The sequence below is a fragment of the Volvox carteri genome (genome assembly GCF_000143455.1).
Source record: "Volvox carteri f. nagariensis unplaced genomic scaffold VOLCAscaffold_16, whole genome shotgun sequence".
Lineage (NCBI taxonomy): Eukaryota > Viridiplantae > Chlorophyta > Chlorophyceae > Chlamydomonadales > Volvocaceae > Volvox > Volvox carteri.
Window position 1 is genome coordinate 1,896,202 of NW_003307559.1, and position 70,033 is coordinate 1,966,234.

Below are 70,033 nucleotides of genomic sequence, written 5' to 3' on the forward strand. Positions count from 1 at the left end.
AATTTAACCTTCGTACGACAGCAGGGTTTTCGGAGTTACAGCTGCTGCACGGTCAAGATCGTCAGCCTCAGGGGCGCCCAAGAGGCTAGGATTTGCCCGTTGAAACGGTACGGCAAAGGTGTGCGCCCCGCGCAGAGCAGATCTCCTCTGCCGAGCCAAGGCAACTCGCCAAAATTCCCGCGGGTTACAGTGCAACCGCTGTGCAACCGTATCCCAGGACAAATGTCAGGGGGCTTGTCTCATGATTATCATTTCGCACCGCGTCATCTCTTAATTAACTTCTTGTCACTGCATTACTTGTCAGGGGTGGGGATACGCCAGGTAAGTCGACAGTTGTGAGCACGACATGAGCTAATGCGACGGGACGGCAATCAGTACTGTATCGTGCCTTCTGGCCTGGAGAGGGTTGCTTAGATGCAAAAGGAAATTGCAACATATGCACAGGTGCTTATTTCTCTGTATAACTTGCATCGTCCGTCTTTTCAGTGGCAGCTCTTGAATATAGGTATGGACATTCGCAATCACGCAGAACCTGCCATCGCAACTTGCATAATCTTATTAGACTTACTCCTATGCTTATGCAAGCACATCTCAACATAGGTCAGAGGTGACCGTCAAGACGATCTTGCGCGTCACTGAGCAACAAGCTTTTCCCTAGGGCTTATTTAATTGATGTCCTAAGTTATAGGATCCCTCAAACGTTGTACCGGACGTTACCAAGAGGCTCTTTCAGGCACGGAGGGGGTGTCGGCGCCAAAGCACATCAGCAGCTCACGGGTCGGTAATGGCGACCCAGGCGGAGCCCATGGATGCAGCTCCTGGTATAGGAAACGAAGCTGCTGAGCCGGAACGTGGAGGCGCTCCGTCAGGGTCGCCGGCAGCGTCGTCAGCGTATATCTCCAGCGAGGCGGACTTGATAGCCTTTACCCGCCTTCCTCTTGAGGAAAGAGTATTGACGGCACAGCTTCGAGGTGTCCTGGCGGAATCAGCGCTGACGGGGCGGATTCGCTACAAATGGCCGCTGCTGCGACCTCTCGTTGACTTTGTACTAGAGCAGGTAAGCCTTGCCGGTATAAGTCTTAGCGAGGCTGTTTTAGAATTTCCTGGGTAGTGACGAACGCCGCCTGGATTATTTACAGGTGCTGTCAGCTTACGATGCCGAGACGCGGGTTGAAGTCGGACCTCCGGGTCCCGACGCAGTGTTAGAAACGATTGAGCGGTTCCAGAAGCTTTTATCAGCCTTCAGTGATGCCCCCTGGACGTTTCAGCGCTTGTGCGAAATACTCCTTGAACCAAAGCGGCAGTACTCACGACTACCCAAGGCAAGTTCACGGACGTATCTGTGATGCATGGGAGGGGCGTGATGCAAGGACTGCCCAAGTGTACGAATAGAGCTTGACCTGATGGCACTAGGCCAGCGTGGTTCGCCCAGCACGCATGGGACGATGGTTCTGCACGTGCCCCTCAGTTGCTATCAAAATGATAGGGCTGTTCTGCGCTCATCCACTTCACACTGGAGCTTGGGCCATGCCAGCTTGCAGGCAGCTTCGCTCCCTAGGCCATGGCCCGCCGACCCCGATCTTTCCACAACCGCACCGCCAGCCGCTTCTGGCTGACATAGCTGGTCCTGCTGTCTCACCGTTGACAACACGCCCTCGCTCCCTGTCATTGCGCACGTCCGCGGTCAATAGCTGAGATTAGGGATGTTGACAAAGTACCACTCATCCTCCATCCAACCTGAAGCCTTGCATGCTCCCTCCCCAAAATGGCATTTACGGCATCCCGGCGCCACTAAATCCACTACAGCTGGTGCTGGCCATTGAAAAATGCTTGCTCGTTACCACGGAGCAGCCGCCCACGGACCCGGACCAGCTCCCACCGCCACCGCTGTGCAGCACTCTGGGGCCGGTTAACACCAATCCACCACCCGTGTACACGAACGCGCATCACGGAAGCCACAGCGGCCATGGCGCAGGCCCGTCAGGTGGTCCCGATGACTCGTCCGGCTTCACAAACTCCTTGCTGGACGTGCGTCACCACCCGTCGCACCACCTGCACCATCACTTCAATCACGTCGGCCCTCCAGAGCACATCGAAGAGGATCACTGGCCTGAAGGGTTGCCGGAGGGGAAAGGGGCCTTCAAGGCCGCTGGGGTCGGCCTGCACGGTGCACTGAGATCCGGTAGCGGCGGAGGGGCAGCGGGACATGGCTCCCCCGGTGTTGGCGGCGGCGGTGCCAGCACCAGCGGCAGTGGAAGTCCCGGAGGAGGAGTTGCCGCAGCAATCCATGACGGGCCACATGGACTGCATCATAGCCCACCGGCGGTAGGATCCGTGTCGCAACAGGCGGCACCCGTAAGCTGCTCACATACCATATTGAGTGTGCTTGGAACGGGGGGTATGAGCTGTGGCGCCGGTGGGGGGTCAGCGGCGACCGCAGCGACAGGGTGCTACATTGGCGCCAATCACGGCTCCCCAGCCAAAGGCCCTAGCGGGAATGCGGCAGTGATGGACAGTGCGCCGGGTACAGTGGATTCGTCGGTTAGAAACGCTCCTGACGATATGGTAGACGTGTCTGGGCAGGTGCTCTCCGGCTGCGGACACCAGCGGCAGCAGCAGCAGCGACCTCATGCGGAAGGGGGCTCGGACGGCGTGAGTCGTGTTCATGGGCCGCCGGGCGCAGATGGTGATGCTGGTGGTTCGCCGCCCTCCGTTGAACGCTGTCCGGTGGTGGTGCTGAAGCCGGTTGCCAGGCCGGGTGCTGTGCCCGGCAGCGGCAGCGCCAATGGCGATACGGGCTGCATTGAATCCGTACAGGGCACCAATGCGAGTGGGACGGGGATTGGTTTCGGAGAGCAAGCCCCCGGTGAGCAGCATCGGCAGGCAGCAGAGCAGGGGACTGGGACAGGCAGTGCTTCTGCTACAGTGGTTGTGGGGGAGGGCCGCGGTAAGGTGGTCGAGTCCGACGCTGGGACCACTCCAATGGCGCCCGTCGGTATTCCGCCACCGGTGGGTTGAGTGTTGTGTCGTGTTTGCAGCGTTTTCCTCTGTCGCCGTCTTTAGGCTCAGCAGTGGGGGTTTTATGTTGCATGTTTTCCTAGATTGCATCAATGCAGGGACTGGACAGGGACTTCGACAGGCCTTCTGTAGAGTCGCAGTGGCGTGCATTTTCCCCGCGTGCGCGCCTGTGAGGTAACCCATATGCCTGATCCGGTTCGTAGTGGACCTTGTTGGTCTTATACAATCATATGCGAGCCTTTTGGCCTAAGTCCATGTCCGCCGTACTTACAATGTACGACAACTGCAATTGAACTCTGCTTGCAATTGCTCATCCCTAGTAGCGTTCCATCTTCGGGTTAAACATTGACGCCATTTGGCGGGGGTTTCACAGTGTTTGCCTATGGCGGTGGTTTGTGTAGCCGTACATTGTGTGAGCCTGGATGAACACGAACGCTTGCCTGATTTTGGACTTAGCCTTAGTCTTCGTTGTACTGAAGTGTATATCATGCTGAAAAGGAGGAGCAGAATAGCTGCCTGCTGTTGCCTTGGTGTGTGTTGGACGTGCAAAACGTGACTGTAGGGTGAACAGTGAAAGCAAGGCACTCCACAGCGGAGGGCAGTACAGCAATCTTACACAGAACACATAAGCCTTATTATAGGATAGCTGGAGGATAGCAAAACGGAAGACGCAAGGTAGATTCTGGACATCGACAAGGCTGCCGGCGGAACCAGCGCTCTTTGGAAGAAGCATATATGGCGTGGCGCGACGTGCCATTTCGTCGTAAATGCATTCTTATATCAAGCTTTATTTTGTGCTGCGTGTCGCTGGTTGGCTACGCGCGTAATTACCTGACAGCGGAGGGCGCGCTTTTGACAATTTGTATTTGCTACTTTTCTCTTCGGATTATGAGATCTTAGGTATCTCATTGTGATGGCCTGGATCTGGTTTGGTTCCTTGAAGAGAGTCGGCTGCTGAGCATGTGCGATTGCAACGTCCGGTAAGAGCTCCCAAAAATCTAGGGTATGTAATGACCCCTGGGAATAGTCTGGAGTTTCTTGGATTGGATGACTATCCCGAGCTATCATCTCAACGGCCTGGACGGCAGCTGCGAAAGTCTGGTGCTGTGGTCTGTATTCCACTGAGCTCTGTGAAGCCAACATCCGCACGACTACTATAACAAAATTAGATTACACTCAACAGGCGTAAGGAGGAATGTCCGTGGAACAGCTGTGCTTGACATTTCTTTGTGCTGGAAAGGGGCCAACTCGATATGCGCGCATGCAAAACGTTTATGCTGTAATTCTTCAGCATAACCAGGAAGCGTATAAGGGTATGTGCGTGGCGGGGAGTAAGGGGTTGCTTACCACTAGTTAGAGCTGAGAAAGGATGGCGGTATGCCATACTGCATGATGGCGTCATATTCGGGAACTATTACTACTACCAAGGAAACGCGCGGTGATCCCTTGCAGCGGAGCAGGGGGGTTAGAGCTGCGCTACCTCGGAAGCGTGGCGATTACGTTTCGCAGCACGGCGTGCTGCACACGTTATGGAGGTTTACCAGTGCCCTCTCAGACACGGGATCCTGGCTGTCGAGCTCTGGTCCCTTCAAATGAACCGCGTGCAGTTCGTGTATCGTGCCGCCGGGTCGGCCGGGATGAGTATCACCAAGGCCTTATCCGCCATATCCAGCAGCAATACGGCATTTGAATATGAATAAGGAGGCATATGTATTTATGTTCGTATGTGTGACGTGTGTACAAGTGTGTATATTATGTGTGCGCATGCATAAGAGTGTATGTGTATGTACGTGTCTCAGCGTGTTTCTGTGTATAACTGTATGTGTGTACATGTACATATGTGCATGTTTGTATGCATGTTTATGTGCATGTATATATGTATATGTATGTGTGTACATGTATGTGTGTGCCCGTTAAACTGAGGCTACAGACAACGCAGGAAACGTTGCAAATCCAATAGTACGTCCCGCGCGTCTACGAAACAGGACTGGTATCGACATCATAAAATATCCTTAATGACAGCGACTAAATTATGTACGGCAGCTAAAGATCCAACCGAACGGTGGACATGCCATATATAGCTCAGTTCCTAAGCAGCACCGGCGTTACTCGTCGTTCGTATCCGCAGCCGTACCTCCGTACACTCAGCAAACCCGAATAAAGGAATGAGTGGCCTGGCAGCCCGCCGTACTTTTTATCAAACGTAATGACGTGGCTCAATGCACGTCCGCTTGGCTTGGTTCAGGACAGCGCACGGCAAGGGTACCGCTGCCTGCTTAGGAAAGTTCAGTACTACAGAATCGTCACACGACAAACCAACCCCTGTTTGCATCTTTCCAGACCCGGACTACGTGGCATGCGGCTCGCGCTCCCGTTTTTAGTTAATGTGCAGATGTCAACTGATGGGAGGTGGCTACAGAAGTCCCCTACATTTCTAATTCTACGCACGACATACGTTGTCCTGCCGTACTTCCTAATTTTGTGCATGGTACGTTGTGCTGCCGTACTCTCACAGCGCTGACCGTCCTTCTTGCCACAACCATCCAACATCCAACCACATATGTGAAACATCCTGACCAGCTGTACACCTATACGCCGTACAAGTGAAAACGAACAAATGGCCGCGAAGCGCATGCACGTGTGCCAGCAGGTTTGCTCACGCTGCATTCCCCGCACATTCTTAATGCGGCACAATTCATCAAAAAACACACATGCGCTACTCGACCGACAACGTTTACACATGTACCTAATCCACTCAGAACCTTCGCAATCATGTGCGACGGGCAAAGCCCAGGGCATATGTCCCATACACCTGTCATGCGCCTGCACGGTGCACAAAGTAAGCGTAATTTGATGTTACCCATCAAACACCGGGGTACTGTCCCTCCCTCATCTACCAGTACCTCTCCGACCGGCAGTCTTCCGTGCATGGCGAGGCTGGCTGGCTGGCGACGCCGTACAAGCCTTATAATTGCCGTATAATCCGTGCCATGCACACACTCCTTGGAACGAGTTCTGCTAATGTCTATGCAATGACTAACGGACAAATTTCTGACATGCATTTCCGTACCGCCGCTGCCGTACACACCTGATACCGCGATAGGGTGGCTCCGATAGAACGTCGTGATAGCCGCTCTCTGCCTTTCCACCTACCTCTTTTCACCTCACTGGCCAGTGGCTTGCGAGCCAGATGCAGGGAAATAGACGTATCCTTGCCGACTATTTCACGCACAGGGATATATCCCATGTGCGTCAGAGCGCAGCTGAGGCCCTTCTGTTTAACACACTGAAAAGCGCCCCTCCTGCCGACCCCAACCACAGCGTCCATGGATGTGCCAACGGTATATGCCAACGAGCAACTGTTACCAACAGCGTACAACGACGTATGTCAACGAACAATGATGAGATCAACGGTGCAATGCGCTGGGAATGGAGCCATCATCTTCCTTTTTGCATCAAGTACTCACAACCACCTTATAAAGGGTTCTGTAGCAATGCCGTACGCGGTTCCTACAGGAGCTTTATCTTACTGCAGCTGCAAAACAGCACGACGCTTTCGGCCTGTTGTCCTGGAGCCGATGGCGCCTGGTGGGGCATCCTATTCAATGTCCACTTTCCAGAAGGGGCTTCTTCCCCGCGTCCCCATATGGACATGCTCTCTTCTTCACGCTTGCCTCCCTCCCAGGAAATGCCGTACCGCATTAAGTGCCGTACCGCACGAGACGACGACACTCAGAGGCCATCAATAGTAATCGATCAATCGACCAATCGCCCACAGCCACTCATCCACCCCGCCATCTATCTCATGAGCCTCATGAAACGGATTTGACCGTTAGTACGTATGCAATCACCAGTACGACCAAGAGCATGCATGTGAGCAGTACCGGGCCCCGCTGGTCGTCGTACCGAACGGACTCGCGGCGCAAGATCTGCGCGCTACGCTTGCGGTACATGTACAGCGCATACAGCATGAAGGCCATCGCGACGGGGGCCATTGCCATGCCGGCGATCTGCGTTGCCATACAATACAGCAAGTGAGAAGGGGCTTGGACACGCAAATTCGGTTCAGATTAATCAATGTCACCTCGATCTCTTAATTACTTGTGGTTGAACAAAACGGGTGTTACATTATCGCCGCTCTTTTTTTCCGCATACATAGACGATGCGTTTCGTTTATTGACTCCAAATCTGGAATAATTTAACGCTACCCCTTTCTTGACCCAGGTCAAACCTGAATTCGACCCAGTTCCAGCCTCTGCTCTTCCCACCCCATCCCACAACGACCTGCCTTCTTGAAGTGAATACAAAATCGTGTCGTACAACCCTCGATACAACGATACAACTTAGGGTAACTCTCCTCCACATACCTGGCTAGCGTGGCAAATGCCACCCGGGCAGGCAGGCTGTCGTTGTACGACATTGCCAGTGTCGGTAAGCGCCTGCTCTACAACGGTTCCGTCCGGGAGTGGTACGGCAGTTGCACCCGGCTGGGGACCAAAAACCGTCAACCGGTCCGCCATAAGGCTCAGCGACGTAAACATTACAAGTACGGCAATGTTTAGCCACGACAGGAAGGTTCGCTCGGCTGCGAGCGGGACAGAGAGGTACGACAGGTATGTGCGTGTGACTTCAAAACTTTCAGTGCTTGGATCCAGGCTGGGTTTGGTTCCCGGGGGGCGACAAGGGCAAGGGCAAGAGTAGCGATGCGATAAAATGGTTCACAGTAAACATTTCAATCCTCCAGTTCCCAATATAATTGCCAAAAACAAAGAGGTCCAAGTTTTACATCGTACCGGCGAAGAAAGTCTTCGGTTCGACCCGCGTCCGCACCATTGCTGCCGCGCGAGGCAGCTCGTAGCCGCTCCCGCCGTTCTCCACATCGCCTCCACCGCCACCGAAGCCGCTTCCACGTCCTCGAAGCGAAGCCCACTTGGCAGCTGCCCAGGAGCCGCCCATTGCCTCGCCAGAGGCTTGAGCGGGCAACGGCCTGCCGATATACATACACACAAAACATGCATACATGTAAAAATAAATCACAGAAACATGCATACATGCATACAGGACAAACGAAAACGTGCATACAGGAAACACGCATTCTATGGAAAAACTACCAGCCTATCATTCGAATATCATTTCATATCCCGTCATTTCAGCATCGACCAGTTTGCTGTTAGCTGCTACAGATAGCACCACCCCATTCCGCCATTTTTAAACCGCACACAGCGCGGTGCCCGTACGGTGCAGTGCCGTACACAGTTCCAGGAAACGCCCACGCAGCTGCCCCAGTTCCGACACCCACGACACCTTCACGCACCCTTCAGTGCGGGACGAAGGCGGCGATACGCGGCCCGCATGGCTCTGTAGGAGCGACTTTAGTGACTTGGTTACGCCGCCCCGGCGGAAGCGTGGAGGCCATTTCTTGCTACCGCTGACGCCACCGGCGCTCATGCTGCGGCTGCCGTACACATCGGTGGTGTCCTTTCCATTGGCGGCTAGTGCCTTGAACCCTACGGAGCCGCTGCCGCTGACGCCGCTGCCACCGCCGCCGCCGCTGACGGCACCGCCGCCCCCGCCACCGCCGCCGCTGCTGGTGCTCTCTGCGCCCCTCCTACTGGAGCTCGACAAGATAACGCTGTGCGAGGGAACGGTCGCAAGGGACAGCGGGAGCGGCGAGATGGCGCTGGCGGAGTACGGCACATCGGCCCCGCCGCCGCCGGCGCTCATGCCGCGCCCGATTGCCGTGACAGCGGTGGCGCCGCCGATGACGCCACCGCCACTGACGCCTTCCATGGCGTCGGTGGCGATGCCGGTGGCGCCGGCGGCGCCGGCAACGCCCCGCGAAGACGCGGGCGACCCACGGGTCATTGTGGCCGCGGCTGCGGGCCCTACGGAGGTACGTGCTTCTACGGTTGGCAGGTAGCTACTCCGGACACTGCTCGGGCGACTTAGGTCGCTGCTGCTGCGGCTGTTATTGCGGCTGCCGCTCTGGGGTTGCAGGGCGCAGGGCAGAGGATTTATTATCAAGATGAAGATGGGGACAATTAACATCGGAGATCGTGAATTACAGGATTCCGCCGGAGACAGGATTCGAAGTGGGGTCGCTGCGAATTAGCGAAAGCCAGCGTTGGTCCTTTCCGAAAAGCGATCCGTATAAATCATCATCATTGGCCCGCTGCCATACGCAGCCGCTCATAAGCTCGAGACTGTTCAGCACTCCTTGGCTTGTCCTGGGCTTTGTGTCAACCTCCAAATACATGAAAACGCACGCTGACGCGGGCGCCCCCTCCCCCCCACACACACGCACACACACACACGCACACACATACGCAGGAATGGAACAGGATACAAAACAGGCGTGATTTAATGCCTGAAAATGCGTTGCCGTACCTTTTTCGTACTGTTGTGGGACGAGTCGGAGTCGTCGGGCCCTCCGTGCCGTGGGGGGCCCACCAACACCGCCACGTGATCGCCACCGCCGCCGCTTCCCACGCCCCTGCGGATAAGGCCCGAGTGTGCGCCCTGTACGGCACCGGTATGGAGTGGCTGATGGCGCAGGGATGTGGAGGATCCGCGAATTGTACGGGCTGGATCCACGTCACGTTGGCCACCAGCGCGCAGACCTCCCCGTACGGCAGCCAAACCGGAATCCGGATCTGAATCTGAATCTGGAATGATATCTTGGGCTTGGTCGGGCCGAATGTTGGCGGGGAACAGCCATTGAGGGACCTCCTGCTTGGGTGTACGGCAGAAGAGGGGGAATGGATCCAGAGTTATGGGGATTGCTTTCCAGAATTCAGGGAACCAGATTTTCTGTGTATTTGCCGAGAGCGTACTCGGTTGAATGTAGTTGGTGCGTACGACCGGACCGTACATGGCTAGAGTAAGTCGCAGGAGTGCGACGGAAAGAGTAATTTCGCGAGTTCATAGCGTCAGAGAGTACTGACGGGTGTCCGCTGCGGCTTCTGCGTAACCTGCAGCAGCCGATGGATATTCCGGGGGGTTGGAGAAAATACCTCACATACTTTTACGGTACTATGTACGGTACGGTACGGCGTATTGCTCATTTTTCGTACCTCCGCGTACTTGTCGCCCGTATCTGCCAACTCCTCAATCGTGGCTGGACTCATAGCGACGATGGCGCCGGGACCGCCACCCGGTACAGACCTTCCCGATCTGAAACCCAAACTCAATCCCGCCCCGCCGCTGCTCCCGCCGCCACCAGTAGCCCCAAACACGGGCGGCGGGGCCCCACCCGCAGTTACGGAGCGGCTGAAAGCCCGGTTGCCTCGCAGCCACAGTGCCGTACGGATCCAGCTGGATCCGGCGGAGGACGACTGCGACAGACCGGCTGCGGATCCAGATCTGATTCGAGAGCCTGGAGCTCCGGAACCACCTAGGTGCTGATGCTGGTGCGGATGTTGTTGCTGTTGCCGGTGGTGGTGGTGGTGGTCGGGCAGAAACCAATGAGGCGTGTTTCGGAGCTTCTGAGGGTACAGCAGCGCCATGCCGTGCAGGAATTTTGAAAACTTGGGAGCCTCAACGAGCAAACCGCTCTCCCGTAGAGCCTGCCGGGAAGATATGGATGGAGTGGTCAGTTGGATGTTGGTGGTTGCAAGTCTTCTAGTTGATACGGCAAGGTTGGTTGGATGGGTCCGTTGGGAGGCCGTTTCTACAGGAAGCGTGGAAAGTGCTGCCGATGACGTCATCGTCGTACGCGATAAGCCGTAATCTCACACAAACGTTCGTTATGTTCCCGCTTTCCCGAGGGGAGGTATATTTCCTAAAGCCCTTCTTTTCTTCCTGAAACTTCTTCTCAACAAGCACAAAATGAAGACACCAGAGGCATACAGACGCATTCCTTCACGCGCGAGGTCGCTCACCAGTACCCAAGCGGGGCAGGTGTCCTCGTTCTGCAGCTTGATCTCGAGTACGGCATACGGAAATCGTACGATATCCTCACGCCGAACGGCAAGGCTTGGGTCTCTGCAACACACAGAACGGGCACCGACAGAAATGTGTGCGCGTATGTGTGCACGGACGTGTGTGCGTGTGTGTGTGTGCGTGTGTGTGTGTGTGCGTGTGTGTGTGTGTGCGTGTGTATGTGTGTGTGTGTTCGTGCGCGTGCATACATCAAACGTCGACGGCACCAGCGGGCAAAGTAACGAAATGGGGAGGGAAGGGAAGGGCGACACCCGAATGGAAATAAAATTTCGTATCGAGTATTGAAATGAAGCAAGCGGGTAAAATCAGCGGCCGGGAGGGAGCAAAAATGAACCCTTTCTAGGTTGTTATGGGCTGTACGCAAAGTGCATTGGACCTGAGGGCACATGACGGCCACAGGAGCAACGTTCTAACATTTGATACCGGCGGGGCCCCGCGGTTTGTCAGGACAACTACACGGAGGCTGGTGTGCGGCCCTATCCTATCCCGGGGGTTCCGGCTCGATGGGTGGCTGGGGACTGGGGTGCCATTTTGTCGTTAACCCCTAGCGCCGTATACATACTGCGACTCGGCTTATTTGACTTATCCTTTCAGTATTGTGAACGAAGATACATGCAGCCGTGTAAATTCGATATCGGAAATGCATGTGGTGGTGGTGGTGGTGGTGATGGTGGTGGTGGTGGTGGTGGTGGTGGCTCTCTCGCATTCCTGCCATCACACTCATCCACTCGGTTGCGCGTTCCCAACCCCCAACCCCGGCATTACAACCGACAACTGACCATAATACAGTCAGTCCCGGCACTTCCGTTTCCACGCGTGGTTAGTATTCCGGTAATTCCCAACTTCCAACCGCTCTGATCACCGCGACCGGAGAAACCCTTTAAAGCCTCCAACAACACCCAACCCGTCTCCCGATACCCACCCCCCCGCCCCCCACCCCTCTGCCCGACCGCCCACCTGTGCCAGCCTCCGGGTGCCCGGGATGCACCCTGCTCCCGGGTCATGACCAATTGCGTGTCCAGGCTAATCCGTACGGCGTTCGTACTGGACAGTTGGAAAGCTGTACGGCGGTACTCCGTACGTAGGAACGGTTCCTGGATTCATTTGTCCGGCGAGATGTTAAGAAACAGGGGCGTGAGAGTGATTTCTTTTATTTTCTGTGCTGTATTATGCCGTACCTGATTCCGCTGCATGAGGTTGGCCTGGACTTCGCGCAGGAACGCGGCGGCCTTTGCGGCGGCTTGAGAGTTGGCTGATGAAGGCGGTGGCGGCTGCGGCGATGGTGATGCTGACCCGTGGGTCGGCGGCTGCATGGCTGGCAGCTGCAATCCCGTCAAGTACGCCGGCACGTCACGATGCAGCAACTGAGCGCGTTCCTGTGGACCAGGAGCCGCCGTGGGGGGGGGGGGAAGAGGAGGAGGAGGAGGAGGGGGGGGAGGAGGAGGAGGAGGAGGAAGAGGACGGCAAAAACTTACATGCGTCTAGAAATCCAAAACAATCCTCCAAGAAACTCCAAAAAAGGTTTGACCAGTAAAACCACATTCATGAATTCTCAGAACCTTCATTGTACATCTGTAATTTGCTGCAGCCACTTACTTAGTGCAAGTCGCTCATTAAACCAAGCAACTATTTGTTCTCCGTGTTCAGGGGTAAGCATACCTCCGAAGTACGCTACTCTGCTCCCATACGAACCCCACCTTGAGGCTGCACTCCCCTGTCCAGGCGTCGCGGTGCTTCTTACGCTCCACAAACACACCCTGCTCCGGAGCCGGCTCATCCACGCCGTACCACCTGTACGACATACCACATCACGCACGTGTCGTACGTACATATGTATGTACACGACTGTACACAATTCGCTGCATCGGTAGATGAGGCCGGATGGAGGGTACACGTTGCGCTGTCCCTGAAATTGCACGCTGAAACAGTCGCACGCGTGCCGTACGACAGTTGGTACGGCTTCTACCTACGCTTTCGTACCTTATACGCACCAGACTGGCGCCGTCACCCCGAGCCAACCGCTCGTGGTACACATCGAGTTGCTTGTTATCAAAATAAACCGAAGTGATCTTGGAACTGTCGTACATGTACTGCGCCAGCAATTGCCGCGTCAGCTGCACTGGTGCCGTCGCCGCCTTCGCCGCCGGCATCGGCGTCGACGGCGTCGACCAAGGCCCATTCGCCAGCGCCGAAAAGCCCTCCGCCGGCGACGTGGGCGATGGCGCCTTAGGCTGCAGTACACCCGCAGGTGCTCTCCAGGGGTCCCCTATGGGGGGAGCGGCGTTCGTGCAGCTGCCAGCACCGGTTGCGGCGGCGGCGGCGGCACCAGCTCTCAGCGGCTCCAGGGGCAGCAGTGCGCACGACCTGAGCCCGGCAGGGGGGAAAGAGGCAACGGAGCAAATCGGCGACGGCGGCCCAGCCCAGGGCCAGCATAAACCAGCCCAGCTTCATCGCCGGGTTGGGGCCCGCATCGGTCTCCCCCCATTTCATTGCGGGACAGGGCCGAGCCTCTGGTTGGCTGCTTGGGCCTGTCCGGGCCAGTGGCAGCAGGGGACTTGATTTGCTTTCACCTCGTGTTTTACACAAAAATGGATACGGGCGACACCAGTACCGGTAATCTCGTCGGATCCAAGCAGGTCACGCCGTTCATTCACTCATTTATTCAGATTAGGAAGGTTTTCATCAGCCCAGCCCAGCTCAGCTCAGCACAGCCCAGCACAGCTAAACGTCAGGCAACGCCGCCCCAGGCGGCGGGACGAGGCGGAGCTCCCCGAAGGTGAGCGCAACAATGCAGAGAAGCGCTAAGCCACAACAGCGGCGGCTGAATGAGGAATGCGTTGGTCCGAGTACACGCGCTGTCAGAGGCGCCGTGAGAGCTGCTCGCGTCGTAAACCCGTATTGGAAAAACAGGAAACAGGAAACAGGAAACAGGAAGCAGGAAAGAGGCAGCCTTTGGCACACAGCTGCGGCCGGAAGGAGCACACCATGCCATGAGCTACGATTGATATAACGTACTTGCGGCCAAAGATGAGCACCGGCAGGTGGCGTATGACGGTTGTTTTGACCCGCAGTACGTTTCGTGGATCCACCCAATACTTGGTTGTGCTCCTGCGTCATGTGTACGACATGTGGAAGGATGCCAACAAATCCATTCAGTCGTCGAGCAAAGAACGAAAGCTTTGTGTTTTCGGGAGGGGGGAGGTTCATTTTCCACATCATGGCCTGTGTAAGGACTGTGTAACGGCTACCTCATACCGTCTGATAGCCGCCGAAAATGGATTACAATACGTCAATTATAATACCATTGAACAACGTTTAATGCTGAGGAGGCAGCAGCAGCAGCAGCAGCAGCAGCATACATACCTCTTGAACTGGTCTGGCGGTACCCACGACGAATTTGCGGAATTGGCATTATGCGCTTGGGCGACGTGCCGTACGGCCTCGTACAAGTCGGACAACGCCACGAGAATCATGTCATACGTGAATCCGCCCAGAAGGTAATCCTGGAGCAAGATTATGACAAGTTCACAGTAATTGTTGGATCCGTGAAGATGGTCTAATTTGAACGACGGTATTAATGGGCGTACGGGAGACTGCACGGGTAGGCGTTACCGTTTGAATGTTGAATCCCAGCCTGCCTCTTGCATTCTATGAACTAACAGAAAAAGTTAAGAGCTCAACCAGCAGATCTGAAACAAAATAAATAACGACATAAACAGCAGGGGCGAGTGCTGGCTACAGATCAGAGCTAAGCAACAACAGATCTGCGTCGTTCAACCGCTTTCATCCCCCTTTCCGCTTTCCGCCTTCCCCTTGAACTCCAAAACTACAATCTGCACAACGAACCTCTGGCCGGCCTTTCCTGGCGCAGTAGCTCAGTGGCGCCTTCCCTGGACTATAAGCGAGAAATGTTGTTCGTACATGTCGTACGCACCTGGATGCAGCGGTGGTAGACGCGCCTAATCTCCAACTGAGCGATCGCCGTCTCGGTCGCAGCGGCAGGGCCCCCCGTGCCGTACACGTCCGCGGACGTCGAACACCCGCCGCCGTTGCCACCCCGCGCACCGTTGGCCAACGGCTGATGGACCCAAACCGCTCCAGAGGACCCAGTGGTAACCGTTGTGACCGTTGAATTCGTTACAGTTGAAGCTGCCATGGCAGTAACGCCGCCGCCGGCGGATGCTGCGACATTTCTGTCGTGCAACAACCCGAGCTCCGCAAACTCTGTGTACATGCACGTACGTAAGTACGCTTCAGGAATGTTTCTCGCAAACCGCAGTTGGATGAAAAAAATTATGCATAATTTCGACCGTTGCACGACGCCTATTGTACGACAAAGTTAAACGGATTTATTTAACCTCACAGCATGCAAACAATTATATCCATCCAAACTGCCAAAGCTTATATCATCGGAAGGGTTAGTAAGCTTCCCCCCCAGTCTCCTCAATCTGGACAACTGACAATCCAGATCCAGATCCAGCGGTGCTCACCCGCGGAGTTGTACCTCTCAAACTCCTCGAGATCTCCCAGCTCGTCACCTGTACGGCACAGCACCAGAGCAGCACGGTACGGCACAGTCGTCAGCCTATGCAACCTGACCCGGGCCAGGGCCGGGGGATTTGGGTGTTCGTTTCCTTTTCCCTCCGTAACCATAGAAAACAAGAGGCTATCGGCAAAAAGGGAGCGTGAAAAGGGAGGGTGTGTCGGGGTTTGGCCACCGGTACGTGGTATTTGGTACACACACTCGAGGTCCGTCCATAATACAATTCAAGTAGCGTGCAAGCAGATGCAAGTAACACATCTGAATGTAAGAAGGTAGCTTATATTCGTAAAATGCAGTTGTACTCTGCGCCCCTGATCGACACCGTCAGGGCCCCCATCGCCACCCTCCTTTACTGCACCGTCTAGGGGGCATCCAAGTGAGTGAGGAAACACGTGTATAAAGTAGTTGGAAACAGCTCTGATTAAACCGACAACTGGCCCACCGACCTATTTCATCGCACTCTGCGCGCAGCTCGCTGCACAACGTTCGCAGGGCCACCGACGGCGTTGCATCCATAGCCGCCGCCGCCGCCGCCGCCGTCGTCGTCGCGCTGCCGCCGTTGCTGCCTGCCGCCGCCGCCGCAGAGGTGGCACTAGCCTGCTGATGCGCCTCCTGCAGGCGCTCTGCGGTGGCCATCACTCGCAACGTAAGGCCCTCCAAGGCTGCCTGAAGGAAGCGACGCACTCGGCGAAGGTCCTGAGAATGGTTGGTGGAAAGGGGGCGCAGCAGTTTACTTTGTTAGTTTGGTAGCCATCTTGTAGGGAAGTACGGCATTGGGCACTTAACAAAATATAAAACAAATATATATACTTGGATGCACGTGGCTCATTCAACCAAGTAAAACAGGACATTGCGTGCAGGTGACGGTGACGGACGGATCCCCAGATTTACAAATCCATTGCGGTCAGCAGAAATCTAGTCAGCAGGATTTAGGAAAATAAGTTTGGGAGGTAATGAGGCAACTGGGAGGGAATGTACGGAGTTGCCGTACGTCCTTCTCAGGACGTCGTCGTACCTTGACGTAAGCTTGGACGAAGGTGCCACACTTGAAGTCCTGCTCCGTCTCTGTCTCCGCGTGAGTGGTAGCGGTGGCAGCGGCGGCAGCGGCGACGCCGCCATCACCAGTTTCGCCGCCATCGCCGGCGATGGCGGTAGCGGTGGCGGCGGCATTGGCCGACTTGCCTTTGCTTTCCACATCCCGACAGAGCGACAACGATAACAGGCAATTCAGCACGCTCACGCCGTCGTCGTCACCGCTGCCGTCACCACATCCGCCGCCATGCTTGCCAGCGTCGCCGGGCTCAATCTCCGGCACCTGCGCTGGTACTTCTACTTCCGCTGACGACGACAACGCTGGGGACGTACAGATGCTGTATCGCCCGTTCACCAAGCCGCCGTCGGCGAAGGGCTTATGAAGCAGATCTCCTGCGGAAGCGCACACGCCGCCGCGGCGGTGCAGCGCGGCCTTGGTTTCGGAGCCTTTTCCTGCCGCCGCATCCGCTGCTGCTGCCACTGCCTCTGTCAGCATAGCCCGTAGGGCGCCGGCGTGTAATGCATGTCGTTCTAGAGACGGTGGCAGCCGCTGGGCAACGGGTAATGCCAGAGGTCCCACACGATGCAGCAAGCCGGGCGGCAGTGTTGGCGTTGAGTTTTGCGCCGCGCCGCCTCCGCTGCCGCTTCCTCCAGGGAGGCTGGCGGCTGCGGCGGCAGGTGCGGTGGCTGCAGTGGCGGCGGCAGCGGCGCAGGCGGCGGCAACCGGCCGTCGCTCGGATTTCTGCATGCAGACTTGAGAGTAGGGCGCGCGGTAGGAGCCGAAGAGCGGGCGGAGCGGATCGAGGAAGGAAGGAGGAGCGCCAGCAGTCTGAGAAGGGCTGAGAGTTACAGCAGTAGCAGCAGTAGCGCTTCTGAATCCTGCCGAGCCTGTTTGTTGCTATGCTGCTGCGCCGCAAGTCGTCCTGGTGCTGCACAGAATTTTGGCTGATAAGGTTGCTACTGCTACTACTACTGCTACTACTGCTGCTGCTGCTGCTGTTTGGTCAGAGCTTGTTAAGGCACGGCCCTTCCAGCCGCAAACCCGTGGTGATGTCGCTGCCACTGTTAATGCCGTTCCGGCTCGTAACCAACGGAAGACGCGACCTTGGCTGCAACTATGACCCGCCCTCTCTGCGCGCCCGAAGTGCGTCCGTTTCCCTTTCACGAAACTGCGCAACGGAGACAGGAGATGCAGCCAGAATCTCGAGCCAGACCTCTGGATCTCGGCGACCGCTGCCGCGCACAGCGGATTAACTCTAACGGGGCTGTGACGGACTTTGCTGTGCTAGATTTGATCAGATCAGGAAGCGCTCCAAAGGAGATTCCAAGCCCAGTAGGGAGGGACTCCCCTGGGCCAACTCGTAAGCATGGACAGGAGCAGGAGCAGGAGAAAGAGCTGAAGCTGGATTCAGGGGCTTCCGTGTCCTGGTGTTCTGTCGATCGAGCTTTGTTGCAGGTGTTGCGCCCTGCCTACCCAAGTGCAATCAAATCACTAGGCTTGGTCCAAGCCCGCCGGAGAGATGGCCTAAGAGTGCGATGGGGAGGTGTGGGCGGACGCGGTCTGTATGATGGGTGGTGCTGCCTCTGCCCGCCCGCCGAGGCTTTCTGAAAAAAATGTGTGAGGGGACTGCCGTATTTGTGCTTGTGGAGGTGTTGCGTTCCTTTCAGGCGGCTCAACCGGGCCGATCACCGCTAGAGGGGAAGGATATCAGGAAAACCATTTGCGATTGCAAATTACAGGGATTTCGGGGATGTCGTGGATTTTGGACGCGTGGGAGCTTCATTGGGCGTTGAGTGGTGTTCCAATCCGAGGAAGGGTCAAACCACCCGTCACCTGTCAAACAGGACGGCAGGTGACCAAACGCGGCAATCTTTTGCTAGTCGACTCGAAATTAACTTGGATAATCTCCTGGCTTGTTTTGTTCTAAGAAAATTATCGTGATGTGCGCTGGAAGAGGTTTTGCCCGTCACTGCATCCCCGTACTTTAGTAAAGCTCGATTTTGAATTATTGTCCCCCGGCAATTTCTCTGTTTGATACTTGCGGCCTCATGAAAATTCTTCCTTTCTACGAGGAAATGTCGGAGAAGAAATAGAGATGTTTGGGCAGGCGAGACATGAACGATGTGGTTGGTGGTTCCCTTCAGCAGTCTTCCGCCGAGGTGTCTTTACAAATTACTCTCATGCCTCTTATGTAAACTCGGGTGGAGCTGGGAATCCATTCTTACAAATATTAATACTAGCATATACTCTTCCAAGAAGTTGCAGGGCCCTCGTCATGAAGACGGTCCGACGGAACCAATGAACGAACGCGTCTCAGTGCTTGAGTATCGCGGCCCTCCGTCGCTGGCTATCAATAGCCACATGCCTTAATAGTCATTAGAGACCGCGCAGTGAAAGAACGAAACAAAACGTAAATCCACAGCGAGGAAAAGCCCGCCCCCGACTGCCGAGGTCCAGCATTCTAAACAGGTTAAGTCCACGTAAGCGGGCACAGCGCACAGCCTAACACGCACATCCGCAACAGGCCTCATGCCCGCAGCGAGTCCCTCAACATCATCGCCAAAGAGCCATCTGCAGCGCATGCAACGACGGCCTTCCTGCCAGACATTTCAGTCCTCTCCAACTGAAAGCATTAGCATCTCCTGAGCGAACCTTCCTGACATCATTTTCCCTCCCCGTCTCTGTAGGGATCTCTAGGTTGACAGCGCCCCATTACCCCACGACCCACATGAACCTCCTAAACCACTCAGCCCACTTAACCCACAGCCGCTAGATCTCTCTCTGTCGGGCAGCTCTCCCCCCCCCCCGATACACACAACAGCCGCAGTTCCTCGCTATAAGGAAATCAGCACCAATCGCTGCCTCCAAGAGGTTCTTCCCGCTCCCACGGCTTTTACACGAGTTCCCAGCTATTCGTCGTCCTGGTAGTACTCGGGCAGACGGCCCGGGACGGTCCTCTCTATGTGTTCTCTCATCGCAAGGGAGAGAGCCTAACGCCTCTTGCGTGTGCACGTACGTAACCCCTCAAGCCATACTGCGGCTCGGTCACCCCCCCCCCAACACACATACAAACACACCCCTTTCCCCCTTCCCCGCTTCCACCGTCTTTCCTCCTCTTCCCCCCCAACTAACGCTCAGTTCCTGTATAAGATTGACAGGAGGGTTTCCAGCACCAAAGCACAGCACAGCAAAACTCAGGATGGCACATTTCCAGCAGCCCCGAGCCCTTACAGGTGACCTGGGAATGGGGGTATATCCGCCACGAAACGGCTCCCCTCGCCCCCTCCTCCGAAAAGGACGGCGAGCAACAGAAGCGAGTTCATGCATCACGACGCGGTATGGCAACGTACGACATGGTTTAGCTAACCAGCTAGGCCATTGGATGGATGACGTGATGAAATTATTCGTCCGTCTTGGCGTAATGGAAGATACGGACAGCGGAGTGACCCTAATTGACAGCCTACGTAATTGCCGTACCCTTTCCTTACCTGAAATTTCGTTATAAGGCTTTAGTAAATGACTAGCCCTTTGATGCCTCCATCCTCCCCTCTTCCCAGCTGTATGTCAACAATTTGCGGGTTTAGGCGGAGTGCGTGGACCGGCTTTAGACATACATACGTGAACCAAAGCGGAACGCACACAGGTACCTATTACTAGGCCTTCCGGGGGGCAACTGTTTTCTTTTTCTGCAACGGGTGCGACGGTAATGTCGACCATTTTTTAATCGATATGGACACTCACGGAAAAGGAGGCTGTGCGCCAGGGTGAGGGTACGTCCGGATCGTGTTGGCTCTCTGATCCCTTCTAAACAGTGTCGGAAATTAGCAACAACAATAGTCGCCGACAGGAAAAAGGCAAGCTAGGAGATAAGCAGTGTCTTGTCTTTCACTTTAAACGCCACTTGCCGTACTTGTACGTCAACACAATTAATTTCCACCATTTTTTGTTAGCAGACCAGACTTTTTCGGCGGAGGTACAAGGATCTGGATCTCAATATATAAAGCACTACTTTACGCAAAATCGCGACAGGTTGCAAAGGGATTAAGGCTAAATAAGGCCCCAAACACTTCTTACCCATCCTAACCCTGACCCACGGGGTCATTCCAACCCCACGCTGGGCTCAACGGCAAACAACCTCCCAGCCAATCATGACAAGCTAGCACCTTCCGAAATCGCAGCAAGAAAGCCTTCACTGCGCTCCGTCCTCATCGTCCCTTCATTCAATCGCCGTGCTGCAGACCAACACTTGGGCTATGTGATGCTTCCGCACATACACATACATGGCATACGAAAACGAACCATACAATGCTGGGACACGATTTTTTAGCACACACGAACACGAAAAAAACAGACTTGCACAACGGCCACGAGCACTTCCCACACGCAATGAGTCAAGTGCCACCACAGAGGAAATCTTACACTCGGCCAGAAAAACGCGGCAAATAAGCATATATCATGACTTGCCAGCAGGCACATTGAGGCAGAATACGCTCCTCGCGCATATAAACCTTCCTACATTTCTGCTATCTCATTTTCGTCTTGGAAATCCTGTTGTGTACGACCAAATGACGTGTACGGTACATTCTCACGATGACTAAACACCTGTTAATGGCGAGAACGTTTGTTCATGACGATTATTTTATCATTATTACCGTCAAGATACATTCTCGCCAACCAACTTACAAGTGCCCCTAAATTTATTACGCGCATACATGCAGACATATAAACTTACATTACGCGCACAAATTTAAGCTACAAACGCCACATACGCAAACGACATGAAAAAAGGGGGGAAAGAGGATAGAGGAGCAGAGAGGAGGAAAGGAGGAGGTACACCGCCGCAAAACCTGATGAGGTTGCGGCTCCTTCTCTCCACAACGTCCTTTCCCTCGGGAGGGGAAACCTGTCAAATCTCTTACACATCTCTCTCTCGCTCGCTCCCCCTCATCCTCATCCTCAAAAGGCCGCCCGGGAAATCCCCAACAACAACGGGGGAAAACCCGTAAAAGGCCCAACCCCCTTCCCCCTTTTTCCGCAACTGCCGTCCGCCCGCCGGTGCGTCCCCCCAGCCAACTCCCCCCAGCCGCCCCCAAATCAAACAAGACTCCGGATCCCAGGGGGAGTTTAGCGCAACAAACCGAGCCGCGCTATGCTCCCAACCCATCGCCCCCGCAACCCCCGAGGGGACGGGAGGGGGAGAACACCGACAGCTGACACAAACAATTTGCACGTGACAAGGAGGGTGGGACAAGGCCGCCGAATGTCCAGGAGGCCGAAACACACAGGGCCCTCCAGGGAACACGCACACTCGTTAGTTTCCCCCCCACCAGGAACGAACTACTCGCGGCTAACAACTCGTGACCTGCGGTAGCAGCCGTATCGCGCCGCCTTCCCTTCACCCTTCCCGTCCCTCCTTTTCGCCCTAGGTCCCTCCCCCAATGCACCTCATTGGCACCTCCTCCATCCCAGGTATGTCCGGTACCTTGCATTGGGGGCAGCCACCACACCGCGCCGCACCTTACGGCTTCACTCTGAGATACACACAGACACACATGCACCATGCCATATCCACAAAATTCCTGTGTTTTTGCGCCCTTCCCCCGCGAAAACACACCCCCACATATGCGCCCACTCACAGATGCATGCAAAAACGTACATGCATACATTACATACATACGTGCACACGAAAGTACATTGCGCGGAAGGCAAAGGCGCGGAGAGGCATGCAGACACACATATACGCACACGGGGCGCCGCGAGCGTCCGCCCCGTAGCCAATTAGGAGCGGTGGGGGAGGGACACAGGACGGCTTGTAGGCCCTGTTGATTGTTTTTCAATCCTTGGCACTGAAAAACAGAGCCTGACGAACGAACGACAAGGATCGGATATACAAAAGGAGCCTCTTCGACGGAAAGCTGCGCGCTTGGAAAAGGTGAACGCTATTACAACATCAAGACACAAAAAACATTCATAAATACATACATACATACACGCCGGCGCACGTACCCACATACAGCTCTGGTTGTGTGCACCACAATGTCATTAACTGACGGGAAGAGAAAACCAGGGAGCCACCAATGGGCACACAAACACGAAGAGGGAAATAATGAGGAGAGCCAAAAGCGCTGCCGCTGCTTTACCGTTGCGGGTTGTTATAAATGTTAATCGCAGTCATTGTTGTCGTTGTTGTTTCTACAAAATGTCCGTTGTCCTTGTCGCAGTCATGTGTTGCGATATAAAAGTTGCGTTTTTCGGAGTGTTTTCCTTTGCCACGCCATTTCCGTCAAAACACAGACGTCCCAAACGATTTGTCCCTTCCAAAAATAAGGCCCCTTAGGCGTATGCTCTGCGCGTAGCATATGATGACGTCCCATGGCACCCTCTGGGCATAAACTACCCACGAAAGAGCCATTAGAGGGAAGCCCAAGCCCATGGTCCTCCCGAGTCTCCAACCCAACCATCCACACCCCGCGTCTGAGACAAGAGACAAAAAACAAACGATAATAAAAAAACTAGTTAGTGCTCATGACCAAAGCCACCCAATGTGCGACGGCAATATGTCAAAATTCAAAGGTCGTCAAACTCCGAGACCATGCCGAAAACATCTATCTCTCTGTGCTGATCAGCAAAACGTTATACCGCCAAATCTTTCCTTTCACCAGCAGTTCCCTGTTCAAACCCTATAGCGCCCATAATGTGACCCAATTTAATGACTCTTCTTCGCCCCGCGCTCCGTGCCCCCACCATTTAGTCAGGCCGTGACCTCAGCCGCAGCCGCTCAGCAGTGGCGCTGAAACCAGAGCCCAGCCTCGCCCAGCCCAATGTCCCCATTTTTCTCACGAGCTCGCTATCCATGGCCCTATGGGTATGCCTTAGCCGCCAACGCCGCACCGTACTCACAACGGTCCCCTCGAACCACGAAGACCAACTACCATTTTGAGACGCGACACAAAAGAACCCCCAACATTCCGTTCAGACGAGAGGGCGTGTTCCTCGATCAACCCCTAGCACCAACAGAAATCACAGAGTCACAAAAGCACGCAATCCGTTAATGAAAGCCCTACATAAGTTGCTTCCACTCTAGGACGCGCACCCACGTACTCATCCCGTACTCATCAAGATACAAGCTGCATGCACGTACGCGCACACACACACACATACACAAATACATACACCAAGGGGCAGCCCACACAAAATACAGACACGCATGCAGTCACACCAGGGCGAAAACGCGTGCTCGTACGGACATGAAACAATGCACGTACATACACACATACACTAACAAAAACCGCGGGTACGGAAAGAAACCATTGATACTTAGCTAGCACCATACCTACTAGCTGCACCATACCGTGCACCCAAACGTATTGCCAGGCTCTAGCAACGCAAACCGCAGCCGGGGTGACGGCCCCAGGCCATCGCCAGGCGCCAGCGCGCAATACGCGAGCTACAGCTTTGCCGAACCGCCCGCTCCCCTGTTGCGCCCCGCGCACACATCGCAACGACTCCTACCAGGAGTAGGAGCCGCGCCCGTCGCTTCTCAGGCTTTACTTCCTCAGCTTGAGGCACATTTGCAAGGCCGCAGCACATGCGATGTGTGTCGACCTATCGATGCTGGTCATGTATTGTTTTTATTAGCTCTTCTGCAAAAGTAAATCGACGTCTCCACAGACGTACGTGCATACGTGCGTACGGCCGCCGCCTATTAGCACTGCAAACTCTGCAAACAGGTTCAATGGCACGAGGAGCCCCTGAAGAGGCTGCGGACGCTTTCCCAGGTTATCACCTTCGCCGCCGGGGCACGGGAGCTGTACGGGCAGCTGCACACAACTAGTACGATAACCTCGAATAACGGCTCCGTTGAGAAACCCCTTTCGACTCCAATTCTGCCATTGACACCAGCATCCGCAGCAAGAATTACAGCAGCAGCAGCAGTAGCGGCAAAGATTAAAAAAACACTGCACAAAAGTTGACCACGTCATGGAAGGCCACGCCTCCAAAGCCCCCTGATCCTAGCAACTCCATAGTCACCGGCCCAGCTTGATCACAGCAGCCAGGTGCTGCTCACACGCTCGCGGCAGTGTTCTTCACCAATTACCCAACACCATCACCCTTCGAAGTCTTTTCCCCTTTCCCCCCATGCGCCTGTTTGCAGATAGAATAGAAACAATGCGCTGTCTCGCCTTTTCCTTGTAAATGGCGGCAGCAGCAGGAGGAGAAGCTGCTGGGCCCTGCGGTACGGCTTGTCGTACACCCAGTATCGTACATGGCGTCGTACCTCACGACGCATGGGGAAGGGTTCGTGCCTCGGCCGCTGACATGGCTCCAGTGGTGGTACTGGTGGTGCTGGTGGCGCCACCGCCATAGCCCGGCGTGTCTGCCTCGGCTGCAAAAGCTGAAGATAGCGCCCGCGGCGCAGGACCGCTGCCGTTCGTCGGCGTCACGTCTGACGTCGGCGTGTCGTCGACGCCGTCAAAGGTTGCGGTCCATGTAGGAGGCGCAGGTTGTGGGCAAAGCAACGTTGTGGCGATCGGGGCGCCACCGCCGCTGACAGCGGCGGCCACAGGCGTGCACGCAGCGACGGCGGCAGCGTCGCTGCCGTCCCCGTCGGCGACGCACAGCACCGTAGCGCTGCTGCCGCATAGCACCGGCGGCAACGGCAGCGGCAGTGAGGCGTGTTGCGGTGGTGGCGCTGCCGACGTGCGCACGGGCTCAAGCCGTACGGCGCTCTGACACAAAGGAACCTGGGGTGGTGGCGGCGGCGGCAGCAGTGGCAGCGTCGCGCCGCCGGCACTGCCGCCGCAAGCACGCGTACCACAGCCCTGATTCGTCAGCGACTGTAGTGCCACAGTCGCCGTAGCAGCCGCCGCCGCTGCCGGCAGCCCCGCCATGGAACCAGGTAATCCTAATGCCATACCCAAGACACCCGTACCCTCGTCGGTCACATGACTTAGAACCGACAGGTGCTGCTGTACGGCGCCGTTAGCGGAGATCCGTGGACCAGCGCCGCCGCCGCCGCCGGCTATAACACCACCTGACAGCATGCCCAAGGGCCCGTCGCCCTCTCCGCTGCCTGTACACCGCAGCGATGTACGACCGGAAATCTGTCCCCTGCCGTCGACTGCTGAGCCGCTAGCCGCCGCAGGCATTGCGTGAAGCGGCACCGTTGGCGTGTCTGGCTGTAGCACCAGCGCCGGCGGGGGCGCCGGTGGCATGGCCTGCAACACCTCCGCCGACAGGCGACAAGCGCTTGGATCTTCCATCGACAACGCAAATGGCGTCAATGCCACCTTCGTGGTGGCTTGCTGTAGATGATGGGGCTGCTGCTGTCCAGTCGCCGCCGCCACGATCGCCGCCGTTGACGGGCCGTAAATGCTGCCGTACCCAGCAGGCGGCCGCCCGGGCGATCCGAGCACCGGCGACACAACGCCTGATGCTATACTCGTCGTGGCCGGCCCCGCCACACCACACAACCCGAGCTCCTCCACAACCGCCAAATGAGCTACAACGGCACCAAAGGCGCCGGCGCCGCCGCTGGTGGCTGCTGCTGCTGCTATCGGTGCCGCCGTTGCCGGCATTACCTGCGCCGCTGCCGATGTCACAGCGGCAGAGGCGTCGCACGCCGCCGCCGCGACCTCCACCGCCATGCCCAGCCCTAATCCAGACGCGGCCCCCGCCGCCGTCGCCTGCATTACCCCCGACGCGCCAGAGCTTGACAGCATCACCTGCTGCTGCTGTTGCTGCTGCTCTTGCTGCAGCTGCTGTAGCTGTTGTTGGTACTGCTGCTGTTCCTGCGCCAGGCGCTCCTGCTCCCGCGCTAGGCGCTCCTCCATCTCCCTCTGCTCCTGCTGCTGCTGGTGCTGCTCACTTCGAAGGTAAGCCGACATGATGTGATGCGCCAGGGAGGGACTCAGCGCGGCGCGGAAGGGAGAGTTCTCCACCTCCTCGCCATCCGCCTCGTACTCCAGGCTTCCTTGCGGCTCCGCAAGGAAGGAGCTGCTGCCACCGCCGCCGCCCCGAAAAGTGGAGGCCATGGACCCACGACGGCCCCGATGAAAGTCTCCGCGTCCTCCTCCCTTAAGGACCCCCAGCCTGCTTGTGCCAGCTGGAGTCGACCAGCCGGTTCCGGGGCCATGGGTTGCGCCGGACGAGGAGATGGGTCCGGGAGTTTTCACCTCCTCGCCTTCGCGATGCCGTTGCTCGACACCGCCGCCGCCGTCGCCGTCGCCGCCGTCGCTCGACGGTTCTTGCTCGGGAGCTGATGGCTCCGAGACCATCGCCTCCGCCACCACTACCAACGTGGGGGGAGCACCGCAAGAGCCGCCATTGCCAACTTTGGCTCGCCACTTCTGCTCGTCGCCGCCGCCGCCGCTGCCGCCGCCGTCGCCCCCGCCAGATGTGGCGTCAGCGCCGCCAGCTGATGGTAACAGTGACACCAGGTTCGGCGAGAAGCACTCTTGCAATAAGGGCTCTCCCACCGTCAACGCCACCGGGGGCGGCAGTGGCTGTGACTTGGAAACCTCAACAGGCTCATTTGAGGGACGACGGTCACCGCCAAGGCCACCAAAGACGCCATCTATGTTGCCGTTGACATCCATGTCGTGACTGATGCCGTTCTGTACGGCACTAGCTCTGTTGCCGCCAGTTCGTACATCCTCACCTAATGAGTCGCAGCGGGGTTGCGTTAGAGTGGCAACTTGGGGCCTGAGCATGCCGGCGAAGCTGTACGAACGCAGCGCCGCCAGCGTCGGCACCTCAGCGGAAACTTGCGCAGCAGAGTCGCTGCCGCCAATCTCGCCGCCGTCGGCGTCGCCTGAGGTGCTGCTGGCGCCGCCCGTCGCCGTACTATTCACAAAAGAGAGTGCTGCCGCCATTGATGGCACCTGTGATACGCTGCTTGTCATGGGAAGCAAGCCGTACGACGCCAACTGTTGTGAACTGAGCGAGCAAGTCGTACTTGGGCTCGTGCCACCGGCGGCGGCGAGATCGCTGAATGACCCCGGGGGGTGCCGTACCGTCGTGGCGTTGTGGCGCCCGGGAGAGAGGCCAGTACCAGTGCAGGTGCCTGGTAGCGACGCCGCCGCCGCCGCCGCGACGGCAGCAGCACCGTCACCTCTTATTCCCGGCGTCAACGGAGGTGGCACGGAGGCTGCGGAAGGCTGCAGAGGCCGCGCCGGCGACGCCATGTCGATCAGGTCACGCTCTATATGGCATGAACGACTCATGGGTTGGTGTGGCGGCTGCGACAACGGCGCTGCCGCTGCTGCCACCGCCGTTACCACCGCTCCTAACTCCACCTCCGCTGTTGTCCTAGCGACCGGCGCAGCTACTGAAGGCTTTGAACGCGGAATAACGACAGACGGTACGACATGGATAGGAGGCGCCTGCGACCAGTCGACCCATTCAGATGCCGACGGCAGCGTCCGGAGTTCCTCCTCCTCCGCCACCGTTGCTGTCACCGCTTCGGCGATGGCTTTTCCTGTGGCCTCCGTCACCTCGGACGCCGCTGCCGCGGCAGAGCATAGTGACGCGTCTGGCGCTGTCGTAACGCCATCACCGGCAGCACCGCGACTTGCCGTTGCGGGAGCCACCTCCACTGCCGCCGCAGAGACCCGCTCCGCCGGGACACCTGGCGGCGCCGCTGACCCCGCGGTCCCATCTTCATCGCCGCTTTCCGACGACCTCACAGCCATATGGGGCAATTCCCTCCCATCAGACGACGACGCGGTGACGGTTTCGGAGGCCGCGGCGGCGGTACCGCCGTCACTGCCGATGCCGTCACGATGCTCCCCCGGCGTGGTGACGTCACCGGTGGGCGTGAAACCCGCGTGTACGGGATCAGCGTACGATGAGGCGCCTGGCGACACGCTAGGCGTAAACATTACCTGCATAAAATTTAAAACCTGATTTTCAGACACCGTTTCAAGTCAGGACAGTTTAAACAATACATGTCATGCAATAACGTGAAAACTGCCAGATATTACCCCTTCAGCTAGATTCTTCAGGAGCAAATCTAATTGTTTCTTGCGTTATGCATGATTAGGGAAAGCGAAAGGTGAAACGTCCCTCAAGATATAGCACGCCGCTGCGAACTGCAAAAAAATGACTGTACCACTGTACCACTGTACGAGCCTGACGTACCTGAGCTTCCTGGGCGTCGGCCATGAGGCTCTTCGGGTCGAACATGGGAATGCCGTCCCTGTCACAGCCGAAAGAGAACATCATCAAAACAGGCAATGGTTCGCTAAGCGAATGAGTTCATCCACCGCAAGGTGGACGTCAATGCTCTCTCAACCACAATCAACTTTTCGGACCGGTGCTCTCAACCATGTTCAAAAATATGTGTACTTAGGGTTTTTACACTCTTCATCGCGATTGTTCCCAACACATCGTTCATGAACATCTTTTAGCCGTTCTCCGTAAACAATGTAAATATTGTATAGCGAAGTGACAAGTTAGCACGACAAGTCCAGGGCGTTCGGAAAAGCCGGGGGCTCGTGGCCGTAGCAACGGACTTACACGTACAACGTCGGGCGTTTGAACACAAGTTCCTCAGCACCGCCGCTACTCGCCGGGCCCTTGGGCGCTGCCGCCGTCGCCGTAGCGGCACCCTCCATCGCGGCGCCCTCAGCGACTGTAGCAGCTGCAGCCACCGCTGCCACCGCTGCTGCCTCCGCCATCCTCGACTGCATGGACATGTCCGCGTCGACCGTGCCGACACTTCTGTCCGCAGCTGCTGCCATCGCCGTTGGGGCGTTTATCGCCGCCGCTGCTGCTGCTGCGGCCGCGGCGGCAGCAACCGATGCCGTCGCGGCGGTAGCATCGGCTGCGGATGCTGACGCCGAGAGGCGCTCAGAGGCTCTTTGCTGCTGTAGCTGGGCCTGAATTCGGACACACACAAGACGAAGGTGGTGCAAGGTTATGGGAGGCGCATGGGGGTGATGAAGGTACGAGGTGAAGATACGAGGTGATGGTGGAGGTGGATCAAAGCCAAGGCAGCCAAAACGAGTTGAGAGCGAGTTTTACTGAACAGGGTCGCGCATTGCATAAGAACCGGCGAGGATGGTAAATGGCGAGGATGGCAAATGGCGAGGATGGCAAATGGCGAGGATGGCCATATTCTTAAGACGAGGCACGCATGACATGCATGAGTCAAAGGTGTACACTGGGTTCGAAAAGGGTTCTGGATGCCGACCGCACACCAGGGAAGCAAAACGTGTAAGGCTCAAAAGGGGAGTAGGGAGATACCCGGCAAGACCCAGCACGGAATTCCCTTTCTCCCTTGGCCGCCTAGATAAAAGCCAGTATCACTCTACACAGACTCCAAAACCCGCCGTGCAATGACTCCGAAACCCTTACCTCTAGCTCCTGTCGCACCCGCTCAGCTTCTTCTTGAGCCTTGGCCAAATCCTGCCGGGTTCGGATCCAAATTTTCCAGGTAAAAGATGCCAGAATGAGACCGAAGCGAAACGGGATCAAGGCAAAGTGTGTGGGAAGGGAAGGTGAGAGAGCGAGTCCAGAGGACACAGCACGACTCGTGAAGAGGGTGCGCCACTTCCCCAAGAATGATTTCTATCTCTACACATCGCCGCGGGCGCAAACGATATCCTATATATGCTCCTCATCGGATCTCCAAAAACAGAGCGGACAGACACCGCACTAAAATTAACAAATCCAAGGAACCATAACTCGATCCAGCTCACAGTTCTAATAAAATGCTTCTTTGCGTTAATTTGCACAACAACAACAACAACAACAACAGTGCCCAGTTCCTGCATCATCTGTGGGCCTGGCCTCAAGAGACACTCCACCCAGTACTGACACACATCCCCCGAAAATCCATTTCCCAACTCCGCAATTGTTATAAAAACACCCCAGCCCACAATCAACGAAGGGCAGTTGCGTAACTTTTGGTTTGTAGTTTCTTGCATGTGATGGGTACCCTCAATCCCACCTGGGCTGCCATGTCCGCCAACGCCGAGGAGGAAGGCAGGTGGCGGAGGTTCTCCGAGCCCCGCCGGACGAGCTTGTGCTCCTCCTTGTTGGGCGAGTCCGCATACATGGATTCGCCCAAAATGACCCGTGGGTCGTAGGCCACGTGTGCGTTGCCTGTGTCTACCGCAGACAGCATGCGCAGGATATCGCCAGCAATGTCCGTCGCCATGTCGGCGTCAAGCTGTTGTTGCTGTTGCTGCGGTTGAAGCTGTTGATTGTCGTACACATGCTGGGAAAAGGCGGTCTGGGAGGTGGTGTTGGATTGGCTGGATTTAGCTTGTGCTTGGGCGAGGGAGGACTGGGCGACAGCATCAGAATGCGCCGCGTCTAGGGCGGCAGCTACAGCTGTGGCCGGCTGCGGCAGCTGCAAAGACTGCGGCTGCAGCGCCGTCGCTGCCATCGGGCTGGCTAAGCTGAAGCTTCGCTCTGCGATGTACGACGCCAAGCCTCCACCGCCTGCGTTGCCGTACCCGGACGTACAGTCTAGGAGGGAGCTAGACACCGCACGCTCCAACCCTAATGGCATGTAGCCTGCCGTCGGCGTATCACTGCCCGTCGCGCCGCCAGCGCTACCGCCACCGACGCCGCCAGCGGCGCCACTGGCCAGCCCGGACGCGCTCCAGCCCGCTAACATCCGCGGTGACGCCAGACCATGCGGCGACACCGCACCGCTAATCGCCGACGGCGACATCATAGCGCCCCCGGTGGTGGCTGATGCCGTACCGGACATCCAGTCGCCGTTACATGAGGCACTTCCTGCGGCTCCGCCGGGGGCAGCAGCGGCGGCGCTACCGCCGTTACCGCAAAGTAGTAGGCCCTGCTGCTCATACAGCTCGAGAGGCTGGCTCCCGCTGCGGTACAGGGTATTTGAATCCATGGATCCGCGAGGTGACGGCGCCGGAGCCACAAAGCCAATCTGAATGCCAAGGGGGTCCTCTGCCACGACGGAGAGGCGGGAAAAAGCCCCCAGCATCGACGTCGGCCCGCTCGCTCGCTCCAAGGAGCTCCCGCAGCGCGGCGGCAGCGGCGGCTTGCCAGCCACTGCTGCCGCCGGCACACTGCCAGCGCCGCCGCCGCCGGCAGCGACTACCGCCGCTGCCGCGGCGGCGGCAAAGGCACTACCGATGGCGGACGAGCCCGACGCGCCGCGACAGGGGTGCGGTACGGGAATCGGTTGGCTAGCGCTGCCGCCGCTCGATTCACGTGACGTCGGCGTCGGCGGTGCCGCCAGCGCCCCGCCGCATGATGATATCGCCGACGCTGCACCGGAAACGACGGCACTAGAACTCAAGTCCTCAGGGTGCAGCAGCACGTGGCGCGTCGCTCCCGGCGCCGCTCGTACAATGCTCCGCCAGTGATGCCGTACAGCTGCGGCGTTGAAGTCACCCCATTCCTCCGGGGAGCAACCGTCGGAGCCGCGGCGACGGCTTGATGGGTAACCGCTTTGCGGCGAGCCACCGGCGTCCTCGTCACCCGCTCCCGTCACAACAGCCGCTACCGTACTGTACGACCTGGCGATTGAGGCTTCATCAAGGCCAAGGGCATTAAAGCCGCTGTGATGGCCACCGCCACCGCAGCCACCGTAGAAGCCGCCTCGAGCATCCGCGTAGTGGAACGAGGGGTTGTAGAAGGCACTGCCGTGACGGGCTCCGAAACCGGAAGCGGTAACGGCAGCTTGGAAACTGTTCATGTGCGCGCGCCTTTCGTTCCCAAAAGGCCGGATAGGTGGATGGGTGGGGGAAAGACGAACCACGAACGAGTGGATGGGTGGAGGGGGGGGAGGAAGGGAAAGGGGTAAAGTGCGCCACAAAGCATCGAACAAAGTATTACCAACCGACAAGCGGAGGAGGTCGCAGAGCAGCCGGGCTGATAAGGAATAAAGCAGTGTGATTCACCGAAAAATCCTCCCCTTGAAACCAAGCAATGGACCGACTTTTTGTATTCTAGGTTTTAAATTTTTAATAAATCTAGGACCTCAAATACATGCCAGGCAACATGGTACATCCACACATATGCATGCTCGCCACTCCCCGCGATCAACTACTAAGAGCGCATATCGAACGAGTCCGCCTAACCCACCAACCATTTCCGTCAACAAACCTCAACTGGGGACTACTTCAGGTGTTACAGTACTCGTGTGCCACCGCCGCCAGCCCCTGCCGGCGGCCCAGAGCACGAGTGGCAACCCCAAGAACCCACCTGAAGGCCTGTATGGCGGGACTCGCGGGCACGTTGGGGTGGATGCACGGAATACCCCACGCAGCCGGAGATCCGCTAACAGAGGAGCCCCCCTGGAGCGAGGAAATCAGGTCGCCGCCGCCAGCGCTGCCTAAAGCGTAGCCCATAACGGGCAGGCTCGGTACGGCGGAAGCCGGCGCAGCAGACGCAGCTGCGGAAGCGGATGTGCCGATGCAGCACTTGCCTGCGCCTCCAGCGGTGGCGGCAGCAGCAGCAGCAGCCGCGGCGACAGCAGCAGCTACAGGTCCCAGGGGCGAGCCGCTGCTGGGGGCGCCGCCGTGAGATCCGGTTCCGTACATTCCGCCGTTGATAGGCGTGCCGCAAGCGGGACTGGCGGTGAAGCTGTTGGACGGCTGCGGCGGCGGCTGAAGGCGCGGAATAGGCATCGCCACTCGAACCTCGCCACCCCCACCGTCGCCAGCCCCGTCCCCGCCGCTCCGTCCACCTCCACCTCCACCGCCTCCGCCGTCCTCACCACCATCCTCCTCGTCGCATGTCTGTAGATTACATAGTAGGACCAACAACATATACGAATGAAAGGCAAAAATATGTAGTAACACGGTACCATTGATAGGAAGGCATTGACGCCGGGTGGGCCGCGGGTTATCAGAGCAACAGTAGCAACAATAACAGTGCAACTCCCAACACCCGGCATTTGCTATATCGTGGCCGCTTGAGCCTTACGTTGCCAGATGATATGCCGCAATGACTAAAACACACACACATACACACACACGCACACGCGCGACAGGGCCGACACGCATGGCGCTTGCTCGGCGTGATCTTAAGATTAAAATTATCTAGTATATAACACGCAATAGTACGGGTTGACCACGACACTTGTGAAACGTTCGCTTGTGAAACCCATGAACGATGACCCGAATCTTTACCAAAACCGATAACATCACACCACCAGCTGGTACTGCGTCTCCCTCCCCAGCAAGTGATGAGACCGCCACACCATGCCAGCTACATACTCGTACAGTCCTATCCACCCACCCACCCAACCACCTGCCCCACTCGACCCATAACAACACCCGACAACACAGCCAGCCAAACTATTATAATACGTTATTTTTGCCTCAACAGAAAATACAACGCCGTTGTGCACGACGAATATAACTTGGCAATCCTACGCATTATTTACTACAATTATCTATTACTGCGAGGTCTCCTATTTCCGGCCACGGGAATGGATACCGTGTGTATACCTGCGCGCTGAGCTGCTCGTGCATGTTAAGCACTCGGTCCATGGCCTGCGCCACCGTCTCCGCGCCCTCCGTGGTGCGCAAGATGCTGAGCTGACGGGCAGTCCAGGGCTTGGTGAAGGCGGCGGTCAGCAGGTCGTGAAGCTCCGCCTCCTCCCAGCCTGCAAGAGGACGCGAAAGTGTGACGACAATAAAATACCCAAACACGCCCAAACTGGAAGGGCAGGGCACACGTGGTTCCTAAGGGTGTCCATGGTACAGGGCAGGTGGGAAGAGCAGCATGGGGCAGCACATGACACGACAGCGTGGGCAACGAAAACAACAACAGCAGGCGGAGGTCCTAGAAGGATCCCATCCAATGGTTGCATTGCGGTGTGATATGACGTGTGTATTTTGATTCCTAGGATTTGCTCCCAGACAGCGGCAAGGCTGTTCAACGCACAGATGTGAACCGCCAGTCCCCCCAAAACCCCCCCCTTTTCACTCGCCCTTCCTTTATCCTCACCTGGCACCTCAATTTTGAGGTAGCCCAGCACCTCCTCCAAATCCATCATTGAGCGAAGCCGGTTTCCAACCTCCTTCATGATAGCCGCGGCGACCTTCGGTTTGCCGTTGGTTGGAAAGTTGGAAGGTGCTTGTTAGTTGATGGGTGGTTGTGTATGAAAAAGCGGATAGCACTTAGCGTGTCGTAAAGTTGGCGTGAAAATGATGTCACCAAAATCGCATTTGTGCTTGCGTTGGAATGGCTACTCCTCTCCCCCCCACCAGCACATCGATTCATTTGCCTTGAAGCTGGGACCCGATATGAGCCCAGGTCAAGGCCGAATGTGCTGGACATGTCGCATGCGACGACATCAACGTACCTTGAGCAGTGCGCATTCGCACTGGTCCGCTAACAGCACGTCCATAATCCTGCGACCACATCGCAATTTGCGCACGGTCGTTAGGGAACTGTCAATCCTGGACTTTACAAACTAGAACGCAGCATGAGGAGGTGTAAATTTCGGCAATGCAGGAAATGTTTCAGCGCTGCCTTTGACGTCCGGGAAGACGCATTTATATAGAACGCATGACTACAGACGATGCAGAAGCATGAACACATTCTTTGCTTCGTAGAATGCAAATGCAAATGATGAAACTCATAAGCCGAAACAACGCTTTTAAAAAACCCCTAAGTTTGTTATGCATAGAAACGTTTTCAACAAACTTTCAATCAAAAACATCCTGTTCCACTTTTTAGAATGTTGATTGCATGAGTAAAACCCTCATTAACCTCCTGCCACGTAAATCCTGTAATTAAATCCCATCATTACTGCTGTAAATTCTGCCCTTTTCCCACCCTGAGCTCAACAGCATTCCGTTACCGCCGAAGCCGGGCATCTCTCCCTCAGCCGGCCGCCATCTTTCCCCTTCCCGCTACAACCTTTTCCACCCAGAGACTTCTCCACAGCTCAGTCCCGCCAAGCACCCCGCTTCGCCAAAAAAACCGCCACATCACAAAGCTCGCATGCTATCATTCAATCAACTTTAATCTGGGTCGCCCCTTAGAGGGCTACATTTGTGACCCCGCCACTTGCAGAACGAAGCAGCAGCACTGCCCTCTTTCCCCCAGGTCGTTGGTACTTAGGATTTTCATCGGCAGTTCTCACTTCGATTTAAGCATACGAGTCCTCCACCCCCAGGCCGCTATATTTGGAACCACCAGCGACTGCTTTTGAAACCCAGTGCTGCCCTCTCGCGACAGCGCCTCAGCTATTCCTGCAGCTCCGTTGGGACATCACGGCCCTCCCTCCCTCCTCTTCTTCCCCCGAAGCCTGACCTACCCCGCCCCAATCAGAATAGGGCCCTCCTGGCGCCAGTAGGAGGTGCCAGACATAAGGACATATTGATGTTTGTCTTAACCAGACCCACCCCTTCCTTCCACACGAAGCGCCATCAGCTGCGCAGTAAGTGCTCCAAAACCGCGGCAGTCTGATTCCACCCGTTGATCCACATGACGCTCATCCACTATCTAATTGTCTCTGATGTAGGACCAGCTCCTCAATACGGAACAACAACCGATCTCATTGGGCAACAACCGGGATCAACGTACCGACCCCCCCGAGCATGTTCCTCCTCCCAGGTGGGGAGAGATGCCGCACCTGACCCGGGCCGTGTGTCATTACTCCCCTCCGCCCTCGATGTAGGAACACTATCTACCATATATACCTATCCAATCTAAAGTAGGTGCTTTTGTTATCGGGCGTTCCATCACACACGTAGTACCCGCGTTTTCAAAAGTACTATTGGTCAATACACCGAGAGCTCCAGAACCCCCATGGACATCTTCATTGCCCCGATACAAAACTTGACGAAATACGCACCTGGCTGAGAACGGGATCGGAAAATCTGCTGAGAAAGCAGTCATGAGCCAAGAGGCGCCGTACAGCATGGGTACGACGCCAAGCGTTTCCAAATGCTGGTTCAGTGCTGGGCTGATCAGTCGGCTTAGCTGCCATAATTGAACCTATTAAGCATTTGCGTGAACGAAGGGCAGCGTGGTTTTGGTTTATCAAGTCAAGGGCTTTCGCAGGAATAGGGTTTGAGATGCGACTTCCACGGGCGCAGCATGTAGAACTTCAGACAGCGTCGTAGTTTGAGCAATGCTTCCTGCTCACATATTCCGCATCGTAGTTCCCCCTTATGCTTTAGGCACCTTGCGCGTAAATCAGACGAACGGTGCTGGACCAGATAGAGCGCATACTTCAAACGAACCCCCTACTACAGTACAAAGTGAAGTCATAATTCCAAGCACTCCTGAAGGCCGTATCCCACACGGAACATACCGCGTTGCCCCTAGTGATGTCGTGCATCGCCTGTTGGTAGCTAAATCCCAGAGCTGACTAGGTGTTTCCAATACTTTCATGGACCCGACAAACCTGCAGCAGCGACATGCTGCGGTGGTACAAGCTCCGCAATTTCCGATCCTCCATGAGCACTACCAGCGCGGCAAATGCGTGCGCCTCCGAGGGCATGTACATTAACAGCAGCCCCGTCAGAAAATTCATGCCCTGACAGTAAGCTACCTCAGGGTCGTACGCCGCGTATGCTCGCAGCACATTCCGCAACTGCGTCTGCCCTTCTTCTGCGTGAAACCGACGCGTGTTCGGAAAAGTGCGCTGTACATCCTTCTCGATGTCGTTGGCAGCTTCGCGAGTTATCTCCTGTGAAGGCAGCGGGTGCAGAGTTCCTTCCGTCAAGCGTCCCAGGGCTCTGCGGCTCTGCACAAACTAACTCATGATACCATGAACTCCGACGAAATCATGTTTCCAAATACAAATAATAAACCCGTGCAGCAAGCTCCCCTTCCACCTGTGAAAGGTACGCTTGGTACTCGCTTACGAGGGAGTGCCGACGGGCAAGTGACGAGAGCCACAATTCTGCAATGCACAGCTTCTTTTCAGCACAGGTTACGGCTAATGCATGGATGAATCCAATTAAGAGACACCCGTCGGCCTGGGTCGCATGCGCGCCAACCAACGCGCAACAGGTTGCGAACGATCCCCTCTTACCAATCCGCAACTGTCTGGGGGCATGCCAAACAGTGCGTCCCACTTGAAGGAAAACCTCTTGCTCGTCCTCGAGCAGAACTTTTGGCTGGCGAATGCCGAGCAACCCAAGGAAGCGTTCCTTGACCGAGTCTTTCAGGTCTTTTAAGCGAGCGGGTACGCTGCTGCTTTCATTTGAAGCCATTGCTGCTCTACGCTATAACCGGGGCGCCAAAAAGGCGCTGCCCGGCAGGGAAGACAGGGAGAGGCCAGTAAGGCGAAACTAGGTCGGAGATGCATATAAATGAGAAAAGGTATTTAACGTCTAAAAGTTCATGCACTCTTCGCTAGAATAACAGAGGCAAAATGGCTCGACAACGCTCGCGAATTCGCCGGGACAATTTTCCTTGCAGAAGAAGTCTAGCATCCGGCATAAGTCTTGCTAGTGATGCCTTAGACACATCCTGCTTCTGGAGACCCCAGTCACAACTCCTCCAGGAAGGGTGCAGAATATATTTGTACGACATGAAAGAGTGCCTCCATGCGGTCCCGTCATGGATGAGCAACACGATGACCGGTTGTGTAGATGTTAGGAGGCGAGTAGAGCGCTTTCGACATCACGTTGACAGCTTGGATCTTTTGACGTTAACTAGTGTTTCCAGGGACGCTAAAGGATAGCAAGTGGGTGCTTACTTTATTTGAGCGCATTAAACAAAACCTTTTCGGTTTCCTGTGTCTTTCTCTCAAGAAAGCTTGTAATATCCATGGCCTGAGCTCTTGCTACTGACCTCCAAGCGCTTAAGATGCGGTGTACATTCTAAAGAGCAGCAAGGTACTTCTTGCTAAGTTAGATATATGCTGCGTCCTCGGCTGGTTGTCTCAAAATCGAGCCAACCTCAGACTTTGCATATGCTTGTTTTGTCTGTTTCAGTTACGAAGATTAATGTTCTCTTTCAGGTGTTGTCATGGCGCTATTCGCAGATCTCGCATCTCCTCAAGGGCCAGCCACCATGGATCTGAAGCACAATGAACAATGGAACACGTGCGTCTCGGGCTCCGAGAGCATACCGTTGCTCTGTGAACCGGGCTACTTCGGCATACTTCCCCAGATAATGCCATCGTTTCTGCCGACGCTGTTGGGCACATCCGGGTTCCCTATCCCTGCCCTGTTCCCCAGTTTCATCCCCTTTCCTGGCAATACATTCCCGGCCATGTTTTGCAACAGCTTCATAAGCCCCACGATCTGTAACCGTGGCGCCAGCGGCCAGCAGGGCTATCCTCCTTGTTTTGCAGATGTTTCACCCAGTGAAAGCAGCGCATCCGCAAGCAGCGACCCCATCACCATGCCGCGTACCTCCAGCTGCACCCCTCGTTGTGGACCCGCTTTGCCACGGACGAGTTTGTACCAGGCCGGTGACTCCGCCTCAAGCAGCTTCCTGGACCGCTGCATTGATACCGAATCCACCGTTCTCGTCACCAGGCACCAACGAACTGTCAACTCAGGAAATGAACCCTCCGCCGGCGTCAGCAGCTTTTGCGGGGCTGAAACCTCTGCAGCACTAGGTCCCAGCGCAGTCCCTACGGGCCCGAATCAGGTCGCTGCTGGCCATGGTGCCGGGGCAGTTCCCGTCTTCATTTCTTACTCAGATATTGACGATGCTAAGGTCGATGCCGATATCGCTGGTGCCCTAGAACGCTGGGGGCCGGCAGCCGAGGAAGGACCCTGCAGGGTTGGGATCGGTTATGGTGTCGGCATCACTGATGGCGATGGCGATAGTGACGAGCTGCTGCCGCGGCCGCCGGCTTCAGAGGGGGTGACGGGCAGCGGAGTAGAAGTCGCCAATACCGTCACCCCGACGGATGCACTCTGCTTTCGAGTCTCGGAGCGAGGCGAGGGCCGTGTGGCGCTGCGGGGCCTTCTGTCAGGAGATTTGATCTGGGTCAGTGCCAAGAGATATCGGGCTATCCTGAAGCGCCGGCATCAGCGTCAACGCGGGATTCGGATTGGCATTGGCGGCCTCACGGTGTTCTCTTCGCCCTGCAATGGGACGGTGAGATGCTTTTTAGGACGTGGTCTGGACTGGTATGTATGGTCGTCTACTGTGGGTGTGATTCTTGTGGCGTGATCATTGCTATCGCCAATTGTTTCTGACGGTCATATGCAATGTGCTGATGTCCTTTAAAAGGAGGCTGAGGAACATGCAAGGTAAGGTAAACGGTCCTCGTGCGATTCCCTTCGCTGCAGCAGTCGCACTTGCTACAATTCCTGTTGCTGCTACCCTGCCTGTGTGTCGAGCGCCAGCATGCCACACACAGGCGGTCTTGAGGACCGAACTGTGAAACCCGCACAGCCCGGCGTTGCAAAAAAATTCGCGACCTATGTTATCCTTTGCGACCCATAGTTACATTGTGTCCCTTTGTCTGCGTTTCCTGCATCGCAGCGCGGCCTGACATCGTTCCGAGCCCAGGCGGCCTCCATGGAACAGCAGCAGGAGGAGCTACAGCTACTACAGCTCAACCCCCGGCAGGTGCAGCCGAACGACGACCCACAAAGTGATTACGTGCAAGAAGATTACGTCGTCGATATTGATGACGACTACTGCCATGGCAACAGTTGTGGTGATGAAGATGAATCTGCTGACATTTCCGATGGAGGCGTAGGCGGCAGTTCGTGCGCATGTCCCACCTTGGATAGTTCTGATGAACGGCATCCCGCGACGGCCGTAGCCGCTGGGGGTGCTGCTGCTCCGGCAGTGGTGACAGCCCTGCAGTGGGGTTTCGTGCCACTGGCGGCGCCCGCAGCCATGATGGGCACGGCTTTAGCTAAGGCTGCTTTGGAGGCGGAGCTTCGAGCTGTGCTTGCTGAAGAGACTGGCGTGCTCGCTCCGGATCCCAGCGTTGACGACTCAACGGCGGGAGCCTTGTCAGCGGACGATGGCAGCAGGGGTGGGGGCAACATTTAGTATGCCAGCGTCGGTGGTTGCTTGCGACCCGTAATACGTTCAAAAATAATTCTTCACATTTGCCCAGGAAGCGGTTTCTGCGTTTATGATAGCAGCCCCACCTCCGGAGGTCGGGCGGGCTTGACGTTGTGCTCTTGACCTTCTCCGTCCTTTCCTTCAACGTCGCAAGAACCGAGGGGCTGCTTCGTTTGTCTGATCTTGAGGTATGGAGGCAGCCCTTAACGCACACACGCACACAGTCAGCCTCATTCTAGGCCTTCGGTCTTCTTCCCGTCTTCCTTGCAGCCTCGCCGCGGTAAACATCTTCAGTAAGAAGCAACCGACCAATCTGACTTAGGGAAGGCAGTTATGCTCGAGGGAACTTGCCTGGTGAGTGAGTTTGCACTTCACTGGGGCTCTCCGTAGTGATACATAAGGGTGGAAACGGTGCAGGGAATTGTGCTGTGGACTTTCGTATGCTGATTGGATGATATAGTTAAGCTTCTGGCACTACCAGGATCTCTTGGTTCGACTAGAGGTACTAGCTGCGAATTGGCGATATAGACGTGAGGATTCAGGTCAGCACAAACGAGAGCGGCAGTGGAGGTTATTCTTGCTGGTTGAATGGTATAGTCGTACTTTTTTTTGCACGGGCGCGCATGTTTCTTACGAGGCGATGAACACTCTTATGTGTTTCTTGCAGCAGCCATAATGATCATATAATGCTCTTGTGATAGTAAGGATGATGATGACGATATGTTCGATCGGATCTGTTGCAATTTTCGTAGAATTGTTGGGCGTATCTGTTGGGCATATCTGGCGGCGGCTTAGGTATGAAGCCTTGAACGATAAGGAGAGCGGCCTTGCCTTTCCTTACGTTTCGGTTCCCCAACCTTGCGCTTGAAAATCGTAGATCAACTAATGTTTTTGGATAAGCTGGAGAGTAAACGGTCGTATGGATAGACGTGCATGTGTATCTTTTCTTTGGCACAGCATGTTGTTGATAGCCGGTGAGATAATTCGTTGGCGTGAGATTTGGCACATGGCCGCTCGCATCGCTTTTCTTGTTTGGATATGCGCCCCTTGCAAGACAATAAAAAGGGCTTAAAAATCTGGCTTAATCATAGATCATCGGTTTCCCAGCGTTTTTGGACCCGACGATCAGGTTTGCCCTGATGGACGGACAGCACTGCTCGATGGCATGTGCTTGCTCCCTTGCTTACCTGCTTGGTTTTGCCTCCATACATTTAGTATGTCTGTTTGTTGTCGTCGTCACGGTTCCTGGTTTTGTTTGTCCATGTTCATGTCCTGATGTGGCTATCTTGCTGCAGAAGATGGTCCTGCAGGTTGAATGCATTGAAGTTGTTGTATACTGCTTCAAGGCCGCCTTTGGGGTTGTTTTCCTTACAGGCTGCAACATGGCACATATTGTACGGGACTCATATACAAACGTGCGCCGCACGCATGTACGCTTTTGAGGACGCACACTCCCTATATCACTTTAGTAGGGTAATGTTATATGGCACATAAACAACAGGCACGAGATGTTAGCCGTGCCTATGAGGGAGTGCCACCTGCGTAGGAAAGCACTTCTGTTGAGCACTAAGAATGTGTGCACCGGGCTTGGTGGGTGCTGGTTTAGCTCCCTGCAGTAGGTCACATGAAAGGGAAGGTAACAGCGCTCTGAGAGTGACATGAATTTTGGATTTCAATTTTGTTCACAAGAGCAGCAGGTGGAATCGGTGCACACAATACTGGTTACGGTGTGACGGGTTTGTTTGTGTTGTTTTGTTTTTGCGTGATGGAACAGAGTTTGAGGGTTTTACCGTCACAACCTCACGTGTGTTTTTATTTTGAGGCCCGAGTGGGCCAACTATGATGAGGTAATGATGACGTGGATGAGTGTGTTTGGGTTCAACTAGTTTTGGGGCTTTCCTGATAGGCTTGGACGCGGGGCCATGATTTGTTGGCATCGTATGTCAAACAATCTGGTGCCTACCCTTCGCGGGCAACTGGGTCCCATCACTTACATCATGCCGGGCTGTTTTCCAGTTTGAATTTTGTGGCGACGGTAGTGGCTGTGGTGATGGGGTGGCGGTACTGTAGAGGTGGTGTATCAGTTACTTTCTGTTGGGTTGCGGCTGCTGGGGTTGGTGTTTGGAAGGCAACCGGATACAGTGTTGGATATCAAGGTGATGGTGGTTAGTGTTGGTGATTCTTCTACAGCAGCGGTGGTTATGTGGCGATGGTACGCTGGAGATGCAGTAGTGGCTGCTGCAGAAGCGATAAAGGTGGTGGTGGTGGTGGCGGTGACGGTGATGAATATGTTGAAAACTGTCTGTTGGACTGGGCTATCCTGCTCTTCAGTCCGCTTAACCTCGTTAATCCCACATAAAGACAAATTGCCAAGAAAGGTTTTCCCAACTACAGAGAACTTGCCAGTGGCGCAGCAGGTGAATTGCCGTGGTGTGACCCTTGCTCATGTCTGCTCATGCCAATATCACATTAGCAGCTATTTGAACTCCCATGTTATCCACACGTAGCAATTTAGCTTCCAGTAATGTTATTAGTAAACTGCATCGAGCTAGGTTTGGTGCATCTTTTCCTGCCTCTCTTTCCTAACTTCTGTTTCCAAGACTTTCCAAGCTAGCATGTACCATAGATCTTCGGCCCGTGAAGACCTTGTGTGCTTTGGTTAATGCTCCCAGCAATTACACATGCGTGTCAAGCAGGCACCCCATCATAATCGGTATTGCAGCAAGGCTAACAAAAGCGACGTGCCCTGACCCTCCCTCCGAAACCACGTCCAAGTTTGCACAAGGCTTAATGAAGACCGTGTTGTACACGCATTACCATTCTGCCGCTGTTGTAGCACCAAGAACTAAGTCGAGGATGAAAAACACGTGTTATTGGAATGCTCAGCTTATAATGATCATCGCGCGGAAGAAGGATTTGATGATCAACAGGGCATGCATGTTGGAGGCCATGAAATGGATGCCAGTGTTATGCCCCGACTTAAGAAAAATACCGATCGGTGGATGCAAATTCCGTGATATGCTCAGAATTGAACTGCCAGTCCGTCTGGCCAGGATGTTGGAACATATGTGGGCTCAGTTGTGCCCACCATTGGACATCTTTCCCTCACTGAAACTGATCAGGTGAGGGACGATCACTGGCGGAGTTGATGATATCTCGAGTGGACCAGCACCACCCTCACCATCGCTGGGGCAGGGCTTCCTTCTTGGCCTTCTGGAAGTTCACTTGCGCACGCAGGTCACGGACATGCTCCTTGTTGGAGGCTGACAGCATTGATATGCAACAAGAGTTCAAGGGTATTCTATGGGGCCTGCTGCACTGGCAGCTTGTCCGCCTGGCAACTCAGCTGCGAGGCGGCAAGTTTCATCTCTCCTCCCATCTCCCCCAACCCCATATGCCCTGGCTCCTCTCAGAGCTGCTGCACACCTCATCTGCAGATGCAGCCACTAGATGGACAGGACCCTTTGGTACAGTGATGGATCCAGAGGCGGGGTCATGACATCGCCAAGTGAGTGGAAACAGCCAAGCAGGTGTGTGGAAGCTGCTGGGCGGCTCCACGAGGCTGCCCTGCCCTGCCCTGCCCTGCCCTGCCCTGCCCTGCCCTGACTCTTTTGATCTGGTGTGGTGGTGCATTGAGCCCATGCGGAGGTCTGCTTGGTGTTGCATGGACGGGAGTGGGTAAAATCACCACCATAGAGAACAGAAAGTCATTACCTTCCTGCAGCCGCGATTAGTTCATGAATCTCATCAATCATTCACTAAATACGTGCCAGCAGCTGTCCAGCACTTTCAAGGTGCTCCAGTCTCGACTTTCATTAACTCCAATTTTTTTCCTGTACCTAACTCTCGAATCAAAATGAATTGTAGAAGTCCAAGCTCTATGATGCTCACAACTTCTTCATCCATGGTGATGGATGCAGATAGACTCAGCTCTTCGACTAGCTGCATCATGCAAGCAAAGTTGAAGCACGGGGCAGGTACCTGCCTCCCAAAACTAAGATATTCACAAGTATTCACGACAAAACCCATGAATTTTTGTAATTTACCTATAGCAAAACGGACCAGCAGCAACTGCAATGACATTGTTTTCACTGGCCCACTGCTGCATGTGGCCAGGTGGCCTGGTCTACACGCTGCTGTCAGCACAGCTCCGCTCCCTTCACGTCAGATTCCTCAGTCTAAATACCTATTCTTGGGGTCGTCCATCAAGGTGTTGCTCTCACAGTACAACCCAGCTGACCTGCGAGCAGCATCACCCCCCCTTGAGAACTAAGCTACAAAACTGCCGCATCCCTTCCTAGGAGAGCTAACTACGCCGTCTTGTCAACGCGCCATCACCTCTTGAGGCGTCCTTGCCCCTTTCCCGTCGCCCTCTGGGGGCACCAAGGTGCAACAAAACCCCGGAGGGCAGCACACCACACTTAACTCTGTGAACCAACCCACTGCTGACAGATAGGTAGTAGCAGCTGTAGGTGGTACGGCGCATATATCGTTTATGAATGCGGGCTCTTAAGCTCATAATCTTATTTAGCGAGCGCCAAATTCTTAAGAAACGTTTTCAGCGGCTATTTATACGGAGGTATTGTATGAGAGCTCGTACATGTCTGTGACCCTGTGGTCATTAAATTAACCCTCATAGACCTAAATAGACTACTTGGCAGATATCGTGTCAAACGCCAAGTTATCCGATTTGCTGCACGAAGACATTGGGATCGAATTTTTAGTAGTTATTTTGGATTTGTTGAACTGGACAGACTCTGTGCCTGAAAAACTCCAGATGGCTACGCAAGTATGAGTCGAGGCACATGTCGTGACGTTGGTTGAGCACCCACTTCTGCCGGAGGGTATAGGCGATGGTAGGCAAAGCTGGTGTTTGTGGCCGTAAGACCGATCCCAACGGCGTTGCCTGTGGCTTGCCATTCCCCATCGGGACTTCACCCTCTTGTGTGGTGGGAAGTAGCGGCGCTCGAACAAGGCCGGCAACGGATGTTGCGGCAACCCGTGTCCCTTACATGTCTTGTGTGTCCCGCATACACGTGTGGTGCTCAAGGGGCCCACGGACACAGCCTCTCACCCTCACCTCCGCATCACTGAGGGTGTTAGGTCAAGCGTCGTACTATCATCTCCCTGATCCCTGTGTAGACGCCACGATGCTCCCCATGCATTTCACTGCGTGTGCTTATAACAATGCATGACTGCTTAGCTCTCGCACTGTGGACTAGCTGGCTTGTAGTAGCTGGTACACAGTGCGGCACACATATCAACTACAAATACGCACGAAGCGCTCAATCAGTATCCCGAGAGGCCTCTTCAGCGGCCAGCTATTACAATTGGTACCGAGACCTTGTACGTGTTTGCAATCCTGTTATCATCAGCTCGACTTCATACGATCCACAAAAAGTGGATATCGGGATAGATGACTGTCATTGCACGAAACCTCGACTCAAAATGTAGCTGTGGCTGCCTGGGAAGACTCTGTGCCCGAAAACCTAAAGACATCTAGGCGCTTGCGTGGGCGGCACGTGACGTGACGTGGACTGCACACCCTCAGCCCCGGGGTAGGCGAAGGTATACGGCTGGTGGCTGATGGTATACGTGGCCGCAAGGACCCGAGACGGATCCCTTCAAAAGGGGAGGAGTGTAGGAGCTGGTACACAGTACGGCACACAGTAGCATATTAAAAAGAGCCTTTTCAACAGCCAGCTACTAGGTGGGCCACAAGGAACCAAGCTGCACCAACTGCAGGTGGCTCGGGAGTTGGGTGGGTTTGCGCCCTTCGCTTTCCTCTTCAGCACATGGAGGGCCTTGAGGGACCTTCACTGCACTTCACAGAGATCGTCAACCGACATGCGACACCTCGGCGACCCCCCCCCCTCACCCTCACCCTCACCCTCACCGCGCACCCGGGCCCCAGCTGCTGCGGCTGCGGCTGAAACTATGGTAACGAAATTGTCTGAAGCCAGGCGACATCCTCCCAGGCCTCCAGGACACCTCCCCCCCAGCGCACCCCCGCCCGGGCTCCCGTAATCCCGGCTTATGCAACACCACCCATGATACCCTCTTCCTTTGTTGACCCAAGAGTCCTCAAGGAATGGAATGCCGCGACTCCCTAGGGAGCTTACCCCCCCTAGGGGGGGAACCCCGCGGATGCAGAAACGTCTCTGTTGAGAGAGCACCTCGTCGACCCCGTTTGTGGAGTCACCGCACCACCGGGATTTATGCGTCTACCTGGCTTGTGGGCATTGCCGCGCTGCCATGGCCTCCTTTCCTACTTACGTAGTCTTGCTTCTTCGAGGTACGAATCCAGTCGTGCAGGTGAAATCCCGTCCCTCTCCCTCTCGCCTTACTTCCACCAACACCCTCCGCAACAGACTGATCAGGGTACACAGGTAGACAGGTGCACAGGTACGCAACCCAACGGGCCAAAAATACACCATCAACTCCAGTAGGTGATTTTGCACTGCATGTACACAGTATATGCATGCACTGCATGTAAGCCTGTGCTCATTCATGATTGCAGTACACTAAAACAGTTCAGGGCTGTCGAGTGCCGATGCCGCCTGACCCCGCCGCCGTCGCATCTTCCTGCGGGTTGCCTTGCAGCGGCGGGAACTGCGCCTGTGTGGTGTAGAGTGCGGGTGAGCTGGTGTTGGTGATGGCGTTCCTGCAGCAGGGGATGAGGGGGGGATGCCGGCGGCAGGTGAGGGCGGTGGAACCTTGGGTGGATGTGGTGATGCTGGAGATGATGTAGAAAATGGGGATAGCGATGATAGAACCGGAGACGCCCTGGAGGACCTGTTTTGGGGTTCTCCTATCACCGGGGAAGGGGCGGGAGACCCGTTGGATTTGTGGTTCCGGTAGTATTACCATTACTTGGATGTGCAGCAGCGGCACATGGCGTGGCACCGCAGGGCGACGATCCTGGCAGCCTGGCGCGGGAGCCCCTGCCTGCACCCCCGTAGTCTTGATGAGAGTCCCGCACCCACCAGCCCACAACCCCATATCACCCGGCCACCTATACCAGCGCCAGACCCACCCACCCACCCACCACACGATAATCTCCCGGCCGTCCACATCCGTGAGCCGTAGGTCCAGGGGCAGACTCGGCAGTCCACTGTACTCCCACTGAGCCCCCACCGTGTTCCGCATGTCACGCCAAACAGGGCCGCGAAGGGTGCCGGTGCAGCCGGGCACGAGACCGCTAGCAGCGGAGGGGGAGGAGGAGGGGGAGGAGGAGGGGGAGGAGGGGGAGGCAGCAGCGGTGCCGGCGCCTTCCTCTTCCGCCGGTTGTGGCCTCGGGCAGTGTGCAATGGCCGCCGCCGCAAGGCCGTTTCCCGCCACGTTGCGGGCGCTGAGACGCAGCCAGCCACCCGCGCTGGGCCGGAAGGCGCTCACGTAGATGCTGATGTTGGTACCTGTGGTGACGGGTGCGGAACGAAGGATGGGGAGAGAAGGGATGAAGCGCAGAGACGGGACTTGGGGTAAACTGGTAAAAAAAGGACTAATGCACGTTTAAGAACACACCACAATGTTACACCATAAAACAAGTGCGCGAACTCAAATCTTGCCAAAGGGTTAAAGCGCAAGGCCCGAAATAACGTTAGAAACAAACAAACGCACCTTGCCAGGGGCAGGCGACGGTACGGTAGGTGATGTTCATGATGCCGACCCGCGGGTCGGCCAGCTGCGAGAAGGCATCCACATGAAGGTTCAGGTCCAGGGGGTCACAGGAGTTGCACGTGTCCGCGACTGACAGCAGCAGTCGTCCGGGGCTGACGATGCCGAGGTCGCCGGAGGGGGGCAGATCTGAGGGCGGCGGGGTGAGGCTTCGGGAAGCTTCCGGATGAGTGCAGGCCGGGCTGCTGTCCTGCAGAGGGAGCTCCAGTGGGGGGAGAGTAGTAGGGAGAAGGACAAGGCAGTGGAGGCGGTAAGCGGATGCGGCGAAGACGGGGGGGTGTTGTGGGTTTCCCTGAACTACTGCGAGGCTGCAGGAAATTGTATCCAGTACAGGATTGAATCTTATTCAGCAGGGGTTCAGTGTGAGAAGAGCGTGTACGGCAGTAAGGAAGGGTATTGGCTAACACGCGTAGTGTCGTTGGAGTATTGGAACGGGATTCGGTTAGAAGATGGTTGTGCGATAACGGTCTCTAAGAAGTTACGGAGCTGTACGGGGGTATTGTTATCAAATGGAAGGCTCTACGGGCCCTTGCGGTTATCCTGCCTTATTGCGGCATGCTCGTAACCGTACTGCAAGGTATGTCCGTATCTTGCCGTACGCACGAGTATTTTACCTCTGCACAGACCACCTCGAGACATGTACCGCAGCCCGACAGCGGCCGCCGCGTGGCGAGAGGGGAATCCGGGGAAATACCCACAACGTACGGCGAGCTCAGAGGGCCGTAACCGCAAGAGTTGTTGCTGAGCGTTATGGCCTGTACGACAAAGCATACCAGACGAACAGGAATGAATAACAAAATCTTTTACGTATGGACAATTTGTTGCACTGGAGGATGCTTGATGGGGGGTGGCCGGGGCCGCGGCAGCGCTGATTTTTTTGTTGAAGGTTCAATAACTTTTTGTAAACTTAAATTCCTCAATCGTGAGGCGGCGCTAGGAGAGCCTCCGCCACCAGCACCTCCCGCTCCTCTCCGGGAAATGACTACACTGCACCGGAACATGCTATCTGCAGGAAAGTTAAACGTAGCTGCTCCGCCGTCCAGGCCGCACTCTGTCTGAGCTAAGCTAGCCCTGTAGTCATCGACAAACCCCAAGAAAACCCCACAATATTTAATATATAATAATCCAGGCTCATGGCCCGGCGCACTCCGCCCTGCTTGGTTTTGTCAGAAATACCCTAAACACCTTCCCGGCTTCCGGTAATGGTCTTTTCAGGACCATTCTACCCACAAGTGCGGTCCCGCGTTTTGGCATCTGGCCGACTGGAGTGGCTCAAGGAATCAGTTTCTATCGGTAAATCCATTCTTTTTTACAACGGGGCCGAACCCCTCTCCCCTCTCCCCGGTCGATTGCATTCCTTTAAAGAAATTTACGTATCTTTTACAACGAATTGGGTCACGGCCACAGCGACCAGACATGCAGCCCCAAAGATTTCTTTGCCATCCTGGGAAATAGCGAGTTCAGGATATTTGTGTGGTCGGCCGTACGACACCATCCTTGTACCGACAATGCCCAAATACTCACACTCACCTCTCCACTGTCACCGAAACGGAAGCCTCGAGCAGTAACAGGTACTGAGAAGTTGGTGCCCTTAGCCCACGCGCCCAGTGACGCCGTCAGGCTAGCGTTGCTGCCGCCGCCGCTCACGGCACTACTGCCGCCACCGCCACTGACGTCGCTTATGGCACTACTGCCGCCACTGCCACTGACGTCGCTTATGGCACTACTGCCGCCACTGCCACTGACGTCGCTTATGGCACTACTGCCGCCACCGCCGCCGCTTACGGCACTTCTGCTGCCACCGCCGTTACCGCCTCCGCCTTTTGCGATGCCGGGAATCGCAATCTGCAGCAGCTCACGGTGGCCGGTGCCTCCGCCGCCGCTAATGCCGCCGCTAAGAGGCGCCTTTCCTTCAGCTGCAGCTGCAGCTGTTGAAAACAGAACGGGGAAGAGCAGCAGCAGCAGCAGCAGCAGTCCCGAAAGCGACATTCTTGCAGACGCTTTCAAAATGATGATTCCGGAGCTGGTGGTGCGAAAGGAGCTGCGATGCTGTCCGTTTGGTAATCGCGATTTTGGAGATGGAGAGTGCCTGCTGCTGTGTGATGACGCCATATCTTGTTTCTGGGGTGGAAAGGCTGCGCAAGGGCGCGGGTCCGCAGTAGATTTCGTAGGCTCCGGAACCAGGAAAGCTGTGAGGTGCGTCACAAGGTGCCCCTGAATTGTTATGCAATGCTTAGATTCTGCTGCGTAGCTGGGACGCCGGTGGTAGGGCCCGTGACGTGCGTATCTTTCAAGAGCGCCCACACTTTCGCACGAAACCAGTCAGTTTTGTTGTTGCTTTGTCGGACTTTGAGGAGAGGTCCTGGAACAAAGGCTGCACAAAGCTCCGCTGTATTTTATGTTTTCAAGGGGCGTCCTGGTATCCTTATGGTCAAGAAAGGAAGCGTCAGAGGCGCTCCACAGGCGGGAGGTGCGCCTCCCCAGGCGCGTAACACAGCGCGGTGAACAGCGCCTTGCAAAAGCGACCGCAGCCCAGGCAGCAAAAGCGAGGGCTTGCGGACCTGCGTGACCTTGGCTGCGTTCCCAGCTGGAGCTCCTCTGTGTTCGCGCGCACAAGGGTGAGCAACCAGGCAACGTACTCGCAAAGTGCCCCACAAGTTGCGATTATAACAAAAGCACTTCCGGGGTCCGTCATGTATCGCATGAAGCTATCGTCTTTTGGATTGCAGCGTGTCGGGTGAGGAGGTTTGATTATTAAGCCCTTTTGCTGCCGTGACCTTCCGTAACCGCGCTACGAGGTAGATATCGCGTCATCAACACGCACACATCGGTGGAGACATCGCTAACAGAGATCGATTCGATGTGTACATTTTTTCTGCGCTATGCGTGACTGAAGGTGCCTGCCGTTAAAAAGCCTTGAAAACCCCAAAGCGAAAACCTAACAGTCACTTTAGCATGAAATTGTCCACGTACGCCAAGTTGTATCTGATTTCTACCTTTGCATAAGCTTTTCCTTGCTGCTACGGTAGTGCAAAGAGGTCGGCGAATCCTGCGTACCGCAAGCCAAAATTATGCCGAGCCCCTTGGCTGTGGGTCAAGCAGGAATGCGCCCCTGCCTGGAGTCTGTTAATTTTCTCTTGCGACAAGTAGAGCCGATCCCGCAGCTTTGAATAGGCCAGTCACCAAATCGCATATCTGGTGAAAAGAGTTCCGTCGGATATGGGCATGTGGGGCGAGCGAGCGAACGCGCGAGTCAGTCATTCCGCTACGAAACCATGCCATTCGCAACCTCCTGAACAGCAGCATACGTCGACTTGGAGACAGATTAAGTCCTGGATGTTAAGGCCATGATGGCCCACCTCCCACACACCTCCCCGACTCTTTCTCCTCCCCCCTCATCAACACCGCAGTAGCCTGATGTCCATCACGCCCTGCTGCTGCCGCAATCAGTTGAAAAAGGAAAAGCCTTCCCCCAATCCCTTTCCCTCCCCCACCTTGACTCTCTGTCCCCATGCTTCACCCCCCAGGTGCCCCTCTCGGCCACCCCCCACCACCCACCACTGCATGCCTCCCATACAAACAAGCACGACGGAAACCTAATCGCTTGCCGTACCGCTGAATGATCCGCATCTGAGCCGCATATGTATCTATTAGGTAAACCGTGAGTCCGGGAATAATCACAATCAATATCGGCAGGTCAACATACAAACGCGACCTCTTACAAGTGCACACAGCTGACACACACACACATCTCCCCACCTCCCAATGCCCGCTAATACGCCCCCCCACACCCTCTCCCCCAGCTGCCTAAAGGGCCCCGCGGATCGTATATACCCGTACAGAGTGATCCTCTGAGCCGCTGGCCAGCTGAAGTTGGCCACCTCGCTCAGAGTCCGCTGGCGCCGCCGCTGCCGTCGACTCCTCGTCCCCCTCAGGTACGGCAGTTGCCGTCCCCGGTGCATTGCGCCAGCGGAGTCGCCGTACAGCTGCCACGTGACGCCACGGCTCCCCAGCCGTCCACTGGAGCGAGGCTACGACGCCACCTGCAGCCACCACAGCGCCACCTGCACCTGCACCTGCCGCCGCCGCCGCCGCCGGTACCAGCAGCCGCCAGAGCTGCACAGAGCCGTCTTCCAAGCCAACCGCCAACAGGTGACTTCCCGTAGCATCACCTGCAGGCCCTACTACGCTACAGCCGCGGCGCGGAGCAAAGGCAACAGCAGTAGCAGCACATGTAAACTGCGGCAGCGTCGTCGCCAGCGTCGGCGTCACCTCCCCCGTACCGTCACCGCCACCGCCGCCAGGCCACCGCCACACTTTGACCGTCTCGTCCCGTGAAGCGGTTGCAATCAGTTGCTCGTCCAACGACCAGCCCACGCTCCAGATCACGCGCCCGTGTGCGCCCTTGACCCGACACACCAACTCAAAAGAAACCTCCCCCTCCTCCCCTTCCCCCTGCTGCTGCTGCTGGCGGCGGGGGCCGCTGCAGCAGCGAAAGATCGAGAAGGTCCTATCTCTGCTCGCCGCCGCAAGGAGTGTCCCCGACGGGCTCCACTCCAGCTGGGTGACGGTGTGGGTGTGCGCCCGCAGCTGGGCCACCGACCTCCATGACCGGGTGCACCAAATCCACACGGCGGCAGTAGAGGCGGTCTGTGTGCGTGTAAGTATGTATGTGTGTGCGCATTTGACGTACACCGGGCGGGTAACGGGGGAAAACCAGAATGGGGGAGAGGGGGGAGGAAATGGTTGAAGGGAGGGAATGTTGGGGGGATGGTATTGGGGTAAGCAATGGAAGGTGGGGACTGGGGACGAGGGGAGATGTATGATGCAGAAAGGTCAGCAAAGCAAGTGACTCCCGTTCAGTGCACCCAGGAGGGGGAGAGGGTGTTTGCGGGGGTTGGGGGATGGGGCCTTGGTGGTGGTGGTGGTGGGGTGTTGTTCCAAGGGAAGGTGTGTGTGCGTGTGTGTTACACCTCCTGGTGTAAGGTGTAACGTAGGGGCCCACACGAGCCCTGAGGAGGGGCCCAAGAGCCAGAGGGCCTAGGGCTGTATGAAGTTGAGAACGACACACAATAAAGACTATTATCCTAACACTCAGTACGAGAAAAGAAAAGAAAGGTGTGTTGAACTACTGTGTTGAGCTACCCAGCTACTGGTATGCCGTGGCGAGGTGCGCCTACCTGCCATTACTGACCCTCGTTAGCTAGGCACTGGGGCTCAACACAGTAGTTCAACACACCTTTGTTTTGTTTCTCGTATTTAGTGTTAGGATAATAGTCTTACGATTCTGATGCGTTGTTATATATTTCAGACAGCCCTAGGCCCTCTGGCCCCTGCACCTCCAGCTCATATGGGCCCCTAGAGGATATGCCTTCGGAGAATAACACAACGCCAGAAGGTGAGACATACACACACACATACACCAAACGTACATGCTCTCGTCTTCCACGACTTGGAGCTCGCAAAAAACTTGCAGATCCTCTACCCAAGCGTGCAACCCCCCCATACGCTCTATTTGCTCCTAGCGGCCAGCAGCAGAAACGAAAACGCCTTAGCGAGCGAGGGAGCGAGCGAGGTGACCCGGTGTAGGGCCCCGGTGGCCGGATCCGGGGCCAGTGAGGTGTGTGAGGGGGTTGTTATGCGCGGAGTCAACAGGGCGGTGACGGGGCTCACCTGGGCCTTACACGCGGAAGCTAGGTAGCGGCCGTCCGGGCTGGCGGCGGCGCAAAACACGTCATTGCCGTGGCCGTACAATTTGTGTGTTTCGGGCCACAGTGTGTTTTGCGCGAGGTGCTCCTCCAGGGGGGGTTCACTCACCACCTTGGGATTGGGGGGTGGGTGGATGGGAAAGTTGGGGGGTTTGGGGGGTGGGTGGGGGAACAAGAGGCATTATGTGAAAAACACAAAAGGGCCCGGGGGGGTTGATTTGGGACATCGTAGGGAGGCTTTGGTAGCAGCTCGAAAAGAACCCAGACACCCCTCAAAGGCAATTCTGTCCGTCCCCAGACGCTAATATTCACCGCATCTGCTTGCATGCAGGCAAACACGTATGCAGACGCTCTGAGTGATAAACGCACAGAATTACATACATTCATATATTCATGTACATATTCATACACATATACATACATTGTTAGCGTGTATATCGGTAAGAACCGATAAGTCACAGTACGGATTCGCTCCGCCAAGGTCTGGGCTCTTACCCAAGTAAAAGACTAACAAAAATGTATATGTTTCTGAGACTCTCCTTTAAAGGACATTCCAACCCAGACTCCCGAGTATAAAGACTCGTTGCTTAGGAGGCCGCAAATAGGGGGGTCCTTGTGAAGCAGCTGCCCGCGTTTCCAAAGCACGTGTGGTGTTGGATTGGGGGGGGAACGAAGAATAAGGCCTAGGTTCAAGTTCCCTGTCGCGCGTTGATGGCCATGCCAGAACAGGCAACATGATGGGTGAACTTGCACGCTACCAACTTGCCCCCGATGACGAGACGGGGCGACATAGAAAGGAGCGCAGCGGGCCCCCCCCTATCCCCGAACGCTCACGCAATAGACCATCCCAAGCGCTGTTGTCCGTATGGGCATCAGCCGCCGTTCACCCACGAGTTAAGGTCGGACATGTATGCACCGTGAATGAAACCCTAAGTGCGACCGTGCCCAAATACAACAGCACTGCCCAATGTCCAGAAGCCTAGCGCCGAAAGCTGTTCCATGCCAACAACGGCGTCCATGTTACTTGCACGGTTCCGAACGACTTATCTGTTCTGTTGTTTAAGTTGAGTAAGTTATATTTTTCCGCGCAAGTTTGTAATCTGACTTTACGTTGAACAAGGGGCTGTATGCATTGCGCTACCGAATCCGCGCCCGTTTGCTTGCGCAAACTGCCGCTTCGCCAAACGCTTCCTCTTCCCGCGGCCGTTTCAAGCGCCCAGTCTTGCAAGCTACGTTGTTTGCTTTCTGTGCTTTCAGTTACGGCAAAGCAGGCACCCCACTGTCCGGGCTGCATGCCGCGTGCGACTGTGGCCAGCATGCCCTCCTGCGCACAGCACTGACGCACCGCGGCCTTTCTTCGCCAAGAAAATTTATATACACTTGTACACGCGCATTTTGCGAATCGCACGCGCGCATCCGCGCGTTAAAATTCGGGACTGTCTTTGGGCCGTCTTGTACGGTCTGTTTATTCGGCACAGTACGACCGGACACATTTGTGCGAGGGGCTGCTTAACAACTTCTGTCGTACGATGTCTCTTCGGATCTACATCGGTTGTCCAAACCGATGTGTCTGTAGGTATCTCAAGTGCGTGTCATTCCTTATTCCTTAATTAGGAGTCACTTTATCAACTCCAAGATACTCGTAGACTATTCATTGATCAGCCTTAATCAAGAAGTCATGTCTTAATCGCTTTACGATTTAGCTCTGTGGCGCTGTAACATACATACATACATACATACACACATACATACATACATACATACATACATACATACGCACATTCGTACCTGGGGCGCCGCGCAGGGCACTGTGTCGGGGCCGTCGGTGTAGTCCCCTCCCCCCATACCGCTGCCAACACCTGAAAGGGGGGGGTCCGGCAGGCGTTTTAGTTTGGGTTTTAATTTGGGTTTTAGTTTGGCTACAGCCTACAGCAGATTAGTCGAGCACATTATGATCGTACGGGTCGGGCCACATCAGGACGTTTCTAGGGTCCCGGAGCAATGAGGAGACCCGCAGTCGCCCCATCACAATTTCCAAGCATCCTAACAACCTAACCGCCCACCCATACACACATGCATATCTCCCCCCCTTCATCCCCACCAACACCAACCTGCATTTCCCCCCTCCCCCGCCTGGCTCTCATCCACTGCCTTGTTGGACAGTCCCAGTGCCGCTATAGCCGCTCCGAAGCCATGACCCCGCCGGTTCTCCGTACGAATGGCGCGACCCCCGGGACTGTCCTCTCCGCCACGCAACGCAACCAGCGTGTCAACGAAGGCCTTGGAAACCGAGGGCGACCAGCCGGAGGGAAAACAATGGATTTAAATTTGACGTACTAATACGAAGTTTTATTAATTCGATAAAAAAATCTATCATGTAACCATATAATAGAGGTATTGAGGTGAAATTAAAAGGCTATTGAGTCACCAAAAAGGTGGCTGCAAGTGTTATGCGGCAGGAGGAGAAATGCAAAAATAAAATCTAACCTCTTAAGACATACCCACACATATATGTAGAGACATATATACAGGCATACATACCTGCGGCGCCTCCAGCACTCGGAGAACCTTTTCCTCCGACCCGCTGACGTACATGTAGTGGCTGCCCGGGGGGGTGGGTACGGCGGCCACACACCGGAAGTCGTGACCGTGAATCTGGGGAGAGACAGAGGGGGAAGGGGAATTAAAACACACACGCACACACGCGCGGGGAGGGTAAAAAGCACCGGGGGCAGATGTGCACACGCGCTACAGCGAGATAGTGCGAGGCGGCGGCCGAAGGGGAGGAGGTGAGAGCCGGGAGAACATCCTCACTAGGTAAAAATATACATTCGAGGTAGGGGCGGATGGAAATCCAGGCTGCCTAAACAGGCAACCTAGATATTTTTCACTCCCTGGATCCCATCCCCCCAAAACCCGTCAGCTAGCAGCCCCCTGCAGCAGCCTCGCGGTCCGCCTCTACGACAGCCCACCCCTACGACAACATCAAGAACACATACGACCATGTCGTACCTCGTACACAAACAGTGATACACGCACCTGCGCCCTGGCCACCTCGCACCAATGCAGCACACCGCCGCCGCCGCCCTCTCCTCCTCCTTCCTCCTGCTCTCCCTGCCGCCGCCTCCACACCACCTCCGAGTGCACTCGGGCCGTCTGGTCCTCCGACACGCTGATCAAGCAGCCGCCATCCAGCCCCCAGCACACGTCCAACACGGCTCCGAAGTGGCCTCCCAGGGCGTGACGGGGGAGCCAGGCGCGACCCCTGATGAGGTGGTTGGAGGTTGAGGTGGTTGAAGTGGTTGATTGGGGTTGTTGCCAGAGGTGAAGGGCGCCTGAGGGAGCAAGGGGGGGGCCGGGCAGTTGAACGGGGTTTGAAGGGGGAGTTGAAAAATGGGGAGTCATACGGTGATGTTGCAAAAAGAAGGGAAGGATCATCTGCCGACCCATTTCCTTAGCTTCATGTAGCTTTCGACCAATACATGCAGGGAGGGGGCGAGAGTTAGGAAAGGAGGTGGCGCAAGGCGAGAGGGGGAGGCAGGGGAGGGGTCGGGTGACAGTGATAGTTGAGTTGACAAAACAAGAACAGCTCACCAAAGGGGGGGCCGTGAGAGGGGGGCGTATAATCAAGGTGGCAGCACCCGTCACACGGTCACCTGGCTCCGTGATGTACGACGACGTAATGTTCGAAGATGGCCCAAATGTTTGCAATGCACAAACAGTCCACACACGTGCACTCACGTACATACGTACACGACACAGAGACAGACACACACTGGAAATATCCCCGTCCGAGAAATGCATGCATTACCTGTACCACACACTTTCTTTCTGCTGGGCTCCCTCCACAGAACCCCTTTCCCCCCACAGGCACGTCAGCTGCTCTCCTTTATAACCATGTCTTCATGCATTACCACATGAGGCAACGTTCGAGTTTTCTTTGGGACAGTGCTGCAACGCTTCCAAGCGCATGCCACAGGCCGGCCCTTCTCCCCCCTCCCCCCCGGCTGCCTGGCTCACCCGTAAAGCCGTGAGCCAGGATGGCCGCTCCCCGGCCCCCCGCTAGTGGACCCCACACGCCGCCAAAGTAACCCAGACACGAGGCGCCCGCATCCCCCAAACTGGCCTCGTTCATCCACAAGCCGCTGGAGGACTGGGGGGGTGAGGAGGGAAGGCGACCCCGGGGGGCGTGGAGGAGGGGAAAGTCAAGGAAAAGGAAAACAACTGCCAGCAACCACAGGGGGAAGAGGGGGAATGTTTATCAGAGTGTAAAGGGACTAAAAGCTATTAAAAACAGCACCCGGGGGGGTGCATGTCTATACGTCTGTCTGCACGTGTGTAGATGGGTAATATTCTGGGTACAAGAAACACGCACACGTGCACTTGAGAGAGCGATGAAAGCTGCCGATGGTGAGCCGGTGAATGTGAAACACACGCGTGTGCTCCGAGACACATTAACTAGCTAAGCGCCAATAAGACGGCCCCCATCCCGGGCGGCTCCCCGGCTGCTTGGAGGCTTTGGCCTTACTCCCCGCCCACCAGGTCTCTAACCCCCCTCTCGCCCCCCTTCTGACAAACACACCTGATACCTCCAGATGATCATTGTCCGGTCCATGGAGGCGGTCAACAGTGCCGTACTGGAGCGAGTGTGATGTACGACACCCCGCCGATGCTGGTGCTCCTGCTGCTGCTTCGCTTCCGCTTCTGCTACTGGTGTTGTTGTTGCTGTTGTTGTTGGTGGTGGAGATGGTGGTATAGGAGCCCACTGCAGTCCGTGCACCCAGTCTTCATGGCCTATGAGGAGGGCCTCGCAGGTCGCTACGTAGCTGGGGCGAGAGGGGGGTGTTTCCAGGGGGGGGAGGGGAGGGGGAGAAATCGGCATCTACAGATGTGGGTGAGTGGATGGGGTGAGCGGTAGAAGGTCGAGAACGATACACGAATGCGGGCGCGTGACTTGGGACCGCCCCCTCTGGCCCCCTCTCCTATGCCCGTGGGGGCGCTTCCCTTACTTCTATTCCTTTTCCCTCCTTTCCTCCCCTCTCTTCTCCTCTCCTTTCCCCCAGTCTCCCCTCCCTCCTCCCCCTCCCCCCGCCGCCAGGCTGACCGGGTCTTGTTGGTATCCACATGGGGCTTGGGGGCGTAGCGCTGAATGAGCGCCGTGAGAGGATCGGATCCAAATCCAAGTCCGGATCCAGGTCCAGCAGGGGAGAGGGGCCCTGCAGCCGCATTGTCGGCAGTAGCACCACCACCACTCGCCACAGCACCACCGTGTGGCAACAGCGGCTCCGGCTGTAGCTTCCAGATGCGGCCGTACCTGTTTGGCCAGACGTTATCACGCATGGCGCACATTTATACATACATACATACATTGCATACATACAGAGGGGCTCACAAAAGCTCCCAATAGGGACTCTGAGCTCCTCACAAATGCCCCCAAACCCCAGTCCCCCGCTTCCCCTCCCCCACCCAGCACCCCGCCCCAACCCACGCCCCGCCCGCACCTGTCCTGAGAGACACTCGCCAGCAGCAGCTGGGGCCCCCTGCCCCCGCTACCACTCCTCTCCTCATCCTCATCCTCTTCCACACAGCAAAATGCCACACCTCGTACCCAGTTTTCATGACCCTCCAAAACACAGGCGGGCATGAAGCGAGGTGCCCCGGCGCCGGGTGCGCCCGGTGCTGGCAGTGGGGGTCGTAAGTAGAGGTGTACTTTGCGGTCGGTGCCACCGGTAGCCAGCAGCGTCCTGTGGTGCGGTGTGGTGGAGGGGGCGGCGGCAATAGCAGCTGGCAAAGCGAGGGGGGAGTGACGGTGTACGAGTGGCTCTCTTAACAGTTCCATTACATCACATACGCACATACATCCTACTCCTAATCGCCGTCCTGTCCCTTACCCATACATACATACATAGGCAGGCGGCTGGCAGAGGTTAAGGCCTGACTTCTGCTCCCAGTCGACCCAGTCGACCCGGGTCCAAATCCGCCTGCCGGCTCCTCGGGTGTTTGAGGAGTGATGAAATGGGAGGTGGCCCCCCATCTTATGGACGGTGTAGGACGTGATAATATCAACTTGCGAGCTGACCAGGAACTAAGTTGATGCGCCGTTGATCCGCTAGATTTGGTTGGATGCTGGTGGTGAGTTGCCGAACCCAACGAATACATTCTGAAGTCGGATGGGGTGACGGATTAGGGTGCCCCTCTAGCAGGGGAGAGCAGGGACTGCCCCGGGAAAGGGGGCCGCTGGCGAAGTTAACCACCCTGTAACAACATACATACATACATGCTGGTGGTGGGTGCGGAACCTGAGTGATCCACTGAGAGGTTGACTAGGGTGACTGGATGAGGGTGCCCCGAATACCGGGGAAGGCAGGGTTTCGCCGGGTAGCTGCCACGGGTGAAGATATGTCCCCTTGTTCCACACATCGTACATACATACATACATACATACATACATACATACATACATACATACATGCAAACCCCGGTTTGCTTGAGTTCCATGCAGGGTTTCCATTCGTACCTCCACTCGACACAGAGCGCGTCTGGGTGGTCCCGCTGGCCTACCTAGACAGTGAACACCGCAGTCCGCGTCCCTCATCCCTCACCGCCCCTACACTCCTGACATCCCCACCCGCTTAAAACACCCCACCACCACCTCCTGAACCCCCGCCCCCGCGCACCAATCTGGGTCCAGAGGCAAGTGCGTCATGGCCGCCGTCGTCTGTACCTTGCTGCCCACGTGGATATGCTGGTCCAGCCGCCACTGAGATTGGCCGTACAAACCCGCCGCCGGGGATAAGCCCCCCTGGCCGGGCGCTCCGGCGGCCCCCCTACCGCGGCTGCTGCTGCTACTGCCGTTGCCGGTACCAATCGCCTGTGGGGACGACTCCGACTCCCCCGGTACGCTACTGCCGCCGCGGGCGGCAGTAGCAGTAGCATGGCCGCCGCCATCACCGCCGCCGCAGGCCCATACGAGGACGTCCGAGTCGCCAGCGGTGCTCACCAGCAACAGCCGAGACTCGCTGTAGCTGTAGCTGGAGGCATTGACGCCGATGCCGCTGGCGCCGTCCTGGGCTGCGACTGCTACTGCTGTTGAGCTACAGCGGGAGGGCTCGGGTAGCCGGTGGATGGCTACGGAGGTTACGGGTGCCGTATGGCCTTTCAATACGGCAAGGCGCCGCCAGGAGGGCGCGGGCTTGGGGGAGGATGGGGAGGGGGAGGCGGCCCTTTCAGCGCTCTGGGGGCAGTCGTGTGTGTCCGGGTAGGTCACCAGCCAGCAACAGACGGTGTTGTCAGCGGAACCGGACAGCAGCAGGTGCTGGTTCGGGGGAAGATCCGGAGTGGCTGCGGGGAAGGGTGTACGATACGGAGGGAAAGAGGAACCGGCGGAAGCAAGAGGGAGAAAAAGTAGGAGGGGGAGTCTGAGGCAGAGGGGTAAGGGGGAAGGCGCTGCTGCTTTTGGTGGACATGGAAGGGAGGTCGGAGCGCCGGGAGCAAGAGGTGATGGAGGAGTGGCTAGGGTTACGGAGGATGGACGTTGGGACCCAGGGGAGCTAATGCAGGGTGTAGGTAGAGTGGCCCAGAGTGCGCCTCGGAGTGATGTTTGAAGTGCTGCTTTTCCTTTTCAGGGTAACGAACGCCCATGCTTTGGGTACGAGCACACCTTCGCGGGGCACCCAGTGCACGCAATTCACCATTCCGGTGTGTCCACATATTGTTGATACCACCTTGGCCGACTGCGTTTTTGTGCAGAGAAAAAAAAGGGTTGGCGATTGGCGCGCAGCTGTCGTTCCAGAAAGCAAAGCCAGTTGCCTAGCTTGGTACGGAAGGTTATTTTTTGCTTTCTTTTCTGCCAGTATGCTGTTACCTCAATGTCATAGAGCGCGATCATATGGTGGGCTGCATAGGCAACGCCGCCATGCTCGCCCCAAGCCAGCGCGTTGACAACTCGGTTGACACCGACACCTATGTAGTCAAGGTTAACATCCATGGTTGGGAAACTGGATGCGGATTGACCGCAGGATAGTTATGAGAAGCTTCAATCTTCTGAATGTTGGCAAATTCGGACGTTCAGCATGCTCGTAGTCCGTCTATGGCGGGAAAAAAAGGTCCTCGAGGTATACAGGACTTGCATCGGATTTGTGTGACTACGCAAATTGTACTGTTGGGTTCCTGCCAACGGTTGTACCGCACGGTACTACTGCCTCCGGAGGGCATAATATCATTAGACAGTCTGCCTCCCATGCTTCCCCGTGTTACATCCGAAAACACAAGGAGTTACCGCCAATACGCACAGCAACCATGTCATGACGTCGTATCCACGCAGGCAGTAACAATGGAGTACGGCCTAAAACTATGCCCAACCGTCCACACCAAACTTCGCGTACCACGAAAAGCCGCAAACTGGATTCCGCAAACAGCCGGTACAAGCCCCAATTCTCCATCATCCATTCATGCCCTTAACCCATTTCCTCCAATGCGCCCATGCATTCCATTCTCAAACCGTCCAGTTGCACAGCACAACCACGACCAGCCATCCGCTGCCCTGAACAGACTGTCAACAAGAAGTAGTCAACCTGGCGGCTTCTAAACTCTACGGAGGGAAATGCTGCTCCTGTTGCTGTTGTTGCCCATAGCCATTGTGTTGCTGCTGCTGTTGCTGCTGCTGTGGAGGCGGGGGCGGCAGGACGAACTGCAAATTGAGCCGCAGCCGCGACAGCACCGCGGGAAGCGACGAAATGATGGGGCCGTACCGCGGTATATTGTCGTACAACTCAAAAACCGGCACCGCCACGAGCTTCATGTTCTTGGGGACCTGCCAACCGGGAGAGGACCGTGGACCATAGGATGTCTAAGGCGGGATATCAAAAAGACAACTGCGGGGGTAGTCAGGTCCCGGGGTGACGGTCCCAGGGCTACATGGGTGTTGAGGGTTGAGGATTCCCTGGCAAACCCCATCCAAACCCAAATCAGCTCCCAGCAAGCTATCCATACCGCCATACTCCATACCCATCCACCCACCGCGAATACGCAGCGCTCGGGCAGCTGTACCACAAACAGCTTGCGGCACTCCTTGGGCCGTGTGATGTGTGGCGGGACGTAGGGGTAGAACATGGTGTCGAAGTTGGGCCGATAGAAGACGCTCAGGACCTGCACCGAGGTGGCAGGACGAGGTAACCGCGTGAACCCCGCTGGAGGAAAGGAGGGCGCTGGAACTCCTGTGGTAAGGAAAACATGACCTGGAACAAGACGAGAGCTGAAGCAGGGGGATTAAGTAGAGGTTGGAAGATTTGGGAAGGGAAGGGAAGGGATGGGAAAGCGACGCAAGATAGTGGAAATAGTGAACGACATGGTTGACTTAGCAGGGGCTCGTATAAGGATTGGGAGTGGAGCAAAAGGTGGTGCTGCAGAAGAAACGAGTGCCCCTGGTGATCGCACGGTGAAGAGAACCTTCCGTGTGGACTTTGCACGGCTCATGGGGCGTAACCTCTCGGCCCCGGGAGGATATAGGTGTGAAGCTGCTTCCCAGTTTACAAAATCCTAGCACTGCATCCAACGAATGACCTCCGATTAGGGTTATCACGAACTCCTCACGCGTGCTCACCTCACCCACATCCCACACGACTTGAAGAGCCGCGTTGGTGGGTGCCAGCCGGTTGGACAGCTTGCGCCGCAGACCTTCCACTTCTGAATTGACAATGCAGGGTATCTCGACGTAAGGAGGGCAGAGCTGTGCTTTGGCGGGTGTGCGGCTTTGGACGTACCGTCCTCCCCGGGTCGCAATCGCCCCCCGGGTAGCCGGAAGAATGACTGCCCGAGCTGAAACAGAAGCACGTGTGGATGATTGTGTTCCTGTACCAGCAGGATTGCTTCCGCAGATCGTCGCATGCCCTCCTTTTCATAGCTGCATCGGCGGCCCCAAGCGACCGGGTGTCAATCCGCGAAATTTGCGCTTAGCAAGGGATCGGTCACATACTTGGCTTTTAATCGTGAAAGTCGCTCGTTTACATTTGAATCCTTCTCTAGCTTTGGTGCTTTCGTGCCGAAGCTGTAGTTGCCTACTGGATACACATTGAAAACTGGTTGGCCTCTCGAAGACATATCTCCTAGGCTTTATCTTTCTAAGTAGTTGTCGCAAGTTTGTCGCCGGTTATCACCATGATGGCGTCTAGCAATAGTCCAATCTTGCTAAAACTTCAAGTACTTATGATATTGCAAGAATTCTGAGTTTCATACAACACCTACTCATAACAAATGGCAAAGTGTTTCTCGGCTTTGACCTAACCGTTGGATGTGACACGCCGTACGCGATGTGTTTTACAGTGTTTGCACTTGCAAGGGGATTCCGACACCTTACATAGAGTACCAGAACTAGGTAAACAGCTGTGGATTCCCTGAAGGCACACGCCGCTCATCCCCCGCCACACGCCCCGTTGAAGACAGGGGCACACGAGCGCCATCCCAAGGCCCCCTTTGGTGTCATATAATAGTCACATTTCTTTGTCGAAAGCAGTAATGTTAGCTGCTGCATTAGGCAGCCCGATTATGCACAAAAGTGTCCAAGGTCACGTATCCAGAAATCGGATCACCGGTCAATTAACACAAAACGTCAATGCAATTTCCGGAAAGGAACATCTAGCCCGCGTAAGGCAATCCAAGCAAGGACAGTTATCAATCACAAGAGTGGTACACCTCAACACCGTACTAAGAAAGGTACGGCAGTCCAACGATTGGGCACCACGTAAGAAAGTCAGGTCGTGTGAATGGTGCCCAAGACTGTCAGCCTGTTAACAAATGAATATGCACGGTCAGGTAGGCAGGTAATCAAGGGTCCGTCAAGTCAAATGAAGGTTGGATCATCAAGACTATTTAAGGCTTTGCCAAATAGCCACAAACAATTCTCTGCCAAGCCCACGAATAGTTGCCATATAGACCAAAAAGACCGTATATGGTCGAGCAGAACCGCTTGCCCGTGAGATTGAGACCCTGTTGGGATCCGAAGGGCCGTTCCCCATCGGCGCACCCTGGGCGCATTGCTACGAAAAGAGACCATCGCTTTCCCTTTCTTCTTCCTTGCTTTCCCCCCTTGCGCGTGCTGCGGCCAGAGCGCTTTCAAGTTCCAGCTCAGGACAGGTGCCAACACACGCTTAAAAGGCAGAAAGGCAGGCACAACTGCGCGCAAAACACAAACAAAGATGTCCGTCAGGTGTCTGGCCAAGCACGGCAAGGCATATCCAACAACCATCTATGTACCCATCCACAAGACATTCACAAAGCATCGAAATTGGAAAAGATACATACACAATGCAGCCGCCTCCGCCGGGAGTGCCGCCTCAGCGGCTGCTGCTGCTGCTACTCTCGCACTCAACTCATCACACTCATTGCACTATCCTGACGACACCAAGTGCTCAGTACTTGAGCTTGTCGCTGAGCATTCGCCGGGCGGCCTGCAGCTCTGCCTTAAGTCGACTGTTGTCGTCCTCAAGCTTGCGCCGCAGCAACTCCAGCTCCAATGTTCTTGCGGTTGCCGCTGCCGCTGTCGCCGGCGGCGACACCGCCGACGCCACCGCCGCCAGCTTACCCCCGGCGGCTGTCCCCCCTCGAGGACTCGTCATGGGGCTGTGCAGGGCCGGCGTGGGGCTGCTAGTGCGGAGGCGGTCAATTAGCGCCTCTACCTCGGCTGCGGTCTCGCCAGCTGCAGCCGCCCGCCCTGACGCCGCATCCTTGACGGCCGCCAGCAGCAGCTCCATCTCCTCCTGTGAGCAATATCGAAGACACATAATATTCCTGAATCGTCTCGAGAGTATCTGGAAGGTATATCGAGGGAGGATAAGTTACAGACGTACAGATGAGGGAAGGACTTTCAGCATGGGCCATGAGGAGTCCATCCTCGAGCGATTATGGTCGAAACAACATCTAAACGTAGAGGCCTGCTCACAGCATGGGTGGTCGCAGTTGTAGACGCACGAGCAAACCAGTAACTATCATAGAAACGCACCCGGGATTTGAGCTCCGAGCGCAGCCACTTCTCGCACGCCTTGCGGAGATTCTTCTCGCTGCGCAGCCGCCGCCGAAGGTCATCCACCTCCACCTCGCAACGCCGCCGGAATTCGTCAACTTCCGCCTCAGCCCGCCGCCGTGCCTCGTCAATCTCGATGGCGCACCGCCGGCGGGTCTCAGCCATATCGGCCTCATACCGCTCCTATTCACAGGTAAGGCCAACAGTAGGCAGGCGGCAAACGACAACAGCAGCACGGGCACCGAGACGTCATCTTTTGATGCTTGATGTGACGCAAAAGCAGGGGACCGAAGTAGCTGAGCAAACTCAATATCACAGGCAAGGCGTCCAGTTCCTATTCCTATGCATCCAAGGAAGCTTAAATGCAATAAAGGCCTGTTTAAACGCCCCGACGGAAGTGCCATTAGAACAAGGGGCTACGTAATGGCTGAGGTGTCGCAACGCAACATACGTCACCATGCCGGCCGGCCGCGAGGTAGATTGGCAGGCCCTGGTGATCTTGCAGCACGCAAAGGGCGATAACCCCGAAGGGCTTCATGAACACACATGTGTTCTCGAGCACAGTCGTATTCAATGGAGCACCCCGTATCGAGCAGGGCCTTACCTTGACAACCGAGACGTCCTCCTTGTTTGCGCGCAGCTCGTCCTGCAGGATTTGGACCTGACGCCGCAGCTCTTCGCTTTGCTGCCGCCAATCCTCCTGCGCGACACGGCACATGTCCACGTGTGGGCGGCCTCCAGTCAGCCACCAGCAATCTTTTGACGTCCAAAGGCCGAAACATAACATTCCAAATCCGCTGCAGCAGCCCGGCGTTCTTGGCGAGGCCCAGATGAAAGTGCACGATCCCCTATCTTCCTGCTCTATGTGTGCGTGCGGCATTCGCTTCAGTCCAGGCTTCTTCTGGCGAGAAGGAACCTGAACTTTCCTTTCCCCCCAAATGCAACGTAAGTGGGCAGCCTATTCCAGCCTCCAACAAATGTCCCATACGCACCTTTTCCTTCTTCTCGTAGCGCAGCGCCATTAACGACTTGGCGGCCTCGTCGGCCTTGACGCGCACCTCCGCGCTGAGCTCGGCCTCGCGCTCGCGCACATCTGCTTCCAAGGCGCGGCGTCCCGACTCCGCACGCTCAAGCTGCATGCTCAACGATTCGCGCTCAAGGCGGACGACCCGCAGCTCCTCCGCTAGTGCTTTTATCTGGTGGGCCAGACAGGTGAAACGGCGCAGGAAACAAAAAATGACTGACGCCCAGGCCCATGCAGATTTCGGTACGCGTTAGCGAGGAACGGTGATAGCGTGCAAGCCAGGACCTTTCTATCGCTCTGGCGGGACATAAACACTTCTATCCCAGTAACTACAGTAGATGTTCGGAAGTTTGCTTGCATGTCTCAGGCAAAACCTGGTCCACCTCGCGCGCACACATACACACACATACACACACACTCACACTCACACACACAAGCCCCATGGTTGAACCCGCCCCGCAGCGCACTGAACTGACCTCCGCGTCCTTCAATGCAAGCGCCGATTCAGCCTGAGAAAGCTTGCTCTCGTATGTCCGCTTGGTGGTGGCCAGCGTGTCCCGGAGGCTATCGACCGAGCGCTCCTTTGCCCCAATAACTCGCTGCAGCTCGAGAATTTCCAATTCTTTCTGCTTAAGCTGGCTCCTGTGGATCTCAGTCGTACGCTTTAGAGCAGCATCCATCTCCTCTTCTGCTGCTTCGATAGCACGCCCAAGGCGATCGACGCTTTTCTGTACGTGCAGGGATACAATCCGAGCTCCTCAATTACCAATGAACCTTAGGAAACTAACACAAGACATACGGTATAACCCCCCAAACAAACTTGCCTCTGCACTGTTAAGCGCGGTTGAGTAAGTCTTCATCACATCCAACCCCGACCTGGGCGAAGCAATCTCTCGTAATGTCTTTAGTGGACTAAACGTTCGTTTAGGTTCCTCAAGTGCTTGTCGCAAGGCCTCCAGCTCCCTGAGCTCCTTCGCCATGTTCATGCTTCAAGTGTGTTAGAAGCTTGTGCGCAGGCTGAATTCCAAGCGCACAACGCAAATATAGCTACAAATATACGGACTAAGGTTATAGCCAAGAAGACTACAGCTGAGTGAAGTTGGAAAGGCACCAGGCAAGTCAAAGTCCAGTCCTTTTAGTACAACCGTCGAGGTTGAAAGCGAGAATATAACGAGCCAGCGTATTCCTTCAACATGAGGCGTTGAGTTTTGGGTCAGCGCTTCATAAAACAAGGCTTTGCCGTACCATTTCAGGAAAGTCGGTAAGAGAAGGAAAAATAGAGGAATTTGCTCAGGCCTGCGTTCGCTTCCTGAGTTGCATTTCAAGAAACGTTTGCTGAGGTTTGACACCAAAGCGTGGCGACCTTTCAGGTGACAGGGCCCTTTTAACACGGCTGGAATTAAGCAGGGCCTTCTTGAATGTCACCATATATCAGAGGATATCCCAGTAACGATACAAGCCCTTAACTGGAAATGACTTGTCTCACAGAACCAAGGGTCGCATGAGCCATAACGTCTGAGCTTTCATAACTTGTAACATAACGTGAGACGCTTTCATAACTTGTAACTTGTAACATAACGTGAGACGCATTCTTAGTGCACGCTGAGCCTGGCAGACATTACACAAGCATTACAACTAAGGTTAAAATCAGCACAGGGCGTCCTAATCGACGTGTTAGTGTCCCGTACAAGCGTACGTCTTCTGCTCTCCACTTCATCCACCTCAGGGCCCCCTGTTGCAAAGTCATAGCATTGATAAAGCAGAAGAGTATCCTGCTTGACCTAAGTGGTGGTGGCGCGTGGTGGCGCGCGCAACACAGTGCAACACTAGCAGCGACAGGTCACCGAGCGCACTAGGTTACAGATCCGAGCATTTTATCCCTCATTTATCCACCCTGAGATTTGCAAAAATGCATGATCACACAAGCAGCATTGTCACATTCGTTCCGTTCTTCCCTTGGTAATGGTGGCCTCTTGGTCGCAGTAACCGAGCCGCAAGAAGGGCAAACACGTTACCAAGTGAAGCGCCGTTTTGGCCCCAGCTGCTGATTTCCGATGAATAACGATCTGTCCTCGTCACGCCGCACAGAAGCTATAGCTAGAGAATCGCCATCATGCGCAATTGCGCAGACCCAAGGCGCGCAGCTGTGGAACTCCATGTACTTCCACCTGCCCAACAAAGATCGCGCCCATCCTGTAGATACGTTGCAAATTTGACCGCCTGTGAGCAAGGGTTGTACCATGTTGCCTTGCAAAAGACTTAAGAGAGCTCGCACAGAGTTTGCTTCCACCGTTCGAGTGTAAGCTTTTGGCCGTCTGATACGTCCTGCCGCGCCATTTCCAACCACAGCAGCAGCTTCTTCATGGGGACCACCTGCGCGTTAGGAATTTTGAACGCCATAATTTATAAAATAAACGAAGCAAAACGTCGGAGCCCAGTAATTACTCATCTGCCGGACACAGGTTAAATGAATTACTACGCGATAGTAAAAACTCTCACGGGCTATTTCGCAGATTGGCTGCCAGGTATATGCGGCCCTTAACGCAGCGGCATATGCCTCTTCGCGGAGAACCAACCCATGGCACTGATCGCGGCGCTGGTGCCGATGCCAGCTCACTTGCGAGCTGCTCGTTGTGAGCACGTCGACGGCCTGCGGGATGTCCATGACGTCGAAGCAGTCCACGTGCCGCAACACTTTGATCATCTCATCCATACGGAGAGCCGGAACGTGGAGTGACACGTTGAACACCTCGTTCAGGCCCATGGACTCCATCACGTCGTGCATACTGGTGGTGCCTGCGGCCCGGCGGAACGGCGCATGGTGAGGACGGCAAGTTTGAGGTGCCCTCCCTTAAGGCCCAGTGCAAGGGGGTCAACGCGACGATTGCGGTCGTTTGTGGATATATTCAGACAACGACGCCATTCGTGAAATCATGGGCGGCTTGGTTGGGGCTTGTTGCTGGTACGATCTTCAGGTGGAGAGTGCTTACGTTTATCCAGAAGTGATAGGCGGAGACAGTGAAGTGATGGGGTCATGTCACCAAGACATGCTGCTGGACAGCACTGGGATATTCCAGATCCATCTTCACGCCGAACCAAGGGTCGGTCACTTTTGGGATACCAAGGC

The 70,033-nt window shown here is 55.8% G+C and overlaps 7 protein-coding genes across 7 annotated transcripts in view; 1 reads left to right on the forward strand and 6 right to left on the reverse strand.

The window, feature by feature from the left end:
- Positions 1-6,830: 6,830 nt before the first annotated feature.
- VOLCADRAFT_90423 (uncharacterized protein) lies at positions 6,831-20,637 on the reverse strand (the record flags this gene model as incomplete). The annotated part of the gene is made up of 18 exons (XM_002949967.1): positions 6,831-7,028; positions 7,386-7,603; positions 7,812-8,005; positions 8,333-8,525; positions 8,631-9,003; positions 9,406-9,747; positions 9,963-9,989; positions 10,092-10,583; positions 10,899-11,001; positions 11,917-12,053; positions 12,138-12,335; positions 12,657-12,750; positions 12,940-13,323; positions 13,975-14,067; positions 14,894-15,054; positions 15,450-15,497; positions 16,743-17,200; positions 20,610-20,637. 18 exons carry the CDS (start codon positions 20,635-20,637, stop codon positions 6,831-6,833), a joined length of 3,741 nt encoding a protein of 1,246 aa, XP_002950013.1.
- A 4,177-nt stretch (positions 20,638-24,814) lies between these two features.
- On the reverse strand, positions 24,815-37,551 carry VOLCADRAFT_90424 (uncharacterized protein; the record flags this gene model as incomplete). The annotated part of the gene is made up of 12 exons (XM_002949968.1): positions 24,815-26,037; positions 26,404-28,438; positions 28,677-28,734; positions 29,055-29,416; positions 30,490-32,230; positions 32,730-33,265; positions 33,980-34,137; positions 34,482-34,575; positions 34,840-34,888; positions 36,340-36,482; positions 36,895-37,179; positions 37,528-37,551. The coding sequence occupies 12 exons, from the start codon at positions 37,549-37,551 to the stop codon at positions 24,815-24,817; spliced, it is 6,708 nt and encodes a 2,235-aa protein (XP_002950014.1).
- A 917-nt stretch (positions 37,552-38,468) lies between these two features.
- Positions 38,469-40,466, forward strand: VOLCADRAFT_90425 (uncharacterized protein; the record flags this gene model as incomplete). Its single annotated transcript, XM_002949864.1, has 3 exons — positions 38,469-38,545; positions 38,984-39,554; positions 39,945-40,466. The coding sequence occupies 3 exons, from the start codon at positions 38,469-38,471 to the stop codon at positions 40,464-40,466; spliced, it is 1,170 nt and encodes a 389-aa protein (XP_002949910.1).
- Positions 40,467-47,015: 6,549 nt separating this feature from the next.
- Positions 47,016-50,147, reverse strand: VOLCADRAFT_90426 (uncharacterized protein; the record flags this gene model as incomplete). The annotated part of the gene is made up of 4 exons (XM_002949969.1): positions 47,016-47,145; positions 47,530-47,896; positions 48,102-48,287; positions 50,018-50,147. The coding sequence occupies 4 exons, from the start codon at positions 50,145-50,147 to the stop codon at positions 47,016-47,018; spliced, it is 813 nt and encodes a 270-aa protein (XP_002950015.1).
- Positions 50,148-52,649: 2,502 nt separating this feature from the next.
- On the reverse strand, positions 52,650-53,909 carry VOLCADRAFT_31683 (uncharacterized protein; the record flags this gene model as incomplete). Its single annotated transcript, XM_002949970.1, has 2 exons — positions 52,650-52,808; positions 53,832-53,909. Coding segments are annotated over 2 exons (237 nt in total), but the record flags the coding sequence as incomplete, so codon positions are not given.
- An 8,547-nt stretch (positions 53,910-62,456) lies between these two features.
- VOLCADRAFT_59795 (uncharacterized protein) lies at positions 62,457-63,964 on the reverse strand (the record flags this gene model as incomplete). The annotated part of the gene is made up of 5 exons (XM_002949971.1): positions 62,457-62,678; positions 62,885-63,013; positions 63,468-63,550; positions 63,628-63,767; positions 63,840-63,964. 5 exons carry the CDS (start codon positions 63,962-63,964, stop codon positions 62,457-62,459), a joined length of 699 nt encoding a protein of 232 aa, XP_002950017.1.
- A 5,322-nt stretch (positions 63,965-69,286) lies between these two features.
- Positions 69,287-70,033, reverse strand: part of VOLCADRAFT_80882 (uncharacterized protein) — a gene marked incomplete at its 3' end in the record, with an annotated part of 6,413 nt that continues 5,666 nt past the window's right edge. Inside the window, exon 13 of the mRNA XM_002949972.1 lies at positions 69,287-69,702. Within this exon, the coding sequence (XP_002950018.1) occupies positions 69,287-69,702 (416 nt within the window). The remainder of the gene's footprint in view (positions 69,703-70,033) is intronic.